Source organism: Lithobates pipiens, unplaced genomic scaffold, assembly GCF_037356315.1.
Source record: "Lithobates pipiens isolate NorthernLeopardFrog02 unplaced genomic scaffold, aLitPip1_a1.2 Scaffold_19, whole genome shotgun sequence".
Lineage (NCBI taxonomy): Eukaryota > Metazoa > Chordata > Amphibia > Anura > Ranidae > Lithobates > Lithobates pipiens.
Window position 1 is genome coordinate 218316095 of NW_027507764.1, and position 69921 is coordinate 218386015.

At 43.2% G+C, this 69921-nt stretch overlaps 1 protein-coding gene across 1 annotated transcript; it reads left to right on the top strand.

Annotated features, from left to right (window-relative positions):
• Nucleotides 1–12947: 12947 nt before the first annotated feature.
• STK17A (serine/threonine kinase 17a) lies at nucleotides 12948–60280 on the top strand. Its single transcript, XM_077491694.1, has 8 exons — nucleotides 12948–13075; nucleotides 14869–15062; nucleotides 33679–33891; nucleotides 50958–51102; nucleotides 55303–55429; nucleotides 55899–55947; nucleotides 56043–56222; nucleotides 57492–60280. The coding sequence occupies exons 2-8, from the start codon at nucleotides 14881–14883 to the stop codon at nucleotides 57835–57837; spliced, it is 1242 nt and encodes a 413-aa protein (XP_077347820.1). The 5' UTR covers nucleotides 12948–13075; nucleotides 14869–14880; the 3' UTR covers nucleotides 57838–60280.
• The last annotated feature ends 9641 nt before the right edge of the window (nucleotides 60281–69921 follow it).

The window sequence follows — 69921 nt, forward strand, 5'->3', positions numbered from 1 at the left end:
CTAAAAGCCAGAGTCAAGAGTCGAAAAAAATAAAAAGACCAGGCAAGAGCTGAAAACTATACAAAGACAAGCTAGCTAAAGACCGGAGGCAAGAGTTGAAATCTGTACAAAGACTGGCTAGATATTGACCAGAGGCAAGAGCTGAAAACTATACAAAGACCAACTAGCTAAAGACCAGAGGCAAGAACTGAAAACTATACTAAGACCAGCTAGCTTTCAAAAATTGTATCTAAGAATTTTCGTACGAATTTCGCACCATTAGTGGGCTGCAGCAACAGCCAATTTTCGTGCAGACATCAAATTTGAGGAATCGGACATGTTGGGAATTTTTTGAAAAACAAACGATTTTCTAATCAATGATGGGAGAATCATGCGAAAAATTTAATAAGAAAAGAAAATTTACAGAGAGAAAAGAAGATTCCCAGCCACAAAAATTATTTTCTGTAGCAACATGAGGTGAAATTGAAGGCTTGGTTGGCCGAATTTCGAAAATCAATGGTGGCACCATTGGATCACAAAAAAAAAAAACTTTCTGATTTTGAAAGGAAAATTTGTTTGAAATTCGACCATGTATGGCCTGCATAAGACCAGCTAGCTAAAGGCAAGAGCTGAAAGCGATACTAAGACCAGCTAGCTAGAGGTAAGAGCTGAAAACTATACAAAGACCATCTAACTAAAGGCAAGAGCTAAAAAACTAACCAAGACCAACTAGCTAAAGACCGGAGGCAAGAGCTGAAAACTATACAAAGACCATCTAGCTAAAGGCAAGAGCTGAAAACTATGCAAAGACCAGCTAGCTAAAGGCAAGAACTGTAAACTATACAAAAACCAGCTAAAGTTTTTTTTTTTTTGCTAGAAAATTACTTAGAACCCCCAAACATTATATATTTTTCTTCAGACACCCTAGAGAAGAAAATGGCGGTCGTTTTAATACCTTATGTCCCACCATATTTACGCAGCGGTCTTAGGCCGCGTACACACGGGCGGACTATCCGTCCATCTAAGTCCGTCAGACAATCCGACAGACAGTCCGTCCTACTTTTGAATGAACGGACTTGACCACACACGACGAACAGACAGTCCGCTGAAAGCTTGCGCGATGACGTGTACGGCACGTACGACGGGACTAGAAATACGACGTCCAATACACTGCAATGCAACCTTCGGCCGTGTAAATCCTTTCTGAGCATGCGCCATACTTAGTCCGTCGAACTAGCCTACTCACGAGCGGACTGTCCGCTGAAACCAAGTTTGGACGGACAATATTACGGAAATTCCGAAAGACTTAGTCCGCCAGACTGTCCGCTGAAAAAGTCAGCTGAAGCCCACACACGAGCGGATTGTCCGCTGAAACACGTTTCAGCGGACCAAGTCCATCAGACAGTCCGCCCGTGTGTACGCGGCCTTACAAGCACAATTTTTGGGGAAAAAATACACTAATTTGAATAAAAAAATAAGACAGCAGTAAAGTTAGCCCAATTTTTTTTTATATTGTAAAAGATAATGTTATGCCGAGTAAATTTATACCGAACATGTCACATTTCAAAACTGTGTCCGCTTGTGGAATGGCGACAAACTTTGACCTTTGAAAATCTCCATAAGCATTGTTTAACATTTTCTACAGGTTACCAGTTTTGAGTTATAGAGGAGATCTAGTGCTAGAATTATTGCTCACACTCTAAGAATTGTGGTGATACCTCACGTGTGTGGTTTGAAAACCATTTTCATATGCGGGTGCGACTTACGTATGCGTTCGCTTCTACGCGTGAGCTCGGCTGGACTGGGGCTCTTTTAAAAAAATAAATCTTATTTATTTTACTGTTTATTTTTTATTTTTACATTGTCCTTTTAGAAAAAACTTTTTGGGTTACTTTTATTCCTATTACAAGGAATGTAAACAAGCCATCTTTAGTACAAGGAATGTAAACAAGCCATGTTTCCTTCACTCTGCATCCAGCCTCACAGGGGAAAGGATGCGATCGCCTCCGCTGCTACCGACGGAGACGACTGGAGCGCGACGGAGAGGGGGCCCCTATTTAACTAAAAGAGGACTGTCCGCTATTGAAGAGGATAACAGGGTATTGGCAGCTATCTGCTGCCATAACAACGGTATTCCACTTAAAACAGCCACCGTATAATGACAAGAGCTAAAAAATTTACAAAGACCGGCTAACTAAAGACCAGAAGCAAGATCTGAAAGCTATACAAAGACACAAACACCGGCTAGCCAAAAACAGGAGGCAATAGCTGAAAACTATACTAAGACCAGCTAGCTAAAGACCAGAAGCAAGAGCTGAAAGCTTTACAAAGACCGGCTAGCTAAAAACTGGAGGCAAGAGCTGAAAACTTTACTAAGACCAGCTAGCTAAAGGAAAGAGCTGAAAACTATACAAAGACTGACTAGCTAAAGGGATAAATTAACTTGCATGCACATGTGGGGGAGTCATGTCATTCTGGGCCTTCCAATAATGGTGGCTGAATTGAAAATGCTGAACTCAGAAGAAGACTGAGCAAGGAAGTTGGCGCCTAGGAGTGAGCTTGCAGATGTTGCATTGGTTGAGAGGTGAGTATAGTGGACTTTAGTTGCTCTGTAAGTGACCACCCACACAGTATGTTACATCACAAAGATCAATAACTGAGCATGGCTACAGTGCTGTGAAAAAGTATTTGCCCACTTTCTGATTTCTTATTTTTGCATATTTCTCTCACTTAAATGATTCAGATCATCAGACGAATTTTAATATTACACAAAGATAACCCAAGTAAATCCAAAATGCAATTTTTTAATCATTATTTCATTTATTAAGGGAAAAGCTGTTCAAACGTGCCTGGCCCTTTGTGAAAAAGTAATTGCCCCCTCCCATGCCGAATCATGAATGAACTGTGATTAACCACAATTTGTTTGGAAAGCTGAGTTAAATTTCACTTGCCACACCCAGGCCTGATTACCGCCAGACCTGTTGAATCAAAAAATTATATAAATAGAAGCTGTCTGACAAAGGGAAGCACACTAACAGATAACAAAAAGCCACACATCTACAATCTACAAAAATTCAGGAACAGATTAGAAACAAAATAATGTACATGTATCGGTTTAGGAAGGGTTTCAAAGCCATTTCTTAGGCTTTGAAACTCTAGGGAACCACGGGGATAGCCATTATCCCCAAATGGAGATAACTTGGAACAGGGGTAAACCATCCCAGGAGCCTACAAAAATAACTCCAAGAGCATGACAACGCCTCATCCAGGAGGTCATAAAAGAACCCAGAACAACATCTAAAGAAATACAGGCCTCACTTGCCTCAGGTAAGATCGGTGTTCATGATTCAACAATAAGAAAGAGACTGGGCAAAAATGGCACCCATGGGAGAGTTCCAAGGCCAAAGCCACTGCTGACCAAAAAGAACACAAAGACTCCTCACACATTTACCAAAAAAACATCTTGATTATCCCCAAGACTTTTAGGCAAATATTCTGTGGACTGATGAGACAAATTTAACTTTATGGGAGGTGTGCATCCCATTACATCTGGCATAAAACAAATACAACATTTCATAACAAGAACATCATACCAACAGTCAGACATGGTGTTGGTAGCGTGAAGGTCTGGGGCTGCTTTGCAGCTTCAGGACCTGGACGACTTACCATAATTGATGGAACCATGAATTCTGAGCTCTACCAGAAAATTTGAAAGGCTTAATTCACACTAATGCATTTTTGATGCATTTTGCAGAAATGCAGGGAAATTTTTAACATGGGTTACTATGGAACATGTTCATATCAATGCATTTTTGTGCCTCTTCATTTTTGGAAAGGTAATTTTGCATGTAATAGACTTCAAAGGACCCGCATCCAAAATGCAAGTACCGTGTTTTTACTGCATTTTTGACGACCCTCCTCCGATGCTGCGTCCCACTGATCTGTCCGCACTGATGGCAAGCATGTCTTAGTTAACGATGGGGGCGTGGCCATCGTATACCGTCACCCAGAGACTCTTCCCCCTTGTGAAGTCACCTCCCGAAGCATGATGGGTCTGTGATGTCACAATGGGGCGGGCAGATCGGCGCGGACAGATCAGCGGAACGCAGCATGGGAGGAGGGTCATTGGTGGAAGCGGGACTCAGCATCGGAGGAGGGTTGGCAGCGGCAGAGGAAGGAGAACACCGGACAGAGAAGACTGGAGAAAGAAGAAGAGTGGATGAAGAAGTATCGGGAGAAGGAGAAGCCCGGAGGAGGAAGATGCAGGAGAAGATGGAGGAAGACCGGAGGAAGAAGCAGGGAAGAGGAAGATATTTTTAATAAAAGACTTGTCAAAAACTGTCTACTGTATTTTTTCACACTACACTACTTTTTTTTTTTTGTGAATGGGTAGAGGTTCAATGTACCCCATACTCATTCACATGGGGGGAAGCCAGGATCTGGGGGCCCCCTTGTTAAAGGGGGCTTCCAGATTTCGATAAGCCCCCCGCCCGCAGACCCCGACAACCACCGGGCAAGTGTTATCTGGAAGAGGCCCTTGTCCCCATCAACATGCAGCAGAGCACCCACCCACCCTTGTTGAGGGCATGCAGCCTGGTATGGTTCAGAAGGGGGAGGCGCTCACTCGGATAAGGGTCTGGTATGGATTTTGGGGAAACCCACGCCATTTATTTAAAAATTTTGCCATGAGGGAGTCCCCTCTAAATCCATATTAGACCCAAGGGCCTGGTATGGACCTGGGGGGGACCCCACACTGTTTTTTTTTCACAATTTTTTTTTTTAGCCGGTAAGTCTTTTTTTTTTACATTCAGCGGGGGAGCCCGCTGACAGCTGATGACTCAGCGGTTTTTAAGGACACTGCAGCCGACTTTCCGACCCCTTCCTTAGCAACCAGCTATATACAGTGTAAAAAAAGCAAAACAAAAACGCAAAATGCAAATCGCGGTAAAAATGCATTTCCAAAAGCACTGCAGAAGCACTCAAAAGCAACATGAATAGATGTGAATCGAGCCTAAAGGAGAATGCCTGGCCATCAGTTCATGACCTCAAGCGCACTTGGGTTATGCAGCAGGACAATGATCCGAAACACTGCAGCAAGTCCAACCTCCAAATGGTTCAAACAAAGTAAAATTTCGGTTTTGGAGTGGTCTAGTCAAAGCCTTTACTTAAATCCAATTGAGATGCTGTATCATGACCTTACACATGCCATTCATGCTAGAAAACTCTCCAATGTGGCTGAATTGAAACAATTCTGCAAAGAGTGGGCCAAAATTGCTCCCCAGCAAGGTGAAAGACTTGCGGCTGTACACTGTGCTCTCCTCTTCAGCTGCCGCCCGGGTGTTTTTTAATTAGCTTAATGGAGGGGGGTGGTTTGTCGGGGGTCTATACTAATGGAGGGGTGGTCTATACTAATGCGGGGGGTCTGTACTAATGGTGGCGGGATTTGTCCTGGGGGGTCTATACTAATGGAGGGGGGGTCTATACTAATGGAGGGGGGTTTGTCCTGGGGGGTCTATACCATTGAAGGGGGGATTTGTCCTGGGGGGGTCTATACTAATGGAGGGAGGGTTTGTCCTGGGGGTCTATACTATTGAAGGGGGGGTTTGTCCTGGAGACATCTATACTAATGGAGGGGGGGTTTGTCCTGGGGGGCTATACTATTGAAGGGGGGTTTGTCCTGGGGGGGTCTATACTAATGGAGGGGCAGTGGTTTGTCGGGGGTCTATACTAATGGAAGGGTGGTTTGTCGGGGGTCTATACTAATGGAGGGGTGTTTGTCCTGGGGGGTCTATACTAATGGAGGGGGTTTGTCATGGGGGGGTCTATACTAATGGAGGGGGTTTGTCCTGGGGGTCTATACTAATGGAGGGGGGTTGTCCTGGGGGGGTTTGTACTAATGGAGGGGGGGTGGTTTGTCCTAGGGGTCTATACTAATGGGGGTGGTTTGTCCTGGGGGGTCTGTACTAATAGAGGGGGGTGGTTTGTCCTGGGGGGTCTATACTAATGGAGGCAGGTGGTTTGTCCTGGGGGTTCTGTACTAATGGAGGAGGGTGGTTTGTCCTGGGAGATCATACAAATGGAGGGAGGGTGGTTTGTCATGGGGGGTCTGTACTAATGGAGGGGGGTGGTTTGTTTTGGGGGGTCTGTACTAATTGAGGGGGGTGGTTTGTTTTGGGGGGTCTGTACTAATTGAGGGGGGTGGTTCTGTACTAATGGAGGGGGGTGGTTTGTCCTGAGGGGGGTCTGTACTAATGGAGGGGGTGGTTTGTTTAGGGGGCCTGTACTAATGGAGGGGGGTGGTTTGTCCTGAGGGAGGTCTGTACTAATGGAGGGGGTGGTTTGTTTAGGGGGGTCTGTACTAATGGAGGGGGGTGGTTTGTCCTGAGGGAGGTTTGTACTAATGGAGGGGGTGGTTTGTTTAGGGGGGTCTGTACTAATGGAGGGGGGTGGTTTTTCCTGAGGGAGGTCTGTACTAATGGAGTGGTGGTTGGTTTGTCCTGAGGGGGGTCTATACTGATGGGGGGGTCTGTACTGAGGGAGGGGTTTATACTTAGTCGGGGGTCTGCACTGATGCAGAGGGTCTATACTTAGTGGAAGGGGTCTGTACTGAGTGGCGAATATAGTTGGTGGAGGGGGGGGTGATACCATGTTTTACTGCACCGGGTCACACCAACCCTAGTGACGCCACTGCAGCTCTTATTTTCCCTCTCCCTCTCCTCCTCGCGCGCGCTGCTGTACTAGTGAGCGGCGCACTATGTTTCTTCCCCACCTTCATCGGCCAGGGAAGAAAAAAAAGGAGCAAAGAAGAGGATTGTGAGCCCCACTGTAACACAGAAACTGCAGCCCACACAGCATGCTTAGCTGAATGAGAGAGAAAGAGAGCCAGGAGCCCAGGGAAAGCTTTCAGGGAAGTACATCCAGGACTCCAGAGGCACAGGACAGTGCTGAGAGAACACCATCAGAGAGAGAACCCCGCTGCCCTGCACCACCAGAGGGAAAGCCACACAGCCTAGCATCATGCCTGGCGGAGAAAGGAATGGAGTCTGGCTGGGGATCGGTACAATAATGAGTGCAGGAAGGTAACGGTGTACCAGGACCAATATTATGGCTGTGCTGGCTGTCTCTGCCTGGACAATTTCTATGGACAAATGCTTTGGCTGTGCAGACGATATCATTGTGCTGACTATAGACAATATTCCTGCCTACTGCCTGGATAATTACTATTGTAGAACGCCTGAAAGTGCTACTTCACTGATGGGCCTCTGTATGTGGCCAGGCTGTGTAAAAGTCTCACACATGTGGTATCGCCGTACTCAGGAGGAGTAGCAGAATGTATTTTGGGGTGTAATTTTTGCTATGTACATGCTATATGTTAGAAATATCTTAAAAATGTACAACTTTATGGAAAAAAAATGCGTTTTCATTATTTTTTTCCACATTTTCCAAAAACTTGAAAAAAATGAACCATTCAAAACACTCATTATGCCTCATAGATTATACGTTGGGGTGTCTGCTTTCCAAAATGGGCTCATTTTGTGGGTATTTGTACTTTCCTGGCTTGTAAGGCCCCTTTCACACTGACGGACCGTTCAGGTCCGCCTGTCAGTTTTCCATGCTGGTCTATGGAGCGACGAATGTCAGCGGTGACATGTCTGCTGACATCCGACCCGGTCCGATCTGCAAAAACCAGACGGATGGCCCTACACCTGGATCTGTCGATGGCGGATCGGATCGGGTGAGATCTGATGAAGACGGACATGCTGTCCGTTTTCATCCGATCCCTCCATAGAGACCAGCGGCGCTGGACAAGCCACTCCCAGCTCAGTGAGCAGAAAGGGACCTGTCATCCACCGGCTCAGCGGAGATCAACAGAGAGATCTCTCGCTGAGCCGGCGGACAGAGGTGGACTCCATGGAAGCGGAGTCCGCCTCGTGTGAAAGGGGCCTTAGTGTGTCAAGAATTGAGATAGGTTTTCAGTACAGCTTATAGACTATATAACTTTCACAAAAACCAAATAATATACACTAATTAGGGTTATTTTTAGCAAAGATATGTAGCCTTATAAATTTTGGCCAAAATGTATGAAGAAATATTACTAATTTGCAAAATGTTATGACAGAAACAAAGAAAACTGAATTTTTTCACCAAATTTTCAGTCTTTTTTTTATTTATAGCACAAAAAATTAAAAAACCCACTAGTGATTAAATACCACCAAAAGAAAGCTCTATTTGTGTGAAAAAAAGGACGCACATTTCATTTGGGTACAGTGTTGCATGACTGAGTAGTTGTCATTCAATGTGTGAGAGCGCTGAAAGCTGAAAATTGGTCTGGGCAGGAAGGGGGTGAAATCGATCTGTAGGCAAGTGGTCAATAAATGAAACCATCATTTAAAAACTGCATTTTGTATTTACTTGGGTTATCTTTGTGTAATAATAAAATTTGTTTAATGATCGGAGTCATTTAATTGTGACAAATATTCAAAAAAATAAAAAATCAGAAAGGGGCAAATACTTTTTCACAGCATTGTATGTCTGATTGTGCAAATAATTATTTTCTTTTCAATGCCCCATACATATAAATAAAAGCCACAGCTCATATCAACAATATATCATATAGGTAATGTATTTATACATTTAAATTATGATAATTACTTGTTGGCACAAGTGTGATTGATTAGTCTGAGACAAACTGCATTTAGAGTGGATGATTTTTGACATTAATTGCAAATTAGCTGCTGACAGTGAAATATTGGATGTCAATACAAAATTAAACCAGGCAACAGGCATGCTTTAGGTCAGAAAGGCTAATTAACTATATGACAAATGACTATTTAAAAATGGGTTAATCAGATATTTATTTATTTTCTTTATTTTAGATAACAGAATCACTAAAAGTCCAATTTCATACAGTTTTGAACAGTGTGGGGAACCACTGTCAGCTTTTCATTGCTGGGGCTAGAAAACTGAAAATAGGCTATATGGTGACCTTTCCTTTATATAAGACAAAATGTGTATTTGCGTTTGGAACCACGAAACGCAAATCGTCACGGCTTCCTGGTTCTAAACGTTTTAAATGTACAGAGAGGATGTGAGTATGTTTTCAACTGTACAAACTCAATAAAACTTTTGGAAAACTGTATTATACTACGGGAACATCTTTTCTCTGCATGTGTGTGACACTGATGAATACCTAAGGCTGGATTCACACCTTTGCAGTTTAAGGGTCCTTTCACATGGGGCGGATCAGTGGTGATTCGCCCAGTGGATATCCGCTTGCTCAGCGGGGATCGCCGGAGCGATCTCCGCTGAGCAGAAAAATTACAGGTCTGTCTCTGCACACTGCGCAGGGACGGACCTGTCACAGCGCCGCTCTCCCCTATGGAAGATCGGGTGACGACGGACCGCAGTGTCCGCCGTCACATGATCCGATGATGGATGGAAAAACAGCTTTTTCCTCCATCACACTTTTTCTGATCGGAGCAGGTCGAATGTCAGCGGACATCCGACGCTCCATAGACCTCTATGGAGCATCCGTTCAGGTCCGCCTGAAAAACTGACAGGCGGGCCTGAACGAAACAGTAGTGTGGAAGGGGCCTTAGTGCTTTTTAACATTTCCTATGTAGTGCAAATCTGCAAAATGCAAAAAGCACTAAAACTGCATAGGTGTCCCCCTCGGGGGGTCCCCCCCCCCTTTTTTTTTTTCCCCTTCCCCCCCCCCCTGTGTTCCCTCTATGTTGCTTCCTCCCTCCCCCGCCCCCCCCCCCTTTTTTCCTTCCAATGATGACTACTGGGTTGACTAAGCTTATAGGTTTGGGTATATCTTCTGTGTTACGTATATTGACGGATGATCTGCTCTGGGCCCCATTGTAAGGGTATTCGAATATCCTTCTTCTATTGTATGACACTCTGAACTACCATACTAATCTGTAATTGCTTGTCGGTACGATTGAGTTGTTCCTATGCCTTATGTTGTTTTGTATTCTGTTATGATATTTTTGCAATAAAGCACTCCTGTTTTTCAAAAAAAAAACTGCATAGGTGTGAATCCAGCCTAAAACAGCAAAAAGCAAAAAACAGGTCTCTAAAAGAGAGGTTCTGGAAACTGGTGCACAGTGGCAAACACTGTGAATGTGATATACCCCTTCAAGGGATGAGTATTTCGGGTGAGTACAATACCTATAGGTGGCACCATAAGAAGCACCAGCAAAAAGGACACACGACTGAAGAGCACCTGTCACTTTTTGCAAAAAAGACTTGTGTTTACAAAAAGACTGTGCTTATCAACTTGTTCACTAAAACACTAGTCACTTTAAATACGATTTATTTATTTTTTGTCACTTTATGAATTAGTACATTGTTAGCTATTAGCTGTATATAGCACTTTATTTATTTCAATTGTGCACATTAGATGGTATAGGTCAGTTATGGTGAACCTTGGCACTCCAGATGTTTTGTAACTACATTTCCCATGGTGCTCACCTACACTACAGAGTGCATGAGAATCATGGGAAATGTAGTTACAAAACATCTGGGGTGCCAAGGTTTGGCATCACTGGTATAGGTTCATATACAAGTCACTGGTTAGAGGGCGTCATTGGAGGACTCAGATCCCTGGTATAGGAATGTCTTTTTAGAACAGCGCCATACCTACTGTTTCAATCAATTATTTCAATAAACCTAATAGTTTATTCACTACAAAAAAAAAAACGAAAAAAAAACAAAACGAACGACTTGGGACAACTTGTATTTCTTTTCTAGACTTTATAAATCTTCAATCACAGATAAGCTGTTCGTGTAAATAAACTAGATTGGTATTTAGGGGTGTTGCCTTGTGCCCCCCCCCATCACTGTTATATATATTTTATATATATATATATATATATATATATGTATATATTTTTTTATATCTAATCTTTTATATTAAAAACATTAAACAAATCACAGGCTAGGTTTGCATCATCATGCATAATTGTAGACATTCGGAACTCACAGGCAAAATGCCCTCTTTTTTTGCAGACGTGCAGGGGGTGCTATTAATACTTAATGGCACACCTGTACATCAGAAAGCGTTTCCAGGTGCACACAATTGCATGGTGCCACAGCACCCTGCAGTACTGTGCAGCTGCGTTTTAAAAAAAAACGGTCTGGGATTTGTTTCAGGCAGATACAGAAACCCATTCAAATGAATGCGCTGCTGTGCCTGAGCAAACGTGTGCCACTCGACCAGCAGAAATGTGAACCTAGCCTTGTGGTTTAACTAAAAAGACGGCCCAGCAAATTAAGCTTGCTTTGCGGCTCCCTTTGTTAAAGCTGGACACAACCTCTCTATTTGTCCTGGTGACCAAAAGTGGTCTTAAGTGGAAGAAAATCCCACATTTTGGGTTTGTTAGCAGAACGGGAATAGATTGGAAATTTTCCAATGGGGACAATAGCCTTGGTGACAACAAGGATTTGGGGACTTTGAATTGTGGGCTCCTTGAGGGTAGGAACCAATGTGAGTGTGCAATGTACAGGGATAGGGGTAGACACTCACTCAGGTTGAACTGGATGGACTAGTGTCTTTATTCAACCTTACTATGAAATGGACTATGAAAGGGATTCCCTCACTTTAAGGAGTTGGCCTTAGGCCTGATTCACACCTATGCAGGTTGCAGTTTGTATATTGCAGGTGCGTTTTGCATTTTTCAATACACATCTTTAAACCATTGAAGTCTATGTAACCAAAAACCAGACTAAAAACCCTGACCCTTTCCATAAAATGCACAGATGTGAACTACATCCATAGGAAACCATGTTAAAAATGGACTGTAGTGCGTTTCTGCAAAACTGAAAACGCACTAAAAAATGCATAGGGGTGAACCAGGGCTGACCATTTCCAAACACACAGAGGCAAAAAATGCATTGCTGTGAACCTGTTTTATAGGAACCCATGTTAAAAAAAATGTCCTGTATTTCTGCATAAAGCATGAAAACATGCATTTGTGTGAATGGAGCTGAAAGTAGTAAAATGCATCAAAAAATGCACCAAAAAATGGAGCGAACTCACCAACAACACAGACCCCAGTACAGTAAAAAAAAAAACAGGAAGAGGAAGAAAAAATGGAGGAAAAAAGCACCTGGAACACATCAAAAAATGCATCGGGATGCATAAAAAAGGGTAAAAAAAAACGCATCCGGAATGGATCTGGCTGACGTTTTCATGGTGTGAACTAGCCCTCGGGAGAGGATCGTTTCAGCAGAAAAAAACACAGAACGCATCCAAACAGCAATAAAAGTGTATTTAGTGGTTGAGCGTTCATTCATTTCATGGCTCAGAAAAAAAAAAAGTATATTCTGGCCAATGAAATGACTGAATGTCCAAAAGGCTGACGTTCCTAAATGCGTTTACAAATCGGTACGCTTTTAACACTTCTTTTCTGATGCCAAGAGCTGGGTAAATGGCCACCTTGCGTTTCCTAAGGTTCCATTCACATTTGAGCGACGTTATCAATTTGCGCTTTTTGGAACGTTTTTATAGCAACACCATTGATTTGTACTGCGCTAACTAAGCTTGTATACCACATTTTGGACATTAACCAAGTGCATTTTGCTCTGTTTGTGCATTTTGTTGTGCAGAAAAATGTGTGCTTTAGCGTGACTAATGAGACGCTTTCAGAATCCTGACATTTAAATTGCAAGCTCCAATTTACTGAAGTATGATGAATACAGTAATATCTGTCCATAGAATCCTGTGGAATCCGTACTACACACCACACGTGATCGTTATTAATAATAACTGTATCCCCGAGCGGCACACCCGCCCACCTCCCACTACGTCTGTCACCTCCGCTACCCGGACACCAGCGCCACGTCTAGTTCAGCGCCCCCTAGTGGACATGTGGGTCACACCAGCTTGGTTTGATGAACACCTTGAACTCCGCCCTCTTCCGCCTGCCCGCCCAGTGAGGAAGCTTGCAGTGGGCGGTGTTGTAGGTGCATTGTGGGCGTGTTTTGTTATAGGCTGGGTGTGGAGTCGGCGCTGGGTGTAGTGAAGGCAGTCTCAGCCGTTGGATCTGTGAGTGGCGTTGTGTGTGAGGCTCTTCGTGTACAGGACGTGGTATGTGTCTATTATTTTCCGCTCTACGGCGATTCCCTGCACGTTCTATGCGCTTTGCTTCAATAGGGAGCGCTGTAGGCAGTCCTAGCCCGGCACCAGGCTAAGTGCTCCCTATACTGCTAGTACATAGGATGCCATTGAGGTGTATGGGGAGAGCCGGGCAATGATGGAAGGGCTTTGCTTAGAGCCGACCAGTGCAGCTAACACTGTATGTCGCTAAAGTGACAGGTTTGCAGCCCTGGCCAATAAGATTTGAACGGGGCAGTCACGTGTTCAAAAATAAACCCATTTCTCTTGGAAATCTGCCTGAGCTGACCCCAGTGTGATCCCTTGTGTGGACACTGGAGGGCTAGGGCACACAAGGGGTTAAGGTGTATCTAAACTTCTAAAGCCTCCATATATGCTATTCTTATTTATTTATATTTTTAGTTTGGCATAGAGAAGGGGTTAACACCCTGGTCAGTTTTATTTTTTGCTGTCTATATTTTAGAGCTCGTTGATGCCTGGAAAAACCGTGCGGTTGTATGTGAAAAATGAAAAATGCTGTGAGTGTCGGCTGCGTGATGCATCTTTTAGTACATGGCACGCTTTTTTTTATTAATTATTTTTTGCAACTTTATTAGTGTCACATTGCGACCCTTCATTCGTGTCTCCGGTGCACTGACATGCATTTATTGTGCTGCAGAAATATGCAAATATGTGTTGTGAATGGGACCTATAGCCTAGCAGGGGTTAGAGGAGTTGGGTCTCCTCTCTACCCAAACTTTGAACTTGAGCTGTTCTGCGACTTTATTATTTTTTTTCCCCCCAATGGGCTGCAGGTCTGGTCATTCCCACCCCAGAGCCCATGTAAACAAAGTGCTGCAGGTTGGGAACAACCCGGCCCGCATATCATTGGGGTGAAAGGGGATGCAAGTTCAGCTAGAGATGCTTCCAAGCTCCTCTCTACAAGTGACCCGTGTTTATCCGGTGCAGAATAATGCAAGTCGCCGGTCATAATGTGACCAAACTCTTCTGTGTTTAGGTGCCTTTCACCTAAAGGTCTCTACATCCAAATCTACGAGTCCCATAAGGCATTGCAAGGCTGATGGTTATAAGCATGATTCCCACAGGCAGAGGCATGATGGGACTTGTAGTTTCCCAACAGCTGCCAGTTTGAGACCCCCTGCTCTACGTGGTGTGAATGAGCCATTTAAGGTCACTTCCTGTCGATGGGGAGTGGAAATTACTCCAAAGTGTAGGAGACTTCTCTAAGATCCTTTTCATGTTGAAAACTGCTTATAAAATACTTTTGCAGAGGTTTTCAGGTGTTTGGGGTGCACTTTTTGTTCTCTCTCTCTCTCTCTCTCCAAAGATGCTGCTTATTACTTTTAGGCTGGCCACACACTGTAGGTCAGTGATGGCGAACCTTGGCACCCCTGCAGCACTGCAGAGTGCATGAGCATCATGGGAAATGTAGTTTCAAAACATCTGGGGTGCCAAGGTTCGCCATCGCTGCTGCAGGGACCAGAAATTGGGGGGGGGGGGGGAAATGTGATTCATTGCTGGGAAGTCTTCTAATGGAGGCACTGGTAAATACATACAAGTTCTGGTCAATTCCTGATGAATCCACTGAAATGAGATGTGGGTGGCCCTGTCAGAACCACCCCACTATACAAACGTCGTCATGAAATCGAAGTTGATGGGTGCAAAACCATCAGCCAGACAGTAATGAGCTGAATTATTTGTGTCTGTCCTGTGTGGTGGGATAGTAGACTTCCGTTGTGTGTGACATTTTGTCTTTTCTTGTCCAGGTTGTTGTCGGAATGATCCCAGAAGAAAGCTATGGGATGATGGATAAATGTTGTAGCACTCCAAGGACCGCAAGGAGACAGCAGGAGAGGAGAAGTCATGAGAGGCCCGGCCTTCTCGGAGAGCCTACTACCCCGATCCAGAGCCAGCCATTTACATCTCGCTACACTATGGCCCCCGGACATGAGCTGGGCAGGTGAGGACCCCTTTTTCTTGTGTGTTTGCCCACAACCCGTGTTAGTAAATTCCACCTCTGTGATTCCAGAGGTGAAAATGCTGGTTGTCTTGGGTGTGTATTTACATTCCCACTACAGTGGGATTGTGTTTTTTTGCTTTCTTGTCTGTGGAGTTGTGCTCTGTTGTGGGATGGCGTACAGTTTTTGCTTCATTGATATAGACAGGCTTTCAGTGCCGGGCAGCTTTGATTTGTAGTTTTAAAAACAAATGTACTGGTGCATTCAGCTCTGCCAAGAACAGCAACTGTCATTTGGTCTCATGCTGAACAAGCTGATGAAATGCCATACAGTGTAATGATTGACTGCTAATGTGCTGATTTTTCTGTTTGTTTTTTTATTTTTGGCTTTATTATTGGCCTTCTATTTTTGTGTGCACAATTCAGCAGAAGTAGAGTGCAGTAAATCTGCAGGTCGGAGTGTATAAATTCGACTTTCAGCTGTATTGTCCTGATTTGGATACTGAAATAACTGAAGAAAATTTGTTTCCTTAATGTGGCTGAATTTTTGTGAAATTGTTGTTCTTCTTCAGCCACTTGTTCTGCTTCCTGTGTGACTAATGCAAAACTTCCTCATTTCTCTGAGAAATGAAATTAATGATGTGGTGGTCTATGTAATGCAAAACGATTGGCTGTGTACAATCTGTTCTGATAGAAATCCAAGGAGAAAATGTTCATGAGATTTTGCTGGTTTGCAGATTACCAAACTGTCAAAGCCATTGTTTATGTGCTATGTTATATGTTGTGATCAGTTAACCACATTCTTTTTTTAGTTAACTTTGCATGCTCTGGGTGTCATGTTTTGTCATTTCTTTGTGACGCAAGAAGGCTGGTTAAGTGTATTCAAAATGCGGTACCTTGATTCTTCATTTTGTAGTTCATCTAATAGATTTTTTTTTTTTTTTTTTATCAAACGGGAAAGTCTGTGCTGCCCATAGAATCTGATGCAAATCCAAATTACATTTTTCAAGTGTGGATTAGAAAAATCACAAATGTGTAACCAGTTGATGTGTACAAGGGAGATACTTGTCCTCCACTTACACTGGCTTGTACGTGGGGTGTTTTTATTTTATTTTTTTTCCCTGCACCTGTTCAAGGCTGATGGGTCTCTTTTAGACTGAGTCTTGCTAGCACTCAAATGTGAGCTTTCTGACTTTTGCAGTACGATGATGCTGGCAGAATTATGTGAATATTTTCTTTAGTGTGGTTTTTGTTTTTATTTCTCTAAAGTGGAGCTTCACCCAAAGGGGAAGCTCTATTTAAAAACAGAATGCAATTATTTACAAGTCTCCATGAACCCATTTCATTCACAATAGAAAACCTATTGCATGTTTAACCACTTGCCGACCACCCAATGTACATGTACTGTGGGGTGCCAGCTCCTGCTATGATTGGACTCAGTGGGAGCCAATCAGCGGGTCCAGCAGATCCAATGTCTGCCGGGACCTGCCGATCGTTCCAGACCGAGGCATAACCCCGGTCTGCCTCTGTAAACAAGGCAGATCGCCAATCTGTGACAAGGGAAGACAGATCTTGTTTCTGCTAAGCAGGAACACAGATGTCTTCCCACAGATAAAGCTTCCCCCACACAGTTGGCACACATTTAACCCTTTGGCCCTGATGACCCCTTCCCAGCCAGTGTTGGTACAGTGACAGTGCATATTATTTTATAGCACTGGTCCCCAAAAGTGTCACTTGGTGTCTGATTTGAATGTTACAGTCCTGCTATGACTAGGTCCCATTACTAGTAAAATATCCCATAAAGATTGTAGACACTAACTTTTGTGCAAACCAATCAATATATGATTGAGATTCTTCTTCCTTCTTTTTTTTTTTTTTTTTGTTTATAGTGCAAAAATATAAACCGCAGAGGTGATCAAATGCCACCAAAAGAAAGCTCAATTGGGGGGGGGGACATCTTATTTGTGTACAGTGTTGCACGACCACGCAATAGTCAATTAAAGTAACACAGTGCCGTATCACAGAAAACGACCTGGTCATGAAGGGTGCCTGAAGCGGTTAAAGTGAGAAAATGTACAATTTGTAAGAAAGGGGTGGGGGGGGGGGGGGGTAAATTTTGAAATTGATGGCAGCAACATGTCATGATGGGCAGATTTTTACAAATCTGAGAAGCTGTCTTAAAAAAAAAAAATAAATAAAAAAACTATTTTCAGAATAATGTTCCTCAATGTAGAATTGGAAAGACTTTAAATCAGGGGTGTCCAAACTTTTTTCAAAGAGGGCCAGATTTGATGAAGTGAACATGCTCGAGGGCCGACCATTTTGTCTGACATTCTTTAAACCATTAAAATTCGGTCTAAGTGTGTTCATCCGAGCACTAATACATGGCCCAACAAGAATTATCTTACCTTTGTGCTGTGTGTGGTGAACAGATGAGCTCGGGTGTGTTATTTGGATATACTGTATTTAATCGGCTTATACCACGCATCTTAACTTTAAAAAGGAAGTCTCAGGAAAAAAATAAAAATAAAAAAAAATCTTACATTTTAAATAAAGACATGTGAAGCAAAATAAGGGTCAGTGCCCATCTGCAGCCCCCAGCGTATTGCCATGAATGCAGCCCCCAGCGTATTGCCATGAATGCAGACTCACCATTACCATCATTGCAGCCTGATTCATGTCCTCTGCAGCCTTGGAGGAGACAGGGAGGGGGGGCGGGATGAGCGCCGACAGACATACAGGAGAAACTCCTGTTTCTATCGACGGCCTCTTTAATTGAAAGTCCCGCCTCCTGTGATGGACAAAATGGTTGTCCAATGGCAGCGCAGGACGGGACTTCCTTTTACACAGGACGCTGTCCTGTATCCAAGGCACTCATCCCGCCCCCTCCATGGCAGCCAGCACATCTATCTTTTGTGGCCCCTGGCGATCGGGGATTCGTTGGGGGCCACAAAAGATATATATGGGAACATGACCAGACGTCCGAAACCGGAATGCAGGCCGCGATTGGCCCGCGGGCCGGACTTTGGACATGCCTGCTTTAAATAGATTATCTACAGTACATAATCAACAACGTTTGTGTGTGTTTTTTTTTTTTTTTTTGGTAAAAAAAAGCTTACATTTTATTGAAGCCTCATCTCAATTAAGCAGCCCCTTTATGCCTGGGCCACAGTTCTTTACAATGTCCAGGAGTTTTTTATTAGTACAGTACATAATATCACAATATTCTGACAAGCTGGAGAAATCTCTGTGTGCAAGGGACAAGACCGACATGCAATATTGGATGCCAATGATCTTCAGGCTCTCAAACAGCATCTGTGATGGACATCACTGCATGGGGTCAGCAATGCTTCCAACAATCGCTGTCCATAAAGAGTTCGCCATGGCATCCAAAAATGCAAGGTAAAGCTCTTATTCTGTAAAGAAGAAGCCATATCTGAATATGATCCAGAAATGCCACCATCTCCTCTGGGCCAAAGCTCATTTTAAAATGGTCTGTTGTAAAGTGGAAAACTGTTTTGTGGTCAGGCGAATCGAAATTTGACATTCTTTTTGGTAGCCATGGGCACCACTCCTCCCAGACTAAAGAGAAGAGGAACTTGAGAGGGACTTTCTGGCTTGTTTTCAGCGCTCAGTTCAAAAGCCTGAATCTTTGATAGTACCTTTCCAGGATGTGCAAGCTGCCCAATCCATACGCACAAATGAACGCCCATACTATCAGTGCTGAAAGATATATATATATATATATATATATATATCTATCCAGGTTTTAAAGCAGTATATGCTCTCATCCAGACGATGACCTTGCATATTTCAGCAGGACAATACTAAACCACATACTGCATCTATGACAACAGCATGTCTTAGTAGTAGAAGAGTCCAGGTCGCTAACTGGCTTGCCTGCAGTCCAGACCTTTCACTAATTGAAAATTTTTGGTACATCTTGAAACGGAAAATACAACAGAGGACCTGGACCAGGACTATTGAACACTCAGAATCCTATATCAAGTAAAAACATGACTGCGTTCCACTCAAAACACCAGCAACTAAACTCTTCAGTTCCCAGATGTTTACAGAGTGTAAGGCCCACACAACTATTAGATTTTGCTGCAGATTTTTTATTTTTCCTTCAGATTTACCCAAACCATGTGGTCAAACCTTAATGCCGCGTACACACGACCGGACCTTCTGTCGGAATGAACTGACGGGCTTTTCAATGGAGTTCTGCTGAAACAGACTTGCCTACACACAATCACACCAAAGTCCGATCGTAACGCAATGACGTACGGCGGGATTAGAAAAGAAGTTCAATATCTGCCTTTGTGCGTTTATTGGTCCGTCGGACCTGCATACAGACTAATGTTTTTTTTGATAGGAACTGGTTCTGGCGGAAAGTAGTGTAGTGTTTATGGGGTCTTTGAAGGAAAAGGAAATGATACTCTGTGGTAAACATGGCCCTGTCCTTGATGGGTAACTTTCATGGTATCAACACGTCTCATAGACTTCAAAATTACAGTTTTCATGTATCTGTTTTCTATTGTGAATAAAATGGAGGTTTATGAGATTGGCAAATCATTGCATTCTGTTTTTATAGATTTTGCATAGCATCCCAACTTTTATGGAATGAAGTATGTAGATGTCTGTATTTTTGATGATCATTTAGTAAATACGTGGAGTTACTGAACTCTAGTAGCTGGGTACAGAAAAAGGCAAGCAGACAGTCAAAGAGCGAGTCATTGGTTTGCCTATAGTCTTCCTGCAGTTGTTTTTGACTTCCCATGTCTTTCTGTACTGTCTAAGTGGAGGCGGCCATCTTGGTAGAGGCAGTTCTTTGAATGATAGCTTCAGGAGATGTGACAAAGCAGAGTCAGCAGTGCCTTAGATTTCACACTGTAGATATACAGTACAGACATGTAGTAGTCACAGGAGTGCCTAACCACATTCCCAAGGAAGGGCGCTCGTATTTTTCAGGAGGAATTCTGGACAGAATGTAATTTTTAAGGATATTAGGTAGAGTTAAAACTTGCACACATAATACATTTTTTTTTTTTTTTTTTTCATGAAATGCAGGCATTTAAATCAAATTTCATTAGTTAACTTGGATTCCAGAATAGCTGACAGCTACAGCATACTTCGAAACTCACTGGCAAAGCAGGCTACATTCCTCAACTTTTTTACTGTTGAGTTTATTGCAAGCTAAATGAAGGTGGTAAATATTACACTGCAGTGACAGTCTGGAAAGCTGATTCATTTTCTGCTGTCCTTATGTAGCATCACTGAGACTGCTAATGCTTAATACATTTTATAGGCACCACCTACATTCATCTGGGGTTTTTTCAAATTTTTTATTTTTCTTTGATGGGTGACTGATGGATATTTTGCATGGTACGCCTGACTCAGTAGGGAATAAACATTACCAAATAACATTTCGGGGGGGGAATCCTTTTTTTCTATAAGCCTATATCAGCCTTTCTCCACCAGGTTGCCCTGGCAAAATCCTTACCAATTGCCTAAAAATTCTGCAGTGAATGGCACCTGTCTGCCCCCCTCACATTAAGCCCTGTGTTTTCAATGTGTGTCATACAGCCTGCTAACAACCGATGACATCATTGTTTGATAAAGAGGGGGTCCTTGTTTGCCCTTCACCTGTCCCTCTCCACTACCACTGGGGTCACATAAGACTGAGGGAGGGAAACTAAATGAAGGAAAGGAACATTGGTACTAACTGGTATTCCAATGTGCAAATGTGTATTTGCTTTGGAAGAATAAATCAACTGTGGCAAATTGGCTTTTTTCATTTTTGGAATGGGGTGCTTTGAGATGCAGACTTGAAAAGGTTGCCTTGATCCAAAAAAAAGAATTCGGAAATTGCTGGTTTTTGGAAAATCAAAAGGCGCCACATCCCTTAATTGAAAACATTTTGTAAAGAAGATAGTAGTAGTCCCTCAGTGTTATGTGTGTGTGTGTGTTTTGAGTACATCACTGATAATAAATCATATCAAATTGATGCATCTCTATCTCCGGCGCATGCATGCGCAGTGGTTTTTCTCGGCGTGCACCAAGAATCTTCCAAAATGTCAATATCCTCCTGACATCTGAGCCACAATTTGATATTTTTTTTTTTTTTTTATTTCTTTTTCGGGATGCGTGGTACCAGGTGGCAATCCTGAGCTCCTTTTTTGTTTATGCCTTTTTGAGAATTTCTGCTATTATGTGTGGGGTGTTTCCCCCCCCCCCCCCTCTTTTCTTCTTAGTATACACCCTTAAATAGATGGACTATTTCATGATTCTAATTTAACCTGTAGTGACCATATACACGTACTTATCTTCTGAGGAAGCCATCATATGGCGAAACATGCAGAGCAAGAAAATACTGCAGTCTTTCGTCTTTCCTTTGCATGTGGTTATTGTATGATGATATCAGGAAGATTTTATCCAAACTTGTATAACATTGGTTTCTGATTGGTTCTTGGCACCTTTTTTTTTTAAGTCCCACTATCCTCTTTACGAAATCTTGACTAATAAGGGTGAGAATAAAGTACAACATAGTGTCATTGCAATGGCTTCTATATCTTAGGAATGCATCAACTTGTATGATTTATTGTCAGTGATGTGCTCCAAACACACATGGTTGGTATTTTTTACAGAGGGAGTTAGATCTACTCATGATAATGACATGTCTTCTTTAGTGAAAATTATAGCTTGTATTTCCGCTGTACTGTCAAAAGCTATGATTTATTTATTTCTCTTCTTGTCCAGTTAGGCCAGGCATGTGAATTGCAGCCTGTGTTGCGGTTTCATATGGCCCCACTGGTAATTTGGATATGTATCTTCTGTGGCCCCTAACGAATCCCCGAGCGCCATTCATTTGGGGGAGGGGGGTGGTTGTCTAAAAAGTGTGTGTGTGTGTGTGTGTGTGTGTTTGTTTTTTTTTTTTTTTTATTTATTTTTTTGTCTCAAGAACTCCCAATTTTACATGACGTGGTTTGTTTGCTTATGAATGGGTTTTTTTTTTCCCCCCTTTTTGCAGGAAGCTGCCATTGATAACATGGAGCTCAGTATGATGCTGCATGTTGGGGATGTACCTGATCAATTGATGCTCATTGAGCACATGCTTTTGATTAACATGCCAAGCCTTTGATCAGTCTTCTGCAAAGAAACATGCTTAGTGTGGTGGATTTAACCAGACTAATCTTACACTATGAAATAATCTTGTAAGGAACTGTCTGCTCAAATGATGTGATTTAGTTGAATGCTTGATTGCACTAGAGGATGTCAGACGTTAATTTAAATTTGTAGAGGCGTATAGGTAGGTTAATGAGCTGTGTGATGTGACTTCCAAATGGTTCTCTTTGTGATCACTTCCTGTTGGTCATGCCTGCTTTGTGGTTTTAGGTCTCTGTGGGTTAGTTTGCTTGAGTCAAAGACTCATGGTGATGGCTAAACAGGAAAGCTATTATGCTAAATCATTCTGTACATCTTTGTTTTTTCTTTTTGAAGGTCTGTTGAACATTGCTTGCACTCTTGCTACAGAAAATGTTATGTTTTGGGGGACCTACATATTTCATATTCAGGGACAGTTGACATATGTAGTTCAACCAATTCAGTGACACAAAATTCCTACGAAACCAATTTCCAGGGCTATTAGGCATGCATTATGTATCATTAATTGAAATTGTTAGGACTGAAAAAGCTGACTGTCATTCATATATTATGAAGTGTTACAGTAGACCTCTAGACGGGGTGTGTATGTGTAAAAGACCACTGTGTATTCTCACAGTGGGGAGGCAGGGGAGTCTCTGCTGTTAGAATACAATGACACAGGGGAGGTTTGATCCCTGCATTCACAATGAATGTGTGGTTGTGGGAATAGGCATAGTGTGTGTGTGTGTGTGTGTGTGTGGACCCACTCCTCCACCGCTCCTGCCATTTTGGATGGGCTAAGCTCTTCAGCAGCGGCACGTTGCCTTGGTGAAAAGTAGCACTATTGGCAAATCGGCGCTAACGACCCCACCCCAGTGTGAAAGTAGCCTTAAGCTTGTCATACACCAAGTGGATTTCAGCTGGTTCCTGATGGCACATCCTTCAATCTGAGAACATGAGTGGAAAATTGTTGAATAGCGTCTTTATCCAATCTGATGCAGCCATTGTTCAGGTATTCTGGCAGCCGCAGGTGCCACTTGGCTGAATACAGTAGTCGGCAGGAGCGCTTCCTCTATCCCTGATGCTTATCATGGATGAGGGTATCGATTAGTTCCACAAAAAGCTAGAGAAATCTTAGGCTGCATTCACACTTCAGCGTTTTGAATCGCAGGCAGATTTGTCACGAATCTGCCCACGATTTGAAAGGTCTGAAGTGTGAATGGCAAATCAAGCGTCTCGCATTTGACATGGCATTCATTTGCATGGCCCCTCAATTTGCGGCACGGATCTGCTACAATTGTTGTGCGATAAATCGCTTTACAATCGCGGCACCATGCTTTGCAGGAAGCATGTCGCTCCAAAAGTTCAGAGCTACTTTTGGAGTGACGTGCTTCCCCGCCATGCGGGTTTCTGTGATATTTTGAGGTTTCATTCAAAGGAATGGCATGTCAAATGTGAGTCCCACGATTTGCCATTTACACCATCAGCACGTTCGAATCGTGGTCAGATTTGCGGCAAATGTAGCCAGGATTCAAAACGCTGAAGTTTTAAATGCAGCCTCGATGTGTGGTCTATTTTTGAATAGCCATAAATGGTAGTTATTCAAAAGCCAATTGCTGCAATTGTATGGTGTGTGTGATAGATATAGATAGATAGATATTTCTCTGGGTTGGCCTGTTCATCTTGGGATTATTTTTCTAGTCCTAGTTTAAAGTGTAGTTAACCTGGAGCATGCTTGAATTGTATAACCAGGCTTTGGTATTTGACAGCTGCTTGCTAAGTGGTAGGGCTTGGCACTAGTAGGGGGCACGGCTTAGTAGTATTTTCCAAAAACCTATTTTTATTACATTTCAGCTTATCAATTCTTTTGTGTGTGTGTGTGTGTGTGGTGTTATAAACTTTTTTTTTTTTTTTTTTTTTGCTACAATTCTGATGGGGCGGCCCTTATAGGGGAACAACCCCCCCCCCCCCCCTTTACTGCTGCCACGGGGGGAGTGGGCAGCAGCACTGGGAACATGTTACACCCGGGTGAAACATGTACCGTATGCCCAAAGGGGAAATTATCCTTTAAGAATTAGTAAGCTGCAATCTATAAAATGTTGGCTTTAATACTACTTTTTAAAGTGGTTGTAAAGGTAAAAGTTCTGTAACCTTTCAACCTATGGTAAAAACACCTGCATGCAGCTCCACCAAATATATACCCAATATCGATCCAGTGATTTGCAAAAAAGTGGATCTGTCGCTCCTGATACAGCAGCGGGAGCTATTGGGAAAGGGGCTGGGCCAAATCTGTGTGTGTGTGTGTGTGTGTGTGTGTCTTTTTATGGACTCTCAAAATGAGGCTTGGAAACAAGGATGCACGAGTGCCCCCATAGCAAGTGGCTTCGTGGAGGAGTCAAAAAAACACCTGCGGGGGACCCGAGAAAACGAGGATCTAGGCTGCTCTGTGCAAAAAGATTGTATAGAGCAGGTAAGTATATAGTGTTTGTTTAAAACAAAAAAATAAATGATTCATTCACAACCTGGGCTTCACATGAGCACATGGTTAAAGCTGGCTGTACACTATTCGGATTTTGGTTTTGGACATACTTTTAAATGACATTCATCAAGCCATCGAATGTACTGATGAACATTTTCGTACGACTATTCACAAATCTACTAGTGTATGACGGCTTAATTGTGGGACAATTACAGATACTTTCTGGCAAGAAGCACTGTTCTGCGAAGCGGTTTAGGCCGGAGTATGTGATCCTCTGTGTGGATGAACCATTTTAACAGGAAGTGTATGGAAATGTGATTGTCATGCAAATCCCTCACTTGTACTGCGTACTACTTGTTTCAGACAGGAAACCAATAGTCTACAAGATGGAACCTCTACTGCAAACTAGTCAGCTGTTGATCTGAGGGTTGATAACCAAATAAAATATATACATATACATTTACATATTATTATACTCTTGTATTTGAGAGCAGTGTAGTTTAATGTGTACTTGTGCATGGCTTTCAGGGACGTTTATTAAACCAGTAAAACCAGTTATTCTGGCTTTGTGTGAGATGGCTGCCAATCCCCAGGAATCTGAAAGTGTTTTTATTTAAAAATGTAAACCAAGAAATCTTATTGGTATATTAAAAAAAAAAAAAAACAATTCTGTAACTATGGGTGGATTTGTGCATACCAAGATGTATTTACTTTCTTTCCTGGCAATCTCTTCTTCCCCCCTCCTCCTTTTTTTCTTTTTTTTTTTTTTTTTTTTTTCTCAGTAATTGGTTTGACGTTTTTATTGGCAGATTCGGGCAGAGTAATCTATTCAGCTGCCTTTTTGTCACAACTTTACAGCAGTATTATTTACTTCTTTCCCCCCACCCCTTTTATTTTTTATGCTTTTTTTTCTCTATTAATGGTAGAGGTGTGTAGATTTACAATCACTCTGCCTCGCTTTCTAAATGTTGCTATCCTTACCCTGTTGGCCTATTCCCCCTTACCTTAACTAACCCCCCCTTCTTCTGTTCACGCTGCAGACTTGCTGTGTCCTTACAGCACACTGACATGTTTGCATCCCATCCACCTCCAGTATATCTGTCTTTCAATGTTGAACTCTGTAGACCTCCTATAGCAGTCTCCTAATGCAGGAGCGTTTACTCACAAATAATGATCGAACTGCCCGTTCATGCACCTCCTGTAGCAAATGATCACTTAAAGCTATATGATTTATACAGTAAAGGGAAGGTTGGCTCTGATTTGTGCCCCATCTCTGGGTGCTGCAGCGTTTGTTACATATCACACTTTTACTCAGTCTCCTGTCAGCATTTAACGTCTGCTACTGAGATTGCAGTACACTGATCACTTGCTCGGCACCTCTTCCATTTATCAAAGGCCTATTCAATGAATGCAGTGTCCTGTAATTGAAAGAGGCAAGATTGTGATGCTCATCCACACCTCCTCCAATCAGAGTGCACCTTGCTTTCATTGAAAAAAATGCAAGGCTTTATATAATTGGTAGAGGAGCTGAGCGTCCCATAGTGATCAGTGTACTGCAATCTCAGTGGCATGCATTCAGACCCCTTTCACTATGGAGGTGTTTTTCAGGCGCTGAAAAAATGCCTTCCCTACAGCCCCAGTGTGAAAGCCAGAGTGCTTTCTCACTGGGGCGGTGCTCTTGCAGGACGTTAGAAAAAGTCCTGCAAGCAGCATCTTTTGGAGAGGTGTATACACCACTCCTTCACCGCCCCTGCCCATCGAAATGATTGGGCACAACTGCCAAAGCGCCTACACAGCAGAGCTTTTCTGCCACATTTATCCCTTTGGCCACTAGCTAGCTTGGTTTTTAAAAAGCACCGCTGAAGCTAGCAGCATGCTAACGTGGAGTGGTGCCAGCGTGAAAGGGCTTGTTAACACTGCTGCCTGAGTAAAAAGATATTATGTGACAAAGGCTGCTGCAACCAGAGATGGGAGATGAGATATTTCAGGCTGTTGCCACATGATTCATTTGAACAAATATCTTCCGCTAAAATGTGTGCATTTAAGGTGTATTATGCATATTATTTACTTGTAAAAGCCTCATTTTTGTGTAGCCACCCAAAAGCCACCTCCAGTATCGGCCGTGCAACTGCACAGTTGGAGCTGTAGCTGTAAAGCTGGCCATTACAGCTACGTCCTCCGTCTACACCAGTGGTTTCCAAACTGTGGCCCTGTGCTTGCCCTTATCTGGCCCTTGGGGCACTATTTCCCAACCACCCTGGCACAAGACACTATATTCTGCCAATGGACACCAACAATAGAGCACCATTTCTCCCAATGATATCAACAATGAAGCACTATTCCTCCATAATACCAAATGTGATGTTTACATTTAGTCTGAAGGACTAAAAACTGATGCTTTTTTTGTTTAGAGATTTGGGAGACCCCTGGTCTACACATACAAGGAGGATGGAGTCGCTGAAACCTTTGATCGGAGCAGTATACGCTCTATAGAAGTCCGATCCTTTGATCAGCTTCTGTTGAGTGAACACTACCTCACATTGACATTTGTTTGGGCCCTGCTAAAATACCTGAATTTCAGTGTAAGACCAGCTTTAGATTACTATTAGAGATGCCTTCACAGGATTTCCTCTGAGCATCAAGTCCTAAACTTAAAGGATAAATTCTCTTCCTTTACAAAAAAATAATGTTATGGACCTGTAAAGCATTGCATCAGCAGATCATGGATGTAATGCCACAATCCTGCAAATTGTCTGTATCTGTCTGGTTGTACCACCGATGCGACTAGGCAGTTAGTGAGACGGGAAGACTTAACGTGGAAGTCCAATCAAAAATTAGAAATTTTTCTATAATATGTAAAATATCTTTCATCTTTGACATTATTAATTTTCTGTATAGCTCATTTGTCTAGCTTTGATTAGACTTTCTAAGCTTGGCAATCAGCTTCTTCCTGCTCTTCAGGGACAACCTTGCGTCCTTATTTCTGAGTTCTGCCTCTCACTTCGGCCGCTTTAACACTGGGGTGGTGTCAGCGGGAAATGCCCGCTGTTTTTAGCGGTGTTTTACCGTCGTATTTGTGGAAGTATTCGGCCGCTAGTGGCGCGCTTTTAACCCCTGCTAGCGACCGAAAAGGGTTAAAACCACTTGCAAAGCACTGCTGCAGCAGCGTATTGCTGGCGGTATAGCCGCACTGCCCCATTGATTTCAATAGGCAGGAGCGGTGGAGGAACAGTATACATACTGCTCCTTCATCATTCCAAAAATCCTGCTAGCAGGAAATTTTTTAACGTCTTGCCAGTGCACTGCTCCAGTGTGAAAGCCCTCGAGGTGGGGAGGTCAGGCTTTGGAAGTATGTTAGATACTGTAAGATTACAATGCAATATGCTGCAGATTTTCTACAGTGTAGAACCACATGGTTTCTGCATGGCACTGTGATGGGCACGAGATTTACACTCTCTCTGGATCAAAGTCCCATCAAAGCATTGCAGGTACACTTTTTTTTTTTTTTTTTTTTTTTTAAGAGTTGCTGATTTTCAAAGTGTCATAGCTGGGAACGTATCCTGTGTGGATGGGGCTTTTTATAAGTTGGGGGGGGTTTCCTTTTCATGAATTGGGATGTACAATGCAACAGTGCATTGAGAACTACAAGCTGACAGCTGCAAAGGCTGTTGGACCTTGTAGTTTTCCCATTCATAGAACACTGCGTTTTTTTTGTTCTGTTTTTTGCAGCTTGTGACTGCTAGCTGGGCTTCTGTACTGCTGTTGGGGAAAGTTCCTCTGTGTCTCCTGGTAAGCGTGGTATCGAGGAGAGTGCAGGGACATCTCACCAGTAGGATCTCAGACAATTGAAACCTGTATGGGATTCTGCTTTCAACTCTGTTCAAAACAAAGGAAAGATTGTCCGGCGTTCCTGATTCTCTGTAAGATGTCATTAAGCCATGTTGCAGTTTTCTGGCCTGTAATTTGAATGTGATAATGTGCTACTTGTGGCAGCCAAATTACCGACTGTGCCTGTGGCACACATTTTCAGATAAGGTACGACCCTTGATGTGTAATATCAGATAAATTCATGCCAAATGCTTGCTAAACACTACCTCTGGAACTCGATACCATGCTCTGTACCCAATTTGGCTGCAAATGAAGCTTGTTAAAAGGTCCTGATATAGCTGATCACAAGACAATACTCCCCCCCCCCCCCCCCCCCCCCATCCACACCCAAGGGTGAAATCTAAGGGCCTTGCTTTGAATAGCCAGCTTTCCTTTTATAAGAACATAGAAACTTATTTTTGTGGGCAAATTGTTAAGTTATAAGTTACATGGCCATCTGTAAAGGGGGGGGGGGGGGGGCAGGCAGTACCCCGTAATGTGCTTGGGCCCCATTGAGCCAGAAGGTGGACCCTGCAGTACAGCTGCTTGGTATAACTGTCTATAACCTAATGTGAGAGGCAACAATGTTTCAAGGCACTGTACAGGCTGGCAGCGTCTCTGTAGTTGCTGCTTAGTTCACCCTATATCTGTACAAAGGTCCTCCTCTTATACATCTGTACAACATTCTCTCTCCCAAAAGCACTTGCCCAATGCTGGCAAGCACATTGCCCCACTTTTTATTTCCACCATGCCAGCACTGCCAACACGCAGCTACCAAAACCATCTGATCTCAACACCAAGTTCATTCATTTCGTATATGTTAAAAGTGAAAAACTCTTGCACTACTTTCAAATGACAGTCAATAGTTCTGGGAATTTTCGTACACCCATGCATGTATACTGTAGCTGTTGTCTTTTTAATATTGGGGAAACTTGCCTGTCCAGGGTTCCCATGATGTTGGCGCACCAACCGGTTTTGGGATTGGCTCTTGGGTACTGCTGCCACTATTCATGGTAAGGGAAACTGGCGGTGAAGCCTTTCGGTTTGAAAGTAGGAAGGTAAATGGCGCGGTGGAGGAGTAAGGCTGAGGGAAGGCACCATGGCACAGTCTCCTGGAAGTGGGGAAGGGTACCTGTCAAATGGGTACCTGGCTTGGTCAGTGCCCAGACTAAGGCCTGGTTCACACTTATGCATTTTTTATTTATTTATTTATTTTTTGTGCATTTTCAGTTTTGCAAAAATGCACTAGTCTTTAATTATTATTTTTTTATTTTATTTTTTAACATGGTTTCCTATGGATGTAGGTCACATCTGTGCTTTTTATGGAATTGGCCAAGGACTTGGTTTTCGGTTCCATAGTCTTCAGTGGTGGAAATGCATTTATTGAAATACGCAAAATGCACCGCAAACTGCATAGGTGTGAGTCTGGCCTAAGGCCTGATTCACACTTGTGCAGGATGCAGTTAGCATATTGCGAGTGCAGTTTGCATTTATTTATCTTTTCCAATACACGTTTTTAAACCATTGAAGTATATGTGCATAGGTGTGAACCAGCTTAAAACCCCATTGAAAATCTGTGGAATGACTTCAGACTGCAGTCCACAAACGGTTACCATCAAACTTAAAGCGTTTGTTACCCGACACTTTATATGTGCCTGCTGCACCATGTAGTTGTACAAGAGTATCCTGTTCTCTTTATATTGCTTCCCTTATGTGACATTCCTGGTGTTCTTGCCAGCCCCCCTGCCTTCCTGTCAGCCTTGTGAACTGACAAACGACCCCCCTCCCCTGCACAGCCATTCACTGGGAAGATTGGTGTGCTGTTGCTTTTCCATTTGTGAATCGATATACAAATTGTAATGTTAAACCGAATGGGTTGTTTTACAAGATGATTGTTTACAATCACTTGTGTAGTGAATATCTCCTAAACTTGTGGTGACTTTGCATGCGCTCTGAAGGAATGGTATACCCATGACGTTCTTTCTGAGCTTTGGGTCGCGCACATGCACGGGAGTGACATCATCGCAGCTCGGCCAGTCAGGCGGCCAGAGCACGCAAACCTGGAAGGTAGACTGAGTGAAGATGGAAGCCCTGTCATTGGTGACAGTGCGCTGCAGTAGGGCTTTGTCCTGAAGTAAGTATCATAATGTGCTAGTATGCGACACACGCACGACTGAAAAAGCTCTGAAGTATCTTGACTAGTAAATGTATTCTGAACACCTAGTATGTTGCATCATGTTTTTGGTGACCTTGCCTGTGTTATCTATGCATTTTGGTTTTGGTGGCATTTTGTTAAAAATACGGTCACCACACATTTTGAAGAGGTTCAATGTTGTGTATTTCCAGCTTTTTTTTTTTTTTTTTTTTTTTTTTTTTTGTGTTCTGCATGAAATTAAAGCCATAAATCATCTGATCCGTCTGGATATACTTTGTAGTCATTGACTGCAGCTTGTGGGTGAAAAGGCTTCTCTAGCGAGGACCTGGCAACCATATGGCTTTAAACTTTGCCAGTGTGCTTCCATCCTTTCAGGCATGCAATCTGATTGTGTTAATCAGTGTTTGTATATCTACTTGCGTAGAAGTAGGTCAGCGTACAATTCAGTTTAGGCTGATGAAGGCACAAGTCTTTATGGCAAAAGCATGACTTCATGCTCCAGAAATGTGCACGACAAAGGCATGTTTACATTTGCCAGTTTCCATGGCTGGTTTTATATTCAGCTTTTCGAACACTTTGATTTCCCATAGATAAGCTACCTCATTTTGCTTACAATTTATTGAGTTGTTCAGGATTTTTCGCTGAAACTGGGAATAATGTTTTGGGAACTGTTGGGTACGCTGACACGTTTCTCAGCACAGTAGTAATACGTAAACCTGTAAGTAGATGACATTTATTTTGCTAAATAACAGAGCAGCATAAAAAAACTTTAGTGTTTTGGGGTGTTATATATATATATATATATATATATATATATATATATATATATATATATATATATATATATATATATATATATATATATATATATATATATATGAGACAGCAAAGGGTTCTCTACCTTTTTTTTTTTTTTTTTTTATTATTTTTATTTTTTTTTTCTTCATCCTGTTTTTTATAACCTCAGTACACGTTTTTAACTGCTGTTTGACTAAACAGCATAAACATGATTGTGTGCTGTTTATAGATTAGTCAATGTTGAGGTGGGTCAGGGTAGCAGATCAATATTGGAAGCCAGTGGTTCAGATTTGCTCAACTGTTTGATCCCCTTCTTTCCCTTCTGAGAAATGATGGCCAGCAGATATCTTCAGTAAGGCAGGCCATACATGGGTCGAATTGCGAAAAGGCTTTCTGAAGAAAATTCTATCTAAGACTTTGTTATTTTCGCACCATTTAGGGGGCTGAAGCAACAGTCGGTTTTTGTTTTTTTTGTTTTTGTGCTGCCATCGAATTAGCGTAATCGGACATGTTGGAAATGTTTTGACAGTCGGTTTTCTAATCTGTGATTGGAAACCCGTGCAAGAAATGTAATTGAAAAAGAAATGCGCATGTGCAAGAAGAGAAAATTCCCAGAAAGAAAAAAATTTCCAGCCACACATTCTTTTCTATAGCAACATGAGGTGAAATTGAAAGCTTGGTCGACTTTTGAAATAGATGGTGGCACCATTGGATCGCACAACGCACACATTTTCTGATTTTTCAAGAGAAAATTCTTTCGAAATTCTACCATGTGTGGCCAGACTTGCCATGTTTAAAGAAAAAACTATCCTCGTACAGCTAAATTGCTCAACTGTGATACAGGGCAGAAGTCTGCCCCATGCATCTCCAGTGCCAACTCTTCAGAGGAAGAGCGATGGTCAGAAAACCGTTGCTGTTACCCCAGATTTTGTCTTGAGCGGTAGGGTCTGTAGGCGCCTCCATAGATATTGCGTCATTACTGAAAGTGATTGCATAGAGAGACTAGGTCTATGGCCACCATTAAGAAATTACTGTGCTGGGCACTTTAAAGTGCTCTATGAACCTGTCTCCGCAATCTTTTGTCAATTTGTTACCAGACCTGCATAGGTAAGGTGGCCAACCTCAACCTGCACATGCTCAGTTGAGCAAACAGAATATGAACTAAGCATGTCATTGGCACAACGCCAATCGGCGCTGGCTGGATTGTGGGTGAGGGTTCAGATAAGAGGAAGTTTCGTCAGAAGAGTGAAATCTTCTCCTCCATGAACACTGGAGAATCGCTGGTACCCTGTAGATTAGCATGTGACCACGATACATAGAAGATAAAGGTATATACAGAGCTAATTTCTTTCCTGCAACCATGGGTTTCAGGAAAGAAATTGACTCCATTTCCCCATCAACGCAGATGGTGTGAATGCAGGAATTCCTCCTGCTGAGCCATTGTCTATAACAGCCGCTTGAAATAATCGCATATAAAATCCAGGAGGCTGGTTGTACCCAAGTTGATCAACTTTGGTACATTCAGCCTGCCTATACATGGTTTGCATCAGGCCAAGACTCGAATAGTCTATGGCCTGCCTAACCATCCTATTGCACAAATCAAAATGGTTCCTCGGTTAGCAATGCACTTTTGCTGTAGCGACTGACCGGCATTGCTACTTGAGAAACCATTCTGATTTGTGCACTAGGAGTGTTGGACATCAATCCTGATGAAGTTAAATGCTGGGCACCTGGACCTGTCCATTAGCGGAGAAGTTGTCCTGTGTTTTTAAATCCTATTTAGCTGTGTTTTTACATACCGCTTCTGTCTAAGTCGCCCCGTCCCGTCCCCAAGATGCTGGTGCTGACAAACGCACTGAATGGTGATACCCCAAAGATTATCTGTACATAGTATTGGAAACCAGGACTGTAACAAAAAAAAAGATTCTGTTGGGGGTATATGGTTGATCAATAGAAGAATGTGTTTGTTTTTTATTACTGCGTTTATTGTCTAAATAAGACTACTTTCGATTTTTATGTAGATGCGAGTTTTTATATTGGTACGAAGTCTTGTAGTTTCTCTTGTTAGGCTTATTGTATTGTAAATAAAAAAGAATGTATGTATGGGCGTATGTTTGGTTCTGTGGTGGACTTTAAGAGAATACTCTAATCATCCATTGCCTTCATTTTATTCTTAGGGGGAAGTTTGCTGTTGTGCGAAAGTGTATTGAAAAAGACACGGAGAAGGAGTTTGCTGCAAAGATTATGAGAAAACGGCGGAAGGGCCAAGATTGCCGTATGGAAATCCTTCACGAGATCGCAGTGCTGGAACTTGCCCTTGGGAACCCTTGGGTCATCAAACTGCATGAAGTCTATGAAACAGCCACAGAAATGATCCTGGTCTTAGAATAGTAAGTAACATTCCTTGGTCTGTGTGTGTGACTTGCGTATGCTCAGTAGAAACCTGTCTGCGAAGTCACAAGGCTTCACTCTGTTTCCCTTACTTAAAATGCTGGCACCTGCACCCAAAGCAGATTCTTTAATCGGATCAGGAGAGGACATCACTGGATCCCTGGACAAGTGATTGTCATATTAAAAGTCAGCAGTTACAGTATTTTGTAGCTGCTGACTTTGGAGCCTGGAGCTCCTCTCTAAGGTCAGGTTTTGTATGTGGACTAGTTTTATTGCTTAGGGTTAAACTGCGGTTATTTGTTAAAGTAGCCCATGAATAAGAATTGTTTTTCCATGAATACTTGCTGTAAACATTTGCAAACATTAGGGGCTGCTTGGAAAATGCCCATAAACAATCCTACACACAGGACCTTTAAAAATGTGCCTAAAGTTGTGTATGTGTGGGGTTTTTTTTTTTTTTTTTTTTTTTTTTTTGTGACAAAATGCTCCCCTAAACAAGCTGGCTTTTTTTTTTTTTTTTTTTTTTTCTGCCTGTAAACTCCTAATGTGTGCAAGGATGCATAGGGGGCAATTTTACTAAAACTGGTTACTATGCACAGTTGCACCAATCAGCTTCTAACTACAGTTTGTTCATTTAAACTTTGACAATAAAACCTGGAAGCTAATTGGTTACTATGCACTAATGCGCTAGTTTTAGGAAATCTCTCCCATAGGCTACCATAGAGGGATGTTTAGAGGCAGAACAAAGTCATACACCCTTAAAACTGTAATTTTTTACTTCCTTTTTGCATGAGGCCTAGTTTCCCTTTGAAAACGCACAAAACTACCGTGCGTAGGTGTGAGTCAGCAGAATAGGAGGGAATTCAGTTTCTACTTGAAATACATTTTCATGCAGTGAATTAATTTCTTCTGTTTTACTGCAGGGAAATGTACAAGTGTAAATGGGTCTTTAAATGGCCAAGGACAAGATCTGTGATAAAAGGTGACGTGAAGGTTTGCTTTTGAGGGCTGGTTCAAGCCACAAAAAACACACTGACCGAATGCATTTCCGGACGCTTTTTCGCGTGTGGGTGGGTTGTTTCTCACTGACTGGGGCCCAGGTTTTTTTGGAAAAAAAAAAAAATTTCTGTTCTGTTTGGAACGTCCTGGAAGAAACTCCACTGGTGTGAACTATGCCATTGGAAACCATATAACCTACTTTCCTTGTGGGTTTTGATGCAGGAAAAACACTCTAGACTACATGTGGTGTGAACTGGCCCTGAATTTAAGAAGGGGGTTTATGGTTTACAAAATTGAGACTTACTGTTTTGGCCCATTTCAGATGGGCGGACTTCAATAGCGAATCTGCCTGCTCAGTTGGTCAGCGGATCACAGGTCCATGTCAGTTTTACTTTTGCAGAGTGTACACTGCCCGCTCTAGTCCTCTATGTGCAGTCAGATGGGAGCTGACTGCCTGTCCATTTACACTCGACTGCCATCTGATCCGCCAGTAATCCCACCGTCATCTGTGGGCAATGGTTTGTCCGATCGGGACCGCCTGTGTAAAAGGGGCTTTTGGGTCTTCTGTATATCGCCAAATAATTGTGTGCAAAATGTTTGTTTAAACTGCATGTACCGCTTTTGCTGTATGACTGGGAATACTTCTTCCTTTGTTTGTTTGTTTTTTTGTTTTTCTCTTCGGTTCCTTGTTTGTGGGGGTTCTCTTGATTTTCCACTTTTTAGATTGCTACTGAAGCAGTAATTCATGTCCTTCGTGCAAAGATTATTTGTCGTGTAATCTCTGCTTTGTCACGGATTTGTGTGTTTTGTCACTTGCATAACAATTGGCAAGTTAACCATTAATAGACATTCGGCCTTGCATAGATTCAAGCACGTGTGAGGCATAAAGTTTAAGTCTTGTTGCCTGTAACAATAGTTTTTCCTTTTGCGTGGATATGTTTAGTGTAGCATCTTTTCAGGTGTTGTAGCTTTTTTGCCTTGGTAAGGTTTCCATATTTACTGTACGTTATGGATTTTGAATAGTTTTATTGCACTTGGCTTCACTCTGGAGTGATGAAAAAAATAAAAATTAAAGGCTGACTTCTCTTCCTTTTTTTTTTTTTAAGGATTTATTTCTCCGCATAAGATGCATATCATTCTCTTTTGATACACCCTATTTGTTTGTGTTTTTGACTAGTTTCCACAGGTAACCTTCTTTAAATGCTTATAATTGCACTATACGGAGCCCCTCAAGCAGTGTTGCTCACATGCCCTTAACTATGTTGCTCACCCGGTATCACTGTGTAAAGGTAATGACAGTAATATCAGGTGTGTGATGTGCCTGCAGGAGGGAAATGAAGTAGCGAAAGCTTCTGAGTAAATGAAGTGAACCTTGCTGTCTAAATGTGACCTGAGTTTAGCAACCACTTTTCTTAGACTACCACTACTGCAATTTGCTACTTTTTTGGTTTTACAAAATTGTAGTTAAATGACTGTTCAGTAAAAAAAAGTGCAGCATGCTTGGTATACTATAGAGATTACAGTTTGTTTTGCACAGTGGCCCTGATTGTCTTCTCGGGTCCCCCAATGGCGCTCGTGGCTCCTTCCTGCATCCGGGAAACCCCCTAGGAGAAGCGCTCTTCCTGGGGTTAACGGTGCAGGTGCACTCCTGAGTCCAGCATTTGCATCCATAAACACAGAATGCCGGACTCTGCCCCAGCGCTCGTGTCATTGGATTTGATTGACGGTAGCGGAAGCCAATGGCTGCGCTGCTATCACTCTATCCAAAAGCCAAGACAACGGGCAGAGGGGTAGAGCGCGTCTCTGCTGTGGGAAAGAACAGGCTCAGGTGAGTAAAACTGGGGTGCTGGTCAGTGTCAGTTTTTTCACCTGAATCATAGGATTCATTCAGGTGAAAAAAAACACAAGGGTTAATCCTCAGCGTTGTGTAAAAAGGCTGTTTGATCTTGTCTTCTGATTCTCTCTCCCCTCTCCCTCTCTTTCCCCCCCCTTCTTTCAGTCACCAATCAATCTCCTGATAAGATCGAGCTTTTGGAGTCACTCTGCACATGCTCTGTTTAGTGTGTTGCTATTTTTATTTTTTGCCCTGTGCTGCTCACATGCATCCTCCCAATTGGCACTGTCCAGACAGAGGGTCAGAGGTCCTGCAGCTTCATAGGAAACTCCTACAAGCTTTAATCCTTGTTTACTGTGTGTGTGTGTGTGTGTGTGTGTGGTCGCAATGAGTCTCCGATGAGAAATGCTTAGAAATGCCTACACGGTACACAGTCTATTTTCTTATGCATGCTTTTGGAAGAACACCAAAAATTGGGGATTTCAGGCAAGTTTCACATAATGTGCTAGTATGCGATGCACATTACGTCTTTGCCTTGCAGGTAAGAAGAAAAAGGGGGGGGGAATCCAGCGGTTTACAATGGCTTTAAGGCAGAAGAAAAGAGAACCTACATCCAAATACTAACCCCAATGCCTGTAACTGCCTATTCAATCTTCTATGTGTAACTAATATAAATTCCTATTGCAAAACAACGGTATTTATGTGGTCATGTGACCAACTAACTTCCCACCTACCTGTCTTTTCCCCAGGGACTGGGTTTTGTGCAGTGCCCTCTGATTTGATACAGAGAGTAAACGGGGAGGAGATTTTATATATCCTTGTTGAAGACGCCCAACTGTGCAAACGCATGGAAGCTTTTCCAGAGATTTCTTACTAGTGGAGAATCGCAACTTCCTAGTCCCGTCAATGCTAGGCAGATTAGCTACGTCAGTAGCGCCTACCTTGCATTATGGGACCCTCTCTCTGGAAATTCATGTTAACGAGGGAGAAGGCATGATCACCTGCTAATAAGATAATTATCAAGATGTTGGCATTTGCCCATATTGGGGAAGGTGCAAATATTTGGTATTTGGCTAAACTTGCACAATTTCATTCCCACATGTCAGTCCCGACTTCTGGGGCAATTTCAGAAATCTGTGTGGTTTTCTGCATTGATGTCTATTGAAATCGCCCCCCAAAATTGCCAAAAGTAGTACAGAAACTACTTTTGGGAATTGGCACGGCGCTACACTGATTTGGAAATTGCCGGCAATAGCTGCTGCTTTTTGACATGCTTTAATTGTGCATACAGTGCCACCCTTATCAGTTGTACAGCGTGTCAACATTTTTGTTTGTTTTGCCTTACATTGTGTGGTATTACATTGGAATATCTAATTTCATGTAGACTCACTTTAGTAAAATGTTCTTTTGAGCCTAGCCCAAATAGATGTCCTGTTGCTGTAAAAATGACATGTGTGCCCTGGCACCCAGGTCTGATGGGGTTTGCTGCAGCTCAAATGTTTGGGTATGGTATGTCTGGGAGCTTATTGTAGTGCACCTTTTGTGAACCTTGTCTTAGAAAAATGTATGTTTATGCGCCTTTTCTGATTTTGTTTTATTTGCATATTTGTCACACTTAAATGACTCAGATCATCAAACACATTTTATTACACACAGATAAACCGATTTTAATACAATATGCAGTTTTTAAATGATGGTTTCATTTATTAAGGCAAAAAAAGCTGTCCAAACCTGCCTGGCTATATGTGAAAAAGTAAACCTAATAACTGGTTGTGCCACCCTTGGGGGGCTACAACTACAATCAAGCATTTGTTATGATTGGCAATGAGTTTTTCACATTGTTGTGGAGCAATTTTGGCCCACTCTTTGCAGAATTGTTTTAATTCAGCCCCATTGGAGGGTTTTCCAGCATGAATGGCCTGTGTAAGGTCATGATACAGCATCTCAACTGGCTTTAACTTGACCACTCCTAAATTTTACTTTGTTTGAACCATTTGGAGGTGGACTTGTGTTTTTCGGATCAATGTCCTGCTGCATAACCCAAGTGCACTTGAGCTTGAGGTCAGGAACTGATGGCCAGACATTCTCCTTTAGGATTTTCTGGTAGAGCTCATAACTCGTGGTTCCATCAATTATGGTAAGTCGTCAAGGTCCTGAAGCTGCAAAGAAGCCCCAGGCCATCATGCTACCACCATGTCTGACTGTTGGTTTGATGTTCTTGTTATGAAATGCTGTAATTGTTTTATGCCAGATGTAATGGGGTGTCTTTTTGGTAAATGAGAGATGAGCCTTGTGTTATTTTTGGTCAGCAGTGGCTTTGGCCTTGGAACTCATCCATGGATGCCATTTTTGCCCAGTCTTATTGTTGAATCATGAACACTGATCTTACCTGGGGCAAGTGAGGCCTGCAGTTCTTTTTATGACCTTTTGGGTGAGGAGTTCTCATGCTCTTGGTGTTTTTTTTGGTGGGCTGCCAGCTCCTGGTGAGGTTCACCACTGTTCCAAGTTTTCTCCATTTGTGGATAATGGCTCTCGCTGTGGTTCGCTGGCATCCCAAATCCTTATAAATGGCCTTGTAATCCTTTCCTGACTGATGCATGTCAATGACTGTTTCTCACCTGTTCTTGAATTTCTTTAGATCACAGCATGTGTTGCTTTTTTTTTTTTTTTTTAGATCTTTTAGTGTGCTTGACTTTGTCAGATTATATTTACCGTATATACTCGAGTATAAGCCGAGATTTTCAGCCTCTTTTTTGAGGCTGAAAGTGCCCCCCTCGGCTTATACTCGAGTCATCGCTGTCTGCCCGCTCGATCAGCGTGTCGAGCAGACAGACAGCGGCCATTCTAGGATTCAAAAGCCGCGCCTCCGGCTCCGCCTTCGCCTGTGATAGGCGGAACACTGAATTTCCCAGCAGCCTGTGTTCCGCCTATCACGGACATCGTATCATCCTCGTACTACGGACGAGGATGATACGATGTCCGTGATAGGCGGAACACAGGCTGCTGGGAAATTCAGTGTTCCGCCTATCACAGGCGAAGGCGGCGGCGCAGCTTTTGAATTTTACAATGGCCGCCGAGGCGCCGACGAAGAGGGCACGGGACGGAGGCAAGGGACGGGACGGGACGGGACGGAGGCAAGGCACGGCGGCAAGGCACGGCACGGGACGGAGGCAAGGAGGCAAGGCACGGGACGGAGGCTCGGGACACAGGTAGGCTGGACACACACACACACACACACACACACACACACACACACACACACACACGGATGGAGACACACACACACACACGGATGGAGACACACACACACAGGGATGGATGGATGGATACACACACACACAGGGATGGATGGATGGATGGAGACACACACACACAGGGATGGATGGATGGAGACACACACACACAGGGATGGATGGATGGATGGAGACACACACACACAGGGATGGATGGATGGATGGAGACACACACACACAGGGATGGATGGATGGACACACACACACACAGGGATGGATGGATGGATGGACACACACACACACACAGGGATGGATGGACGGACACACAGGGATGGATGGACGGACACACAGGGATGGACGGACACACAGGGATGGACGGACACACACACAGGGATGGACAGGCATGTCTCACCCTCGGCTTATACACGAGTCAATAAGTTTGCCAGTTTTTTTGGGGGTAAATTGGGGGCCTCGGCTTATATTCGGGTCGGCCTATACTCGAGTATATACGGTAAGTGATATTTTGCATCTTGGATTTACTCGGGTTAGCTTTGTGAAATAAAATGTTCTGAATCCTTTAAGTGTGAAAAATATGCAAAAAAAATCTAAAATCAAAGGGGGCAAATACTTTTTCACAGCATGGTGTGTGTATATTATGCCTCAGGGCTGTGAGTTGGAAACTGTTTAGTGCTGGAAGATACTGAAGAGAGCAATGACATGCATTAGGGGACTTTCCTTTCCCAAGAGCAGTCACAATTTCTGGCAGCCTGTAAGGCAGAATTTTTACAACCGTTTATTTTAATTAGTGATGGAGACCCTTTGTGTTTTGCATGAAGTTTTTTTTTTTTTTTTTTTTTTTTTTTTCCCTCCTCGTTGATTGCGTACTGTTGGGGAAATTTCCATCTGCTTCTTGTCCCTGAGACACAGGAAATCTATGCAAAGCAAGGCGAAATCTCCTCCTGTCGCTGGACCTAGCATTCCCATTGGAAGATATCTACTTGCCTTCTGTTCAAATGACAACTTTTGGATCTCACATTTTCTGTATGGTGACCCAGACAAATTAATTATAAGCCTGGTAAAGGTTCTTCAACAAAGTTGTGGGTCCCCTCCCCCCCCCCCCCCCCCCTTAAATGCACATACCATTCCATCGGTCCTGAATTATTTGGTTGCAAGCCAGTGTTAGAATTTCTACTCCAGCTTCATACATCAGTGACTCCCAGGTGGAGAAATCGGTACGGTTGAGCTTTAACTCCAGCAATATGCTGCCTAGGATATGCAGTGAAGCCTCATTATCAGTCAGGATTCTTTATTACAATTTTGGTCGAGATTGAAGCAGGAGCTGAAACTTTTGTGCTTGAGAGGCTGAGCCTGTTCCAGCCTTCATCATGGGCATTTACAAGTAATTGGAAGCTACGAGAGAATTTAAATGGTATTTTTTTTTATTTTTTTAAACCAGGTATTCGTATTGAGTGGCTCTGGTGTTTTTAATACTCCGTACAGCCAACATACAGAAAAGGTACAAGTTTTCAAGGCTAAGCTCCGAAATATTTGTTTAAAACCTGGTAAAGATTAGACCTGCATTGTACATAAGGATGTAGAGGGATTGCCCACAAGCCAGAGCACTGGCTGCCAGGGGAGTGAAAGATGTTAGAAGTGCTTGTTACGAGTACCCTAGGCATCAACAAGCATTTATGGCCCCTTTCACGTGATCAGCCCGTTCAGATGCTTGTTTTTCAGGTGGCTCCGAGTGGGCCACCCATTGACTTCCATGGGCAGGCTGATGTCAACAGATGTGTCCGCTAACGCCTGCCATCCAGTCCGTCGACATCTGGTCAGAACAGACGGATGGCAATACGTTCACAATCCTTCCAGCAGTTTGGATGAAAATGGACAACCTGTCTATTTTCATCCAATCTCCCCATAGGACAGCGGGGCTCGGACAGGTCCATCCCTGCACAGTAAGCAAAGGGGGACCTGTCATCTGCCTGCTCGGCAAGTATCAAAGGAGTAATCCCCCACCGAGCTAATGGAGTCTGTCCAATGGATCCATGTGAACCCAGCCTACCCCTTACTGTGTGTGTTTTTGTATCCTTGGAGTTCAACTTTAAGGTACCCTTCGAGGTATTTTTTAGGGACAAACATACCCATCTTCCAATTTGGGGCTAGGTTTGCAATGGTAGTAGTTGATTCATTAGCAAACCACCCACGCTGACTGACAAGCAAAATATTGCAATTCTGTAGAGGTTCATTACAGAAACCAATATAGGTTAAAGCGGTAGTAAACCCACAAATTTATTTTTTATTTTTTTTAAACCTGCAAAGCAAAAGGCATAATGAGCTAGTATGCACCGCATACTAGCTCATTATGAAATACTTACCTTTAAAACGAGGCCCCGACATCTGGCCCGATCCACGCCGAGGGAGCTGACATGCTCCCTCGGCGTTTCTTCCAGGTATCGCGGCTCCGGCGCTGTGAGTGGCCGGAGGCGCGATATCGTCACTCCCGTGCATGCGCGCGGGAGATTTCATGCCGGCCGGTCACTGCCGGATTTTCAGGCCGAGAGTCCCCTTGTGCGCATGCGCCGCTGCAGTCAGCGGCGCATACCGAGGGGAATATCTCTTAAACCGTACAGGTTTAGGAGAGATTTTTTTTTTTTTTTTTTTTTTTTTTTTTTTACCTACAGGTAAGCCTTATTATAGGCTTTCCTGTAGGTAAAAGTTAAAAATGTGAGTATACAACCACTTTAATGGTTGCTTTCTCTGTTAATGATGGGCATTGCTATCGGATGCCCCCAGAAGCTGTATTTTCTGTAGCTTTCAATTTACTTTCTAGTGCCCAGATGAGGAGAAGGGCTGCCTTTGTGCCTAGGCTCTGTGCCCAGTCCTCGCCCTCTAAACACAAACAATTTGTAAAACACGTCCACATTCAGCATCTGCTTGTCCCTCCAGGCTTCACACGCTATCCGATTGTTGTCTCTGATCCACTCATAACCTGCACATCCTGGGTCACTCTTCCATGTCAGACTAACACGAAGATTTCCCATGATTTCTGCTGCTCTGACAGTGGCCTCTCAGTGAAAGGGAAGAACGTTAAGCTCTTGTGGTAATTGCAGTACATAAACATTAATAGACTCTGGGTTCACAATGAGAATGGAAGGGTCAGTCCAGTGTACCTTTTATGTTCAGCTTTGCTGTATGAAATGGCTTTGCCTCCCTTCCTACGTTTTTTTTTTTCTTCTTTCACATGCTAAAGATTGCCCATAATGAGCAATTAGTATGTGAAAAGTGTTAACAAGATAAGTGTGTGTGTGTGTGTGTGTGGGGGGGGGGGGGGGGGGGGGGGGGTTCTCTTCTCTCTCTCTATCGTGTTGGCCAGCATAGGGGGTTAAATCATCTGAGGTTTGTGTGGCCATTTAAGAGTTTTTTCTGAGCTGCCATGAGCGCAGAATCTCTCCAGCTGGGTTGCAGACCATTATAATTGACTTTTCTCCCCAGTGGAGACAAGTCTTCCCCACCCTACTTGCAAGAACTTTTACTTCTGTTGGTTACCTAGACAGGAAGTGAGGTAACTGTCCCCATAGTGACCTACAGCACTTCAAACCTGATGGTTCCTGTTCCCATCCTTCCTCTAACCAAAATCAAAAACCAATGTCTTGGCTGGAGATGGGCTTTACTTTGAACCTGCTTCTTTATTTAAAGTTTGCATTTCTTTTACATGTCTGGTTGCGTTTTTTTTTTTTTTTTTTCCCACCTACCTGTATAAATAAGTATTGTCTCGCTGACATTTTGTTTTTATTATGTGTAACACAGCTAATTTAAATCTATCTTTTTTGCTTTGTCTTGGGCTTTCTCCCTCATAAAGATGTGATCGAAATGTTTTATTTTGAGCGTTTGCATTTTTTCATTACATACCTTATTTTTAAAGTGCCATCCATGGGGCTCTGCCATTTTTCTATGCAATGCAAACCAATGATGGGAATTGATATTGGACATGTACATGGCTTTGTGAAAACATAACAGCACCTTGCCTCAGTACGTCTTCTCTAAAGAGCCATCAGCCCTGATGCTGGCAGTGAGCTGGTTCTTGAGTTATACAAATTTCAAGGGGGCTGTACACTGTTATATTAGTGGTGTGCTCATGTTTGGGTTTCAACCGAAACGGTCAAGCCATCAAATGGCTAGTGCCGTAGCTGATCACGTGTAGCACCATAGCACTGTGGATCAATCAGACTTCATGTACACAGGGAATTTTTACAACCTCTCCTATATGGTTTGACTTGACAGATAGATAGTAACCAATGTTTAAAACATCAGTTTTGCCACATTTAGGTTTTTGGAAGCGTTTAAAAAAAAAAAAAAAAAAAATAGCCAAAAATGAAATGCCTGTAAACTAAACACTATTTACTGCGTTGAGCCACTTTTGGCGTTTGAAATGCCTGTAAACTCAGCTTCTGTTCTGAATGGTGTGTGTGTGTGTGTGTGTGTGTGTGTGTGTGTGTGTGTGTGTGTGTGTGTGTTTTTGCATTTCAAAAAAATGCCTCTAAACTCAACTGCCTATAAACAACTATGAATGACCCTCTGTACATGTACTGATAAGTAAACAGAGGAGAGTTCAGGAGCATTTGAGAAACTCCCAACTGCTCCTAAATTACCGTTTACCAGCAGCAGGTACATGAGGCTTAGAGGAAGTAAACCCTGATGAGTTTACTTCCTCTTTCATTCCCTGCAAAGGCAAAGCATAATGGACTACTATGCATCGCATAGTAGCCCATGATGTGTCACTTACCTGACACAGGAGCCAGCGAAGTCACCGCTGTCCCCTGTAGTCCGGCGCATCCATCTTCTCGGTTGGGGTCCCGCAGCTCCGCCACTGTCATTCGGCGATGACGTCACTCCCGCGCATGCGCACAGGAGCCGACAAGCGCGGCATCTCCGTCGTTGAAGATGCTGCGCTCAGTGCGCATGCGCCGTAGACAGCGGTGCCTGTCTTTCGGCAAATATCTCCTAAACCGTGTAGGTTTAGGAGATGTTTCTTGGACCTACAGGTAAGCCTTAATCTAGGCTTACCTGTAGGTCAAAGTGTGTTGTAAGGGTTTACAACCACTTTAAGATGGCAGCTTCCTTGGCTGTAAAAGGGTTTAGTTCTGCTTGAAAAACCTGTTTGGCCGCTGCACATGCTCAATATTCAAAGCAGAGCAAATGTCAATTGAGGTAAAATGCCACATCCCAATGAGGTGGTAGAAATGTCAGCCATGATGGTGTAATATACACCCATATTACTACTATTAAAAGAAGTATGGAGTTTTAATAAAAAATAAAAACCTTTATGCTCACCTAGATGGATATAGCATTTATCCCATGCTGCATCTGTCCCCTGCCGCCTCTGCAGTGAGAACTGAGTGATCAAACATCTGATCATTCAGTTTTCCCCTGCTCTCTCTTCCAGTGTCCACTGAAGTGCTGGGCTGTGGAGGGAGTGGCTGGCTCAATCTCCCAGTGCAGCTGAAAAGCTGAGCCAGCTGCTGATCATGGCATGTAGGTAGATCTTGACTATAAAGTCTGGCTCTTTCCTCAGTCTAAACTGGCTGAAAACAGGTCACAGGAGTGCAGAACTAACTGTACTTCCTGTGATCCAAAGTGAGGTGTACACAGACTATGCCTTACGCTGTATTTCGGTGTATTTTCTATACTGTTCAGCACAGTGCTAAATGGATATTCTCTCTTGATTTATACTTTTTTTTTTTTTTTTTTTTCTTCTTGTGATGCAATTTGGCGGCACTTCCTGTCCAAGCCGCCTAGACTGACATCATTGGATGATTCACTTGGACTCCTAGGATATCTAAGTAATCTATCCCAGGAGTCTTCGGGAAGCCCAGTAGTGTCATCTTGTGGTATTTCGCTGCCATTGCTATAGCAATCTGTGTGCCAGGCGCTGTCACTAGTGCGCATGTGCAAGATTGGGAGGTGCATGCTGGATAAACCAGCTAAACTGGATCCCTGAACTCGCTGGAGCTGCCTTCAGATGCCCACACCTAAGATGGCCACCAGCATTTCATCAGGGGCAACTAACCCAGACATTTGGCATTTTAAAGCGGAGTTCCAGGCTTTTTTCAGTTTATTAAAACTCTGCAGGTACAAAAAGTATAGCTGCTGACTTTTAATAAACAGCTGCTCACCTGTCCCACGGTCCAGTGATGTGGGCACCTTAAGCCTCGCTCATCTCCTCCTCCTCTGCGATGCCGTCATTGGAACTGTGGGCACCTGGCTGTGACAGCTTGTGGCTTCACAACCGGGTGCACACTGTGCGAGTCGCGCTGTGCTCTCCGAGTGGACAGGCAATCTTTTGGGACCTCTGCTATGTCCCAGAAGATTACCTAAGGGGAGAGGAGGAGTCTGAAGACAGAACGAGGAAGTGGCACAGGAAGTCCCTCCTAAAGTAGGTACACCCCCCCCCAAAAAAAAAAGACATGCCAATTGTGGCATGTAAGGGGGAGAGGAGTACTTAAAGCGGAAGTTCCACTTTTGGGGCTTTAAGGATCACCTAGAAGTTTTTATTGCATTTTGCAGTAGGAGATTGTAGCTCCTTTTTTAAATGGGTTAAAGTTGGGAGAGATGAACCATTTTGCTATAAATTGCGGAAAAGTTGGTTTTAGGTTGTAGTTCTGTAGTAGTCGAATTCTGTGTGTGTGTGTGTGTGTGTGTGTGTGTGTGTGTGTGTGTGTGTGTGTTTTTTTTTTTTTTTTTTTTCTTCTTCTGTCAGTTTGTGTGGATGAATTGAAGTCATCACTAGCAGCACGTGTTGTCTCTGCTGCCGGGCTAAGCTCCTCTTCAGTCAAAGGTATTTAGTAAAGGGGCAGTCTGCTCCATGTGACAGACAGCTTGGACTTTCTATCTATCCTTAGCTGATTTTTTTGCAATTACAAAAGCTCTAGACTGTTTATGTACAATATGCATGAAACGGTAGGGTCGGAATATGGATACTAAACAAAGCAAGTATACTAACAAGGTCATACTAGATTTTCCTCTATTAGAGGGCATAATACAAAGTAAAATACTAGTGTAAGAATCCTTCAGATGAATGCTGTCATTCTGGCTCGTGGGTTCACTGTCCCGATGTCTCCTGAAAAGGCATATGCTTCTAAGGAGAAATCGGGTAATCCTGACAGCTTGCAGCTTGTCTAAGAATTGTTGCACCTGTTTGAGGTCTCGCACTCGCGCGCACACACACTTATTTTGTTAGCGGTGATCCTCTTAAAGCCCATCAGGAGCTGGCGTCTTGTAGAACTTTAATGACTTCGTTCACCGTACAGTGGTGATGTGTAATCTAATCAATGCAGAATATCAGGCCAAGCTGGTTGTTTGCCATCCATTCTATGGCATTGAAGCCTGTGTTGTGGTTTATGCAGGGAGAGCAGGCTTAAAGCAGAACTCCGGGAAACCTTTTCTGACTTGTGCTGTGTACAAAGTTACCTTTTTAATGGTTGTCCTAGATCCAGATTGTTGCCGTGTGGTTTCATGCATTTTGGCAAATAGATGGCTCTGCAGGTATGCAGGCTTTGGCTGCCCTACAGTGAAGGAATCCCGTGGTTAATCTGCCCTTGTTTACATGATAAAGGCATGTGAATGGACAAGGGGCCCATGAAAGCAAAGTGATGTCTTCAAAATCTCCTTTTGTCAGTAGTTTTGGATGCATCCCTCTTCTGAAAGTGTGTGTATGTATAGTTAAAATATACAGTATCTCACAAGTGAGTACACCCCTCACATTTTTGTAAATTTATTATCATTTTTTTTTTCATGTGACAACACTGAATAAATGACACTTTGGGCCCAATTTAGACATTTTCACATTGTAGCAAAGTGTTAATATTTTGTCTGGCCATCATTTTCCACCACTAAATAGAAATGGGAGTGCAGTGCTGGATAAAAAGATCAATCTAAGTGTATAACCAGTATAAAAACATATATAATAATTTACAATAACATTAGTGCACATAATCAAATATAAAAACCATTTATGAAAAAATTGTCCATATATGTGCAAGCGCAGAGACCATCCAAAAAATATTCCAATATAAATGCTGTAGTAACAAATTACGTGCAGATAAACACAGAACTGTGACCATAAAAAGGTTCCTAGGTGAAGGTGTCCAAACAAATGTTTTTCCAGTGCAATACCATAGGTCTGTGCTTTCCACCACTAGTGCTGCCCGTCACCTTTCAATAAACAATGGAGGCTTACTGGAAAGTACAGACCTATGGTTTTGGGATAAAACAAACTTTCTTAGAATCCTTTTTTTTCTAGGAATGTTTTTCTCTTTGTAAGTGTACCCATTTTTATGGCCAGCTTTAAACATTCAAATTTTGTTTTTCTGTTCCCTGAATATTTGTGTTTACATTGTGTAGAGGCACCTGCACAATCTTCACAATTGAAGTCAGCAGTAACCTGCTTCTAAGTCGGAATCTTGACTTTTCATGGTCACTGACTATGTAAAAACATTGCTATGTTGGTCACTATTTAAGTCCCTTTTCTGATAAATAAGTGATTTTGTAGGTTTCGCCTAGCTAGAAATAGATGATCTTTCAGGTTGTTTGGACAGCTTTTTGTGCAGCTGTTGGGTAACCGGCCTAATTGAGATTCTTTTGTTTGAGATACACCTTGCCCTATTGTTCACCTGGATACAATACATCCATTTCTTCCTTCCTGCACACTTGTCAGTGTTTGCATTACATGACTCCAGAGTGCCATATGAAAACTATGCAAAAAAAGCGTTGTGAATGTATGTAGAATAGGTCCTCCTCAAGATTGGTTTCACTAACCAACTTTGATGGCGCTCTTGTAAATCTGTTGGCTTTTGTGGTAATTTGATTGGCTGATCAATGACCGTTTCCAAGTGGCTAGTAAATGCTAAATATTCTGTAAAGGCTGAAAGCTATTAGTTGTGGCACTGTATGACTACGGGTGTGTAGGCCAAGTTCTGTAGAGTGTTTATGATGTTCTTCTATATGGTCATAGAACTATAATGTCCTTTTCACCACATGCAGCATGCTTTGGTTTGCTGGTTTCTCAAATGGTTGTTTGTAAGCTAGCGTTTACCTTGCCACTTTTTTACCTGGCCCCAAAGCCAGCTGTAAGCTCATACAAAATGTACATCCATAAAAAAAAAAAAAAAAAATTTTCACTGCAGTAATAAAGTGTGCAGCTTAATCATTAGATGTGGTGTGTGTATAATATATATTTTTTTTTATTCTGTGAAGGTGAACTTCGCCTTTTTTAAGGTGTTTGATTTAAAAAAAAAAAAAATAATTAATTATATACATTACATTTTTTTTTTTTTTTTCCTGTAATGAATGTGCAACTTTGTGCCTTCCACAAATGGTATGGTAATTCCATTGTAATTCGGGAAGCGTGTATGTTCATCTTCGCAAGCTCTGGCTCTTCATTTCGTCCTTTCGTTAAATCAGCCAAAAGATGATGTAACCAGTTATACAAGCTGTAGTCATTGTTTGACATTGCTGTAGGCCTCCTCCATTGTATTATTGCAGAGGCTCCATTCCATGTTTGTAGAAGCTGTCTCTGAGAAATCGAAGTGCAAATCGCAGCTTTTTTTCTTTTCCTCTTCATAAATAGGATCCTTATCAGAAATGTTTTTTTGGCTCGCCATATATCCATGTTCTAGTAATTCCTAACTTGGATACATTTTGAGGATGGTAAGCGACAAATTGAAGAAAACTCAGTCTAACATGAACCTTTTTATTTTTTCAGTGGTATTTAGGATGGAGTCTGTGAAATCTGGTAATCTGTGGATAAATGGGTTGGCGGAACAGAGTATCCCTTACACCAGGGGTCTCCAAACTATGGCCCGAGGGCCAGATCTGGCCCTCTGCTAGCCTTTATCTGGCCCTTGGGGCACAATTCCTCCCACTGATACTAATAATGGGGCACTATATCTTCCACCGATACCAATGATGGAATACTATTCCTCCTCCTAATAGGGGGAATACTCCTCCTCCTATTGACCACAAACCCTGAGGCTATATTTATTCTCACTGATGCTGAGCCCGTTACATTTTCTGCTCCTGCCGACCACAATCCAGCCCTCCTAAAGTCTGAAGGACAAAGTTTGAAAAGTTTGGAGACCCCTGCCTTACACAGTGTAAATATTTTGTACATGTATATTTGAGTAGTAGAGATCCACATGGTTCAGAAAATGTTTCAGGTATCTGTGTAAATTTTAGCAGTTTGATGTAGCTATAACAAACCTGATAATGCAGGGTTTCTCAGCCTGTTTTTGCCTTGGAGGAATCCTTGCCAAAGAGTTTGAGATCTTAGGGAATCCCTTAAATTTCCATATCTACAGCTCATGGAACATTGATGTGATCAGCGAGCTGTAGATATTTATTTTTAGAAATGGCATTGAAAAATAGAATATTTACTTACCTCAATGTGAAACTTGTGCTTGCTTATTTTGCCCAGATGGGTCAATAAGCAGTGTACAGGGGGGCACGCCAGAGTACAGTAACAGTACATATGGGGGGGAGGGGGAGACGGAAGGAAACTGTACAGAAGGGCAAATACTGGGCCCTGTAGAACGCAGTGCAGCAGTGGTTTACACATGCAGAGTAGTGCAGGGAAGCTGTTGTACCGTATCTGGTGTGCTGATCCCCCGCCTGTGCTCCTTTCATCCATCCATCTCATATATTGTCCCTTACAAGTGCCTGAGATGGACAGAAGGGGAGACTGGCTGGGATCTGTGTAGGACAATGATGTACGTTACTTCCTGTGCTACTCTACAATAGGAGGAGATGACTGCCCGTTATGTGGGGACACGACCTACCAGTCACCTGCTTGTGATGCATAGGTAGATTGCGGCAGAACCCCCGGTTGAGAAACTCTGCTAGTGGTTTAATATGCTATGCCTGTTTTATGGATTTTATATGTTGACAGCCAAAGTATACATCAAAGTTTTATAACTGTTTGTTTTTTTTTTCTTTTCCATAGTGCTGCTGGGGGTGAAATCTTCAACCAGTGTGTAGCGGAAAGAGAAGAGGCCTTCAAAGAGAAGGATGTCCAGCGGCTCATGAGGCAGATTTTAAAGGGAGTTTCATTTTTGCACAGGCACAATGTGGTGCATCTTGACCTGAAGGTACGCACAACTCAATAGGATCTATTATGAGTATTCCGGTGTCCTCTGTCAATGGTCCGTCTGACATTTCAGCTAATGTTACATGTGTAGAGCCATGGGGAAACCATTTATGTCTAGCTGAAGGACAAAAACATCTGAGGCTTTAACTACAATAATGGCCTTGTGTTAGGTGATAGCAGCTCTCAAATAGTCTCGATGGAACATTCTTGATGTCAAAAAAGATGCATGTTTATTACTATAAATAACCCTTCATTGTTAATTAAGTGCCTTCCTTTTCCTATACAGGTAAACTGAATACACCTAAACCCAGTGTGGATTTTAAATTGGACATTTATAGGTCATTCTAAAATGCATATAAATGTGTTTGTCATTGCCAGTGTGAAAGAGGCCTTAATGTTATAGCCCAGCTGTCGTCAAATGGCGGCCCGAATGCGGACCGAGCGATGCTTCTGTTCGGACCATCAGGCCTCCAGTGTAAAGTGCCTCCGCTCCGCCACCATTGGTTGCAGGGACCGCAGGCATCCCTGCAGCCAATGACATTGCATGTGCGCCCCACCTCCTGCTGCTGTCTATCTCATGGCTCCTGCTGAGGTAAGGCATCACATGCATGCCCGCCCCCTGCTGCTCGTCTTCTATTGGCTCCCAGCTCTCACACCTTGCCGGCCGTGGGGTATGATACGTGCCACGCCACTTTCAGCAAGACCCCTGGCGCAGCTCTTAGCCCCTGCCACTTGCTACCTCTGCTGGCTTCCGCTCCCCGTCTGCCCTTAAGGTATGAGGGATGTAATGTATACAGGGGCACAATGATGGGCACATTTTTCTCTTCAGGGGAATGCTGATTAGCACATTATGCTAGTGGTGGCACACTGATGGGAACATATTAGGGGTGCTCTGATGGGCACAACAAAAGGTGCCCATCAGTGAGAACCTTAACATAAAATATCCCCATTCCCCCTATTTTATGTAAAGGTTCACACTAATAGGCACAACAAAATGTGCCCATCACAGCGCCCCTTAACGTATGTGCCCATCAGAGGGAATCTTAAAACGAGGGCCATGCTGATGCGCACATTTTATGCCAGAGGGGGCATGCTGATGAGCACATTATGTTAAGGGGCGCTCTGACAGGGAATGCCTGATGTAAAGGAGTGCTCTGAAGGGACACCTGATGTAAGGTGGCATGCTGATGGGCACACCTGGTGTGATTTGGGGGTCATCTGATTTGAAGGAGCACTCTGATGTCACCTAATGTAAGGGAGCACTCATGTGTCCTGACTTGTCGCATGATGCTACAGGAAGTGATGGACTGAGAATGCATTATTTAAACATTTTTAACATAGAGGTGCAGATTCAAAGCTGCCAAGGACTAAGGGTAAGGTGAGAGATGAGCACATTGGTACGGCTTGGGCAGAAAAGACTCTAAAAAAAGGCTTCTATTATAAAAAGTGGAATTCTGACTGAAAGGGTAAACTTGGCCTTTGAAGGAAAAAAAAAGATGCAGTATCTTTTTATTGCCTTTTTGTCATGCTGATCCTTTAGCATATACATTTGAGTCCCTGATCTGGAACAAATATGCAGCACTAGAAGTCAGAACCTGCGATCTGCATACCTGTTTCATGCCGTCACTGAAAGTTGAAACCAACAGATCACAATCGTGCAACTAGCCTTGTCAAAAGGAGGGCCACTAGAGTAGTTATGACAGATTAGACAATTCGTACCAGAAACTGCCTGTGTAAGTAACATGCACATGGTACAAAAAGGCCTTTAACACCCATATTTAGGGTGTAACATGGTGCATATGGGAACCTCCCACCGGGGTAGTGTGCAGGGGTTCTTCCCCCTCCAAAGCTTCTGTATTGAAATCAGTCTGACTGTGTGGGGCTTCGTTTACACCATTGCCATGACTTTATTTAGGGATCATTTGAATGTACTAGTTACAGGTCCCATCTGTCACTGTGACAGACAGACTTGTAGTTGTCAGTGAAACACAAGCGTGATGATTTCCACATTTTGTAGAGCCCCTTCCTCCAGCTCTACGACTGAAATCCCAAACCTCAAAGTACATGGGGCTGGGAGAGTCTGCAGGAGCCTGGCGATCCACTGATTGCGATTGCTCTGGCTCCTTTGCATAAAAATGCATGCACACCTTTTTATTGATTTTTATTTTTTTTGTGGACAGCCTTTAAAAGAGGGGAAGTGTCATTTATCTGTCTTCTGTACCCTCAATGTTTAACGACACAAGCTCAACTATAGGCGATAGCCACTCGGTGGATTGTCCCACTCATTTGTTGTCTCTTCTATATCTTATTTGGTGTTCTAATAAAAAATAATTTCAACCCTGAAGAGGGGAAGAGCGCTTCTATAACTGATCCAGTGGCTGCAGAGCTTGTTCTAGTGAGACAGGCAACTGCTGATCAGACAAATCCCTTTCCGATTGTTTAACCTGCAGCTGTGAAGAATCAGCATTAATTGGATTAATACTTTGTGCTGAACTGTTTGCTACTCGAGGAACATTTACCTGCTGACAGTTCTGGCTAATGAACAGAAGTCCTATTCTTACCTGGTCCTTACTTTTAGTTTTTGTAGTATCCTTTTACACGATCATTTTTTACTCCGGAACATGAACATGAATTTTTTTTTTTTGTGGTTTTATGGTGTTTCCAGTTTGATACCTAATGTGTTATTATATAATCACGAGTTGGATAAAAATCTCCATGATGCAGCATCATCATTTCTTGTGTTTTTGTGAGGGATTTATTTAGGGTAGATCTAGAAAACAAGGCCTGAGAAGAAGAGTATGTACTATGGTGTTATCCAAATTGTTATGGTCAAATCCATATTTTTTTTTTTTTTTTTTTTTTTTTGGAGCACTTAGTAAATCTGATGGCTTCCTCCTTTGTCACCCTTTTTAATGTGCATCTGCATTGTACTTCTATTATCTGGCTCGTCTCTGCCCCAAAAAAATCCAGTTTGGGTAATTGTCAGATCCGTCTCTAAACCATAGACATACAAAACTAGGTGAATTGAAAGACCATGATTATTATTTTGGTACCATTTTTAAACTCTTCGATCTCATCAAAATGCTTAGTCATGTATACATACATTTCAGGAGCCTGGAAGCTGTTAATTATGGCTGAGTCAGCAGTTCAAGTTTTGACAGTGCTATAATTGCTAGGGTGCAGCTACAATGTCCAGTTTGCAGATTTAATCTTGGATCAGTTCAGAACATCATATGGAGAAGAGATTTTGAGCAAGGAGGTTATCTGTAGAGCACTACATTCTTCTTCCTGAACAGTAAGGTCCAATTCAGAGAAGTGCTTTACACTAAAAAAACACGTTGCACATGGCATTATGGACATGAGCACTGCTCACACCACATTGATTAAAGCCTGCCGTATTTTACAACTTCTAGTATTTTACAACTTATAGCAGAACTTCCCCTAAAAGTGGAAGTTGTGCTTGTTTGAATCCCCCCTTAACATTTGGCTCTCTTTCGGGTTGTGTTCGGCAGGTACCTGCTACCACTTCTGGTGCAATTGCCCCAGTGATCCGAACGGACATTCGCCCTCTTTTCCCCACAGCCTTCAGGTCCCAAAAGACTGAGGGACCATTAACGAGCATGGTGGGAAGCCGCAAGGCTTCACTGCCAGTTTCTCTTCATTAAGGTGCCTGGACCTGAAACAGATTTAAAGAATCTGCTCGGGTAAGGATGGTGCTGGATCCTTAGTCAGACTTTTAATTTTTGTAGGGAGACTGGAGCTCCCCTTTAAGCTTATAGGTAGTATGTAGTAAACGTTCACCTGAAATATTGGCATCAAACTTTTTAGTTTTGGGGTTCTAGTGCAACAAATATTTATTGTAAGATTGAATTAAAATCAATTTAAAGTTTATAAATTAAGTTTGTAAAATATAAATGTGGATGCAAATTTGGTACCTGGAGATGTGCTTTTCTTAAAGGGGGGAGGGAGGGAATGTATTGAGTTATTTTTTTTTTTTTTTTTTTTTAAATTTCCAAACATTGGATGGATGTATGGTTACACAAAGGTGGTATGGGCGCTCTTTTGTAAAAGACACCAAATGTGCGAACAGGGGGTCACTGGAGAAGCTTAAAATCACTGTAGCAGTTGGTGCAGCGTTTTTGTAAAGTTTGCCAAAATAATTAAGTTGCTTTTTTTTTTTTTTTTTTTTTTTTTATTACAGCCACAAAATGTTCTATTGACCAGTGACCGTCCACTAGGAGACATAAAAATAGTGGATTTTGGCTTGTCCAGGGTTGTGAATAACAACGAGGAACTGAGAGAAATTATGGGGACCCCAGAATATGTTGGTAAGTATCTTACACATTTGAGTACAGCTGATCTAAAGTGTTGCAAAAAATATAAACTTTTTAGAAATGTGGTCTTTGCAGCAGAGGTTATGTAAATAGGGGTTTATAAAGCAGGTTTAGGGTTCATGCCGAGAAGCAGTTCAGGAGGTCAGTATAGTGCAGTCTGGAAGCCGCTGTGCATATATTCTGCTGGCAGCTCACCAAGGGATGCTGTCTATGGACCTGCATGAACCCTGCTGTCTGCTTACCGAGGAGTGCTGTCTATGGACTTTGCATTGTACTGCTGTGAATAAATCCTGCTCACTGAAGAGTGCTGTCTATGGACCTGGCATGTACTGCTCTAGAAGGCTGCTATAGGGAACTACTGCTACCATGATTATAAATCACCCTCTAGTCCTTTTGTGTGACATACTTAAGTTGTTTGTGCTGTTTTTTTACACAAATAAAGGATATCCCATTTATTTTTTAGCACCTGAGATCCTGAGTTATGAACCAATCCGCACAGCTACTGATATGTGGTAAGTACAAATAATATGTATGTGTGGAATGCTATCTTGTACAAGACCTGTTGTGATAAAGATCTAAAGAAAACATGCATGTTTTTTTATTTTAGGAGCATTGGGGTACTGGCTTATGTCATGCTCACAGGCACCTCGCCTTTCCTGGGGGACGACAAGCAGCACACTTTCTTAAACATTTCCCAGCTGAATGTCAGTTACACAGACGGGGACTTCGAAGGGATATCGGAACTGGCTATTGATTTTATCAAAGCACTTTTAGTGAAAGAGCCAGAGTAAGTCCTTCTATTCATCTTCCTGTACACATCTATTTCCTCAGTTTATCTGCTTCTTCCTGTGTCTGTGCATCTGTATCTCCCTTGAAGAATTGCTTACAGTGCATCTTTCAGACTAGCTTGTCTGGGTGTTGGTTCCTACATCTCATGCATATGTCATGTCTGTTGGACAAGGAATTGGGTGGAGCTCTGCTTTAAGTATGTGTATTCTGTGGGATCGCACAAACTCACAACAACATCCTCATCGGCTAAATAAATGGGACTTTAAAAGTGCCCTCCCACTTTTTTAAAGTAGATGTACACCCTCTCCTATACCCAGTGACATGAACAGCTTCATATGATACACAGGGATGAAACAAATCTTCCAACATAAGTTTTTTTTTTTGTTTTTTTTTATTTGTATATCTTCTGCTTTCTACACTGTTTAGAAGTGGACATTGTGTTATAAATTTTTCTTGCTGTTCCACCACTGGGTGTGGAATCTGGGCATTCATTGTTACGCTGTGAAAGCTGGTTGGAGGAAAGGTGGCAGCACCCCTCCCCCCCCCCCCCTTACTTAAGCAGAGGAACAAAGAAACATGCAGATCTGTGCTGTGACTAGATCAGCGCTCTGCTAATCTAGCTCTATGCACCCTTCCCAACACAAATGTTCAGCTGCTTCGTGTCAGAGCTTGTAAGAAGTTATCCTAATGGAGAAATGGAGCAGCAGAAAGACACAGGACTTGAGGCTTTGGAGAGAGATAAGTAAACACTACAGATATATATGCCTAGGCCAGAATTATGAATGGAGTTTACACCCACTTCAACCACTTTAGCTCTGGAAGGATTTGCCCCCTTCCTGACCAGGCCTTTTTTTGCGATACGGCACTGCGCCACTTTAACAAACAATTGTGTGACGTGGTACCCAAACAAAATTGACCACACACACACAGCTTTATTTTGGTGGCATTTGATCACCTCTCAGCCAGTCGGGAAGTGGTTAAAGACATTCCTTCAATGTGAGATATGTCCTTCTACTGTTTAAGTTGGGTGGGCACTGTTGACAGATGCACAACACGTCTGAGTGCAGAACCCTACTTCCTCAGGTTCCGTGAAACTGCATTAATAAAATACTACTACTCCACTTTGTGTTAATTTCCTGGTTTATATGGTATCTGATAGATGGATATTTCACACCCATCATATAGTGTTTACAATGGCCACAATCTACTGACATTCTTTGTGAGTTAGGATAGTGTTGTAAATGTATCCTTTCTCTTTGTTTGGCAGAGGTCGAGCAAGCGCTGAGGACTGTCTCCAGCATCCTTGGCTAGCAGAAGGCGATCTCCCGGATCCTTATGCTAGTGCTATGAATTCCGTACAGGACAACAGCCAGGAAGTACAATTGGAGGAGGAGGATGAGCTGAAAGCAGAAAGTTCCCTGATTACCAGTCTAGGTCAGGTAGACTCAGAAGAACAGACTGTAACGGAGGAGTTGATATTAATGGCTTCTTACACGTTGGGACAGTGCAGACAGACTGAAATGGAAAAACAATCTGAATCTAAAGCCATTACAAAGCGATTTAAGTTTGAAGAGCCAGTGTTGCAAGAGATTCCTGGAGATTTTATCTACTAAGCTCTGGCATTTTGGAACTGTACGACTTCTAGACCTTGGAAGTTTTTTTTCTTTCTTAGTCATTGAGCTTCTTGATTGACCAGAAGTTAACGTCAGCCTGCTGACTTCTCTTTACCATGGCAAGATGAATCCAATTCAGCAGTGCTGTGGTAAATCTCAGATTAAGCAAGATCTGTCTATTTTGATTATATTTTTTTTTTATTTATTTTGTTTTTTTCTGGTTTGTGCCTAAACACCACCATATTACCCATACGGTTGTGGATTTCTTGAAATGGCAGCATGATATATTGTCTCCTGCGGTCCTTTCTAAGATGCGGTCAGTGTTGCAATACTGGAAAAGACTTTTTTCCTTTTTTTTTTTTTTTTTTTTTTTTTTTTTTTTTTTTCTACAGCCAACCTTGTTTGGAATAAATATATTTTAATAAAAAAAAGTAATGTAAAATGTAAATGCTTTGGGCGGCATGTGCCTGGAACATGAAGCTTGTAAAAAAAAAGGTCTTAAAGTAGCTGATCAGTTAATTTGCATTGAATACATAAATTAATGGTACTTTAAAACAAAAAACAAAGGCCATATGTAAATTGATGTGCATCAGATTGTACGTTTTATATTGTTCAGCAGAAGAGATTTAATGAGAACGAGCTATAAATATCATACAGAAATAGTAATTAAAGCTGGCCATACGTTATACAATTCTCTTATTCAATTTCCTTTAGATTTATCTTCAACTATGTAGTGCAAAGGACAAATTAAAAGTGTTTAGGTTTGACCTCGTATTATATGGTTTTGGTAAATCTAAAGGAACATTGTACCAGAAAATATAATAATAATGTATGGCCAGCCTTGGTAGGGGTGAATTGGCTGTACGCCCAAATAGTGGTGACTGGGCGCCAGTTTTAGTCTACAGATTATTCCATCTGTGTGGAAAGCTAAGAAAATATATAAATCTCTAGAACCGTGTTGCTGTAGCAAAATGAAACGGTGGAAGAAAGGTGATGGCACCGTGCCCAGACACCACCACAGCAGCTAGGGCAGAAAGGGCTGGGAAACTTCCAATTCAGATGCTGCAAAATCTTTCTTGCAGAATGTTTTTTGTTAAATCTTTTACCAACTCACTAAACACAATAACATTTCAGTGTAATCTTTGCACATTCATTGCCAAAATGAACACGTGCCAAAATGTGTTGTAACCACTTAATCCCATAAGAACAATACATGCATCTCTTCTAACAGTGAAACTTTGAATCTCTTTTATCCCGAGTATCACAGTAACTCCGGAATAACATGGAACACTTAGGCTGCAGTTATTCACAACATAGTGGGTTTCCACTGACCGTTTTTGGTGTGCGGTCTACCGGTAGGGTTAAGAACTGCAGTGACTAGGGACACAAGCTAACATGGCGTGTTACACAGATAAATGCTTGGATCTGTTGGTTCGAATCAATTCAATTTGCACTATTTTGGATGACTTATTTTGTTTGAGTAGGGATATTAACAATGTTTTGTTCAGTTACTGTACTGTTTTTCGTTAAGCTAGTGATAAGACTCTAGGCATCAGTCAATCTGTACTATAGCTTATTGTGCATGTCATTACTGGAGGAAGCACTTCATGTTGCTAGTCATTGAGTTCCCTGTAAGCGGCACGTAATTCTGCTTTGTATAATCTGCGGCATTGGACAGATGGTGTTCACACAACATATGAGCTAAAAATCTCATGCAAAGATTTCCAAGTAAATTAAAACCATTATTGGAATATGTTGTCTGTACTATGCCTGCAGACTTCCTGGGAATAAAGATTCTTGCGGGGGTAATTAAAACCTGTGCACGACTACAATGATCTTGTAGCCCAATGCTGATCGCGTGTCAAATAGGTATTGCAGGCCCTAGGTCATTGGTAATGGAAATGCTGCTGCATCTGATCCTCATTTCCCACCCCCAGAACTGTGTATGGCCTGGAACATCACATTGCACATCCATTGATACCAGTGATGTAACCCTACACGGTTTACTGCAAGGCTCTACACAGGTGTTCTGTTTCTGACCAGTTTCAGGGCTTTGCCTTTCATTTACTGCCTAGTGAAGGGAGTGCTAAATCGAGATTGTAAAGGGATATGGGATTCTCTTGTCAACTGAATTTTCTCATGCTGGGCCCAGCTTGTCTTATGAGAGTCTTTTAATAGTCAACTTGTCTGCCCCTAACCTGCCCCCCCCCCCCCCCCCCCATAAAACCTAATCCTGCTTGACACTGCCTGTGAGCCCAAGCATTATAAGTTGTGGCTCCCTTTTTTTTTTTTTTTTTCCCCTTCAGTCGCCAATCTTTGAGCTGTGAACTGCCCATTGAAAGAAATTGCCCTTTGCTGTGTATGTGTGTGGTCACTATTGCATCCTAGGTACATGCAGTGTACTGCTGCACAGTTTGGAGAACAGGGACTACATTGGGGTTGGGGGGGGGGGGGGAAAGCTGGTGATGCAGCCTGAATTGTACTGTCTAGTCCTTTTGGTGGGGGGGGTTGTGAGATAGGATTATTCTGTTTTATTAGTGCTGAAAGGAGACCTGGGGCAATAAAATGACTAGTAAAAGTGCACAGACATTTTAATGGTCATGCTCTTTACATCAGGGAAGCCAGTAAGCATTTGTACTGCACTTAACTTGAAGGCCAGCAATTCCTTTATATGAGATGCTGATCTTTTTCTGCGCTGTCATGTACATTCAGGCATCAAAGGTTTGTGTGAAAGTATTAGTTGCAGAACAGTTGCAGTCTGGAAATGCTTTTCACTTCAGCAGCAAATTGGGGTAAAGGAAAGTCACAAAGGGAATCAAGAGAGAAAGTAGCCATGGTGCGACTTGTCAACTGCATGCTAGGTACTGGACACTATCAGGTCAGTGATGACACTCTGTGGTCGAAAGTGCAAGCTAATTTAAAGATGCACTGAGTCTGTGCAGTGGCGAGTAGGGGGAATGGCTGCGCCCATCTGATGAATCGCTTTTGCCCTCTATGGCATTCTTTTAATGAGACAAACTGTAAGAATAGGTTCCCCATAAACCATTTGGCTGTATTTGAAATGAACAGTCTGACCATATTAGCGAGTTGCTGCTTTAGTGTTTTATTTTACCACACTAGAGGCTTTTAATTGACCACAATTTTATTATTGGGCACTAAACTGTTCATTGAGTTGCTGTAGGTTACAACACAACATTTCACCCTGCACAGTCGTTATGCTGACCCCCAGATCTTGCTATGCATTATTCCTAAGGAAAGCCCTTGCATAGATCGAGTTCTTGCCATTCCCTGACCTGGATGATGGAACAAATGACTACGCAATAAGTCTTCTCCTGAGTCTCCAATGTGTAGAAAAGCCAGCCAACTTAACCATGTACTACAATGGTGTCCCTGTGAAAATAAATGACTATTCCCTTTTTCTGCTAGTTTGGCAGTGGCAGCACTTGTGCTTTTTGTAGTACATTCCATCATATGATGGCACAATCATATCTCAAACGGGCTTTCTTGGATACTAGACGATGGCTACTGACCATTTAATTTTTAGTATTTTTCTTTTGTATTTTATACATTTGCCCCAAACCATAAGGTTTGTACTTGAGAAACATTCCAGAATTTGTTCCTTTTTTCTGCTGAAACAGTTGCCTATGTACCATATTGGATCCCACAATGCTACCATAAGCTATGTGCCTTTTTTCCTTCCATTGTTTTCATGTCCTGTCCTTCCTTTGTGAATATCAATGTCTTAAAGTGTCTTCTATTAAAACCCCATCTAAAACAGACTTGGTTTAACAATTCAGTCATTCATGTGCACAGGTTGCAGTGTGCCAATATTCATCTATAGATTAACCAGTTATTTGAAGCAGAACTCCAGTAAAACATCTAAATAGGGAGCTGAAATGCACATATGTGATGTTTTATCTGCCAAGATATTTGAAAGTCTGTATTCTTCACACAGCCTGCCATGCCTAAGTAGCCAGGGGGGTGGCATCAATATCGGGGCCTATAGATCTGCTCCTTCCAGTGTCACCTGAAGAGTGCACTGGGCACTTTACATCACCACATTAGGTCCTCATGACACTCCCACCCTCAGCCCACAGTGCCTGAAACATGTTGGCATAATAGCAGTGCACAGTGCAGTAAAGCCCAATTTCCTTATGCTGGCATTCCTACTCATCCTTCATGATAGTGAGCCAAGTGTTCTGGAAATTTTATTATGGTATATATTATCAGTATTTTAAAAATGCATACGTTTTCCTTAACTAGACTAAATGTGTGTGTGGTGTGTTTTTTAACCCTATTTGCCTGGAGTTCTGCTTTACCGCATTTTTTTTTTTCCCTCTCTAACTCATAGGAGCTCCAGCCAAATGTTTGGCTGCTTTTCAACTTCACGCCAAATCTGAATCTGGAAATGCTTATGTTTAAAGTGACTCTGCTATAAAAAAAAAAAGCAATAATCCTGACCTGTCCTACCTCTGAACCTTGCTGCCTATAACTGATAATCTTACTGTAGGCTCTTCAGCATCAGAACATTTTGAAATGTTGGATGCTTGGTACCCACGAATGCAAAAACAAAGCTGTAATATATTGCAAATTAGCCGTTCTTAGATGTAGCCTTCTATATCTGTATTTATTTTTCTGTGTGTCTCATGTCCTTATCTTCATGGTGATGCTGCCAGTAACACATTTCTGTCCACACTCACCATGCTGTACCTATGGAGGAGCAGCATTGTTACCCTGGGACAAAGTAAGTCTATAACATTGAGGATATGTCACAAAAAGCTAATAACATTGGGCAGCACGTTTTGCCTGGCAGCGGTAGGGTAATCGGCGCAAATCCCAACCATGGCCCTACCTGGAGTTTGCATGTTTTTCCTGTACTGGAGTGGGTTTCCTCAAGGTACTCCAGTTTCCTCTCAAACTCCAAAAACCTGCCGGTAGGTTATTGACTCATGGGTAAATTTAGCCCTGGTATGTGTATGTATGAACGTAAGCTAGGGACCTTAAAGTGTAAGCTCCTTGAGGGCAGGGACTGATGTGAATGTGTAATTTATATGTAAAGCGCTGCATAAATTGACAGCGCTATAGAAGTACCTGTAATAAAGAAATTAAAATAAATAACATTATTTGTAAAGTTAAGTGTTACAGGACAATTCAAGGACACTATGGGGGTTATTTACGAAACGCAAATCCACTTTGCACTGAAAGTGCACTTGGAAGCGCAGTCACTCTAAGGGGTAGATCCGAAATGAGTGGACGCTCTGCTGATTTTATCATCCAATCGTGCAAGCTAAAATGCCGTTTTTTATTGTCCTTGCATGTCCCCCTCGGATCTATAACGACTTTACTTCCAAGTGCACTTTCAGTGCAAAGTAGATTTGCCTTTTGTAAATAACCCCCAAAGTCTGGTCGGAGGAACAGACATGTTGTGTACTTGCAGCATATCTACTTTTGATGTGGTAGCTGTATTTGTTTCCTCAGGCAAAGAACTGGAAAACTGCAATATATTACATTTTTGTTTTAAAGATCTTGAATATCCTTTAATGCTTTTTCTTTTGATATTTAAAAAACAAAACAAAAAAAAGGCTGGCCTGCAGAGTCACTTTAATGCAGTTAGTTACAACACCAATATTTCATTCATCTCACTGCTTTGAGATCTATAATGTTCAGATTTTTATGTGTTTTTCTGTTGTGCCTTTTTTGTACAGTAATTTTAAATCAGAACTTTTTTTGTATAGTTCTATTAAAGTTTGTAAGTTATAAGCAGGCCATTATAAAAGCTGTATACTCTTTATTACCGCAGAAATGAGATGTGTTTCTACTGATGTATTTTTTTGATGCAGGAAAAGCCAATTGCAGTTCTGAAGCTGTTTATAATAAAGATATTTTCCACTCCAGTTGTAGCTGTTTGAATCAATTATTGACATATTTTATTACGAAATGTGCAGTAGGTTTTCCAAAATGAATGTTGTCAGATATTGATTCTTCATCTAATGTTAAATTTGTGACTTGGCATTATAGCCCAGTGGTCAGATGACAGCTTTTCATAGCAGCAATGGTTGTATTGAAAATGATCACCATTCTAAAACTCCCAGTAAGTTAACGATCAGAGTATTTATCTATGCAGAAGATCGCGTTATCTGATGTGCATGCAAATATTGAAAGCTCCTGTGTGACCCTTTTTAGCCTTAACAACTGGACAGGATAAGGGATGGCGTATTCCAGCATAAGTGTCAGCACTGGTATCCTTTTGGTACAGGGTATAACATTGCAGAACAGAATAAAGTAGACAAGGAGTCCCTGAACATTTTCTAAAATGCCTCTTAGACAATGTCCCCTATGTGATGCATTTTTTTGGTGACAGGTTCTCTTTAATGAGATATCGGGGGGTCTAAAAGAGCCCTGATGTTTCACCTCTCCAATGGAAAAAAAAATGTAGTGCAGACTACAGTACAGCTGGGGAAGCAATGTTTTACATGTCACTTTGGGGTCAGTAACAGGAAGGGGAGAACATTGAACAGACATTTTGCAGATCTCCCTCCCATGTTTGCTGGGCTCAGCATGGTGGATGCTGCAGGTAGAGGGAAGGGGCATGCCATCTGGCAGCTGCTTCGATCGCCTGACAGTCGGCTTGTCAGGTTACTTTTTCTGCGACTGAAGCCACTGGGGGGTGGTGTGTGTACCCCCCTCCCCCAAAAAAACCATGGCATATGGTGGCAGTAAAAGGGTTAAAAGTTTATGTAAACTGGACCAATTAACTTTTCTTATTTTGTCTTCTAATATCTGGCTAAAAATAGGAACAGCGTCCTGTATTGTACTCCAAGATGTGGAACGTACAAGTGAAAACTTCCTAAATGTATAGAACAGGGTACAGGCAGATTGTTCATAGACCCTGGGATGTCCTCAAGCAAAAAATGGGTGGGAAAACAACCAGGCAGACTGCCAACAGGGTCAACCAACCCAACTTCAGAGTACTGCTGCAAGAACCTTGTGACCGAAAGCTGCATCTGCAGAAGATTGGATGTCACGAATGCCTAGGAAACGTACCAAACCCACTCTACTAGGTTGGTGGGCAAGCACAGGAGTTTTTCACCTTTTTTTTTTTTTTTTTTTTTTTAGAGTGCAATTGCTAGCAATCATTTGTCATATGCATTGAGCAGAGGTCCTGAGCATAATGCAGATAGGGAGTCTTGTCTATTGATAGAATCTTTGAGGTTGACTGGGCAGGTCACAAAGATGGAAGGGCTGTCTTCATTGAGGTGGAAGACTGATACCATGTTGGTAAGAAAAGATGGTCTGGGGCATAAGATTACTTTTGTCTTTTGTTAAGAATGTTAAATTACTCCTTACAAGAGGGGTGCCAGGTCAGAGACATGTCTACAGATGTGATATCCTACAAGAAAACCACTTTGAATCAGGGCTATCCCCTTAGATGACCTCTCCTGCAAACAGTGGTTTCTGCAGGCTAGAAAGAACCAAGCTGAGGTCCTACGAGAACGAGGCCATATCCTTTTGAAAAAGAATGGAGATGGCTGAAACCTGCCCTTTCAGAGTGCTGAAGGCCAAGTCCTGATTGTACCTCACATTCTGGCCCTTCTACAGAGTAATGTCTGGCTTTCTGCATGATTCCTGGTGACCCCCTTGGTCGATGTAGGCCATGGCATTGTCTTGCCTGTACACTGGGTGAGGGGGTCCAGTGTAGCAGAGCCAACACTAAGCCTGAGCTACAGTGTGTTGTTGGGGAGCTTGGCTTCCACCGTTGTTTCATGGACTGAGGGACTGGAACACCTCCCCTGCCTCAATGACTGGCACCTGGTATCACTTCCCAGTGGTAAGTAAAAATGTACCCATTACCCAGGCTGTTTTGGAAATCTACGGAACTCAATGCTTGGCTATACAGGAGCATGCACATTCCAGGTCAAAGCTTGAAGGTATTTGTTGAGGAATTTTAGGTCCAGAATAGGACTAATTTCTCTTATTCACTGACCGACACAGCTCCTCTCTGTAACAAAATGGGTTGTCAGCTCTATCACTGGAGATAACTAAGCAAGTTGTAATACAACACTTCAGAACTTTTAGTTCCGCCCAGGGGGGCGGTCCCTAGGCTAAAACCCCACAGCCTGCTCTAGCAGGGCTCCGTTTTTTTTCTTGCCTAGTGAGGAGATAAGACCTAGGAACCCTGCGGGCCCATAGGTCCGTGTTTTTTTTTTTTTTTTTTTTTTTTTTTTTTTTTTGATGCAGAAGCTTGGCTTTTTGCGCAAGATGAATGATCCTGTGATCTATCAACAGCCGGCTGGGGTGACAGGCTGGTTCACTTATCCTTGTAGTCTCCCCAGTCCGGCCATCGAGCGCGTGCAGGTCGCAGCTAAGGCTCGGCAGGCCACGAAAAATACCTCCGCTCCAGAGGTGGTCGGTAAGCTTTATGCTCCGGGGCATACATATGACTGGGCTACTGATGTCTGCGTCACAGTATTCCGAGGCCAGTAGTCTTCCCTGTACTGATCAGGAGCTGACTACCGTGGAATGTCTCCCAGCTTCAGGACTGGTAAGTACAGCTCTCCCTGCTTGGCAGGGTGGAGCAGCTCGGAATTCCCTGGGAGGTCAATTCGGGGGCCCCCCCTCACCCCCTCTATTCTCTATTCTGTCCCTAACTCCCTCCTTCCCCCCCCTCACGGGGGGGGGGCTGGGCTGTACATGTGCTGGGCGGTGTGTGTGTCTGGGCTCTCACCTGGGGGCTTTAGCTGTGCTGGGTGCCTGGGTCCTGAAGCTTAGTGCCGCTGGATGCCTGTAGCGCTGTGCCTGCCACATGTTCTCTTTAGTCGCTCATATCGCTGTTCTGCGGCCATTTTAAGTATGGGCAAGGGTCAGTCTGGCTTCAGTCGGACATTTTCCTGGTGATTCCCTATTGAGAACACCGGCGGCCATTTTCTGGTAGTCGGACCAAGTTTTTGTGCTCTAGATGCTGCCCCTGTGCCCTCTGCTTCCTGTTTGGTCATCACAGGGCGCTGGGAAGGTTATCCTGTGTTCTGAACATGTGTGTTTGATCGCCCACCGATCGTGCGACCGGCCGGCCACCGACACAGTTTTCAGCTATCTCTGCATCTGGGAGTGCTGGGAATCATCAGGCATTGCGGTAATTCAGCGCGGAGCGGCCCAGGGTGGTAAGTCCAGCAGGTTAGAGCCCCTCAACCAGCGGCAGCAGGAAGGTGGGACTGTCACTGTCCTGGGTGGCAGACGGGGTAGGGTCAGCATGGCTTCAGAAACTGGTGTTTCTTCCCCCGAAATCCAGGCAATTGCAACCGGGTCACCTGCGGACTGTGCGGTGCCTATGGACACCCTTACGGCGGTCCTCAATTAGTTTGTTGCCAAGATAGAGGCGGTGCGTGGGAAGAAAGGTGCAAAAAAGCAGCCCCTGCCCCCTCCCGTGCTCTGAGGAGAGCTCTGACGCAGACTCGGGTCCTGCTGAGGCTGGTGACCCCTGCTCTGTCTTGTCAGATGACGCTGACCAGGACCGTGTGGATGAGTCCCCGTCCAGGTCCGTGCGCGACAAAGCGCTAGTTGGAGCACTTATCACAGCTGTGCGTGATACCCTGAAGATTCAGGAGCCAGCGGATCCCTCTGCTGATGTACCGGTCACTTTTGGGTCCCGCAAGCCAGCACGTTCACCTAAGGTGTTCCCGTATCTGACTTATTTTGATAAGTTAATTTACAAGGAATGAGGTTGCCCGCAACGGACCTTTTTTGTCCCCAAATACATGGCGGTGTGTTACCCCTTTTAAGGAAAGCCTTCTCAAAAAATGGTCAGCTCCTCCAGTCGTGGACCCCCCAGTATCCAGATTAAACAAAGTAACCATGATCCCGGTTGAGGGGACTCCTGCATTCAAGGATCCCATGGACAGGAAGGCCGAGGCGGTGGCTCGTTCCTTGTTTACGGTTGTGGGGTCAGCCGTGCGACCTGTACTGGCATCCGCACTGGTGTCGCAGACACTGACAGTGGGCAAAAGTATTGCACCGCAAATTGGGAGAGCAACAGGCCTCCCCTGTCTGCGTGGAACTAGCAGACCAACTAGTGCAAGGCCTTAAGTATGTCTGTGACGCGGCCCTGGATACTCTCCCTCTGTTATCCAGGGCTTCAGTGTCAGCTGTGGTGCTCAGGCGCCTGATTTGGCTGAAAGCTGGTTTGCTGACCAGGCATCCAAGAAAGCCCTGACGGATTTTCCCTTCTTTGGCGACCAGCTCTTTAGAGCCTCGTTAGATGACATTATTAAAAATGCCACTGTTGGTAAGAATACTCTACTCCCACAGGCCAGGAAGGCTAAGGAGCCACGCCGTAGGCAAGGGCCCTCTTTTTCCGCTCACAAGTGGCTTTTTCATCCGCCCGGTGCTTCGACAAAATGTCCCCAGCCCGACAGGATGCCCACGGACGGTCAAAAGCGTCCCTGGAACCACAAGCCTAACAAGCCTGCGAACAAAAGTGCTACCGCATGAAGGTTTTCCCCACCCATGTCTCTGGTGAGGGTCGCCTTTGGGAGTTTGCAGCCTGGTGGTCCTCCCGGTTATCCGACCAATGGGTCTGCGATCTGATTTCCACAGGCTACAAGATAGTTTCTCTCTTGGCCGCCAAACAGATTCTTCCCCTCCAGCATACCCGTATACCCGGGTCGCCGGGAGGCCCTGTTGGGAGCGGTAATCGGAAGGCTTCCAGGGATTCTACTCAAATCTGTTTGTGGTTCCCAAGAAGGAAGGGGTACGTCCGATCTTGGACTTGAAAGCCCTCAATCACTTTGTAAAAGTGCAGAGGTTCAGAATGGAATTGCTGCACTCCATCAAGGGGACTCCCTGGTGTCCTTGGACATCCAGGATGCATACCTGCACATATCCATATGCCTTCGGCATCAAAAATTTCTACGTTTGGCAGTCGGGGAAGCCCATTACCAATTTGTGGCTCTTCCCTTTGGCCTGGCATCAGCCTCCGAGTCTTTACCAAAGTACTGACTCCAGTATTGGCGTTGCTGCGACAACGCGGGATCGCAATCGTGGGCTACCTGGACAATCTCCTCCTGAGAGCGTCTTCCGCCTCAGAATTAGAGGAGGATGTGGTGATCACCATGCAGACCCTGCAAGAATTTGGGTGGCTGTTGAACCTAAAGAAGTCTGTAATTGTGCCGACCCAGCGTCTGGAGTACCTAGGTTTACTGTTGGACTCCAGGGAAGCGAGAGTTTTTCTCCCTTCAGACAAATTGCAGACTCTCAGGTCCGCGGTAAAACTGCTGATGCATCGCAAGTGGTCGTCGCTCCGGTTTTGCATGCGAGTACTGGGACTCATGGTAGCCTCCTTTGAGGCAGTACCTTACGCCCAGTTCCACACGAGTACTGCAGAAGGAGATCTTGTTGAAATGGGACAAATCTCAGTTGTCCCTAGATCGACAGATCCAGGTGAGCCAGCCAATCAGGGACTCTCTGACCTGGTGGTTGAGGTCCCCGGTGATATAGTCCAGAAAATCGCTCCTTCCTCTAAAATGGACTGTGATCACTACGGACGCCAGTCTATCCGGCTGGGGTGGAGTGATGGGGATTCAGTTGGCTCAGGGCCTCTGGTCGATGAAAGAATCCGAACTGCTGATCAATCTGCTCGAATTGAGAGCGATCAGGCTGTACCTCCACACATAGTTGATGTGTCTTCAAGGGTGTCCGGTCAGGATCCAGTCGGACAATGCCACGGCTGTGGCGTACATGAATCACCAAGGGGGAACAAGAAGCTCAGCCGCTGCTCGGGAGGTCGCTCACATACTTCGGTGGGCAGAGCGACACCTACCAGCCCTTTCGGCCATTTACATCCCGGGGGTGGAAAATTGGCAGGCGGACTATCTGAGCCGCCAGATGCTAGACCCAGGAAAATGGGCATTGCATCCAGAGATATTCAGGCTGCTGTGCCTGAAGTGGGGCACACCAGATGTGGATCTATTGGCCTCCCATCTCAATCGGAAGGTGCCAAGATTCGTGTCCAGGACAAGAGATCCGTGGGCAGATGCGTCAGATGTGCTGGTGGCTCCGTGGGATCAGTACCAGCTGATCTACGCCTTTCCT

Excerpts from the sequence above, each read along its gene's own strand:
- STK17A (XM_077491694.1), top strand. The coding sequence starts at position 14,881 with ATGATCCCAGAAGAAAGCTATGGGATGATGGATAAATGTTGTAGCACT. Across the intron at positions 15,063-33,678 it reads CCCGGACATGAGCTGGGCAG|GGGGAAGTTTGCTGTTGTGC; the intron begins GTGAGGACCCCT and ends TTTTATTCTTAG. Across the intron at positions 51,103-55,302 it reads TGGTGCATCTTGACCTGAAG|CCACAAAATGTTCTATTGAC; the intron begins GTACGCACAACT and ends TTTTTATTACAG.